We start from the raw sequence: 70,606 nt of genomic DNA on the forward strand, positions 1-70,606 counted from the left end.
CCTGCATTGGGAGCTTGAAGTTTTTACTGAGCCACTAAGGACGTCCCCTAGGTCCCACTGTTTGTCCGTCATCTGTGCTGTCCCTCTCTATCCGATCGTTCCCATCAGCACGCAAATATGCTGTGATGCCTCCAATCATTAAAAAAAAACCCAGAACCCTCCTCTTGACCCCATCCTCCTGCCAGAAACTGCCACGTATCTTTGCTGGCCTTTACAGCAAAGCTCCTGGAATAAGTAGCTGGTGTTTGTAATCCTCAGCCCATTCCTGTCAAGTCTGTACCTGCAACAACCCACCGAGTCTGCTCTTCACAGCACGGGAAACAGTGCTTCCCGTGTAATGTAACATATCAAATAAGGTATAAATTAAATACCGTATGGTATCAATTAAATACCATATCTAATTAGTTTAACATCTCCCTTTCTACAAGGAGAGAAAACAAATCTTTGGTACATTTGAGAGACCCTGTGAAATATTTCAAATCTCAGAGTTAGTTCTAAGTCACAAAGACTTTGTTGAGAATTTCATTTTGGAAAGTTTGTCAAAAATATCAAAAGTTTTTCAAAACACTTGGTCAAACAGGATCATAGGTCATTGTGAAAATATACTTAGTTATCCATTTAAATAATAATAACAGTGACTTCACAGGCAAACATAGAAGGTTATATAGTTCTGAGCAAAATTTAGCTTTTTTAATATCTGGAGGACTAAAAACCTGATAAATGTAGAAAATAAGGTGCAATTTTGGCAAAACAGGCTCTACCTTTTACAGCCACTTATTATCAAGAGCAGACCAATAGGAATAAGCCAATAAACAAATTAGCTTTATTTACCGTGGATTAATCCTAGATCATGTGAACCTAAAAAACATTTGGCTTAGTTTCTGTTATATATCAGGGAATATACTCAGTTTATACAGTGCTTTTTTGTTTTAAGCCAATTAAATAGAGCTCTTTTACAAAATTAGTTTTAGCAACACCATCTGAACGTAGAAAAAATACCATATCTATATTTATAATATACATACATAGATATCTACACAAACATACACAAAGATCTCACAGTTTTCATTTTAAAAGTTTAGTCCTTAATCAGGTATAATACAAAACTCACTAGTTTGTAGTTTATTATACCAAGTGAAGTAAGTCAGACAGAGGAAGACAAATATATGATATAACTTATTTGCAGAATCTAAGAAAGGATACAAATGAACTTATTTACAAAACAGAAACAGACTCACAAACAGAGAAAATAATCTTATTGTTATCAAACGGAAGAGGGGGGAGATAAATTAGGAGTTTGGGATTAACATATACACACTGCTGCATACAGAATTGGTAAGTGGGATTTCCCTGGCAATCCAGTGGTTAAGACTTTCGATGCTTGGTTGGGGATCTCAGAGCATTTCCATTTTGGAAAATTTTTCTGAGGCTCCTAAGAGTGCTCTCGCTAGCTCCCTCTGCTCCTTCCTGTTCCTCTGAATGTCCACCACAATGTTCTCCTACCTGCTATCCATCTATCTCTGAACTTCCTTTTTGTAACACTGAGATTTATCCCCTGCAGAAGACTATCCATACTGCCCTTTCTGTTATGACAATCCCCTTTAAAACCAGATATTATGCAGCTGGATGGGTGGATCAACCTACAATGTCTAAATAAACTCTTTCATTATTTGTGGAGAATATCTTTAAGACCTGTATTTGCCCTTGACAAGCAATTTTTAAATTTTCATTTATTTTTTAATTGAAGGATAATTGCTTTACAGAATTTTGTCATTTTCTGTCAAACCTCAACATGAATTAGGCATAGGTATATATGCCTTTGACATATATATATGCCTTTGACATATATATATATGCCTTTGCAATTTTAAGGAGATAATTTGAGCAACCGAGTCCTTTAGGTAATTTGAGTTTAAAAATACCTCTTTTCCTTAAAAAATTTTTTTTTCTCCAGTCTTGGGAATCAGAGATGGTTTAGGTAAGAGTTCTCAGAGAGGTTACAAGCCTTTTGAGATAAATAGGGATGGTTTGGAGATTCATGAAAAGGAATGGGTAGAATTTGAACTGCCTCTAAGAGCTGCATTTACAATTGTGCAAAAATTTGTAAGATGTAACTCAAATGACATTGCATTTCTCCCAGGGAAGCTGTTGTGGGTTCATTGTATTTGGAGGCTCTCAATTCCAATTATAACCTCAGATATGCAGATAACACCACCCTTATGGCAGAAAGTGAAGAGGAACTAAAAAGCTTCTTGATGAAAGTGAAAAAGGAGTGTGAAAAAGTTGGCTTAAAGCTCAACATTATGAAAACTAAGGTCATGGCGTCTGATCCCATCACTTCATGGGAAATAGATTGGGAAACAGTGGAAACAGTGTCAGACTTTATTTTTTGGGGCTCCAAAATCACGGCAGATGGTGATTGCAGCCATGAAATTAAAAGATGCTTACTCCTTGGAAGGAAAGTTATGACCAACCTAGATAGCATATTCAAAAGCAGAGACATTGCTCTGCCAACAAAGGTCCGTCTAGTCAAGGCTATGGTTTTTCCAGTGGTCATGTATGGATGTGAGAGTTGGACTGTGAAGAAGGCTGAGCTCTGAAGAATTGATGCTTTTGAACTGTGGTGTTGGAGAAGACTCTTGAGAGTCCCTTGGACTGCAAGGAGATCCAACCAGTCCATCCTAAAGGAGATCAGTCCTGGGTGTTCTTTGGAAGGAATGGTGCTGAAGCTGAAACTCTAGTACTTTGGCCACCTCATGCGAAGAGTTGACTCACTGGAAAAGACTCTGATGCTGGGAGGGATTGGGGGCAGGAGGAGAAGGGGACAACAGAGGATGAGATGGCTGGATGGCATCACTGACTCAATGGACATGAGTTTGAGTGAACTCCGGGAGTTGGTGATAGACAGGGAGGCCTGGCGTGCTGCAATTCATGGGGTCGCAGAGTCAGACATGACTGAGGGACTGAACTGAACTGAACTGAATACCAATTGAAATAGGTTTCCTGTTATTTGTTGTCTTACATCCTTTTTGTAATTAACTGTGTAGATAAACTAATTTGGGAATTTCCAATAAGCCCCAAGTTGGCCGATTTAATTGTAAATCATCCCAGGTAATTATAGTCCAAACTTTGGTGGTGGTGGTTTAGTTGCTAAGTCGTGTCCAACTCTTGCGACTCCACGGACTGTAGCCCGCCAGGCTCCTCTGTCCATGGGATTCTCTACACAAGTACACTGGAGCCTTACCTTTAGAGAGGAAAAATTTCATTTTTCTAAGAGTGGTTAATCACCACACCAAAACTGGCACAGAGGACACTGAAATAGAACAGAACGTCTTCTAAGGTGGGAGATTCAGGTACAGGGCTTAGCACCACAAGCCAGGACCACCTAAGAAAATGGCAGAGCACAGTGCATTCTGGTAGGTGCTTTATTCCAGTCCGCGGTGATGCTGGAGTGAGGGCAGAGGCAGGTCACTCTGTATTCCATTTGTCTGATCAGGTCAAAGAAAGAAGTGCAGAAGGCTGCAAATAAGAAAAGAGTTTGTTTGGTCTTACGAATTGCGATTTGGGAGTCACAGATTCCAGTAAAACTGAAATAGTGTTCCAAAGAAGAGAAAGAGTCAAGGGCTTATAATTATAGGCAAAAGCCATGAAGCTGGGAATTCCCTGGTAGTCCAACGGTTAGGACTGTGTGTTTTCACAGCCAAGATCAATCCCTGGTTAGGGAACCAAGATCCTCCAAGCTGTGCAGTGTGGCAAAAAAAGAAAAAAAAAATTAAAGAAAAACTGCACTTGTATTAAAAGCCATGAGGCTGGACTCTAATGTAAGAAAGTAAGTGTTTGTCCTTAAGGGATGGCTGTTTTAAGTTCTTTTTAAGGTAAGTGTTTGATGAGTACCTGAGTATTAGCCTCTGGATGAAAATAGATGTTCTGGACAAGAACAAATTCCATCAGATTCCATCTAGGCGAAGACAAGCATAAGTCACACTTCCTCAATGGCATCCAGACTCCATATTTAGAGAGCTCTAACAAATACCAAGTCCATTTGGATTTTCCTTTCACAAGGGGGCTGCCCAGAGAGCTAAGTAAAACATTATTTTGGGGTTAATATTTGATAAGCTAAGAGATAAGTGTTTGATTCAGTAGACTGAGTGCAGAGGCTTGCCCTCACCAATAGGGTAGAAATCCATCGAGGGACCTAATGAAACAAAAGGCAAATGAAGGGCAAATTCACTGTCTCTTCTTGAGCTGGAAAATCTCTCTGTTCCTGCCTTGATAGACGTCAGAAGCTATATCTTCTCTTCTCGCTGCCCATTCCTGTCCCTACCTTCCCGCCCCTCCTTCCTTCTGGCTCACTCCACTCCACTGGCCTCCTGCTGCTCCTTCAACATTCCAGGCTTGCTCCAGCCCTGGAGCATTTGTTCCAGCTGTTTCCTCTGCTGAAAACCCCTATGTAACATTGCAACTTCCCCCACCAGCCTGGGACACTTCATCTGCTTTTTCTTCTTTTTGTCCAAAGCACTTATCACCTTCTAACATACTGTCATGATTACTTATTGTGTATCTATCTACCCTGTGCTGGAATGCAGATTCCATGAGGGCAGAGATCATTGTGTTTGCTGATAAAGTTTAAAATAGTGCCTGCTACAGAGGAGGTGCTGAATAAATATTTACTAATGAATTGTGAGGATTCAATGTGGCATTGCAAGTAAAGCATTTATAATGGTGCCTGGCTCATACAAAATTCTCAATAAATAGCAGATACTGTTATGATGCTTGAGGAGACCTCACCTCCATCCTTGCTTGGGCCAGCCAGCCTCCTCACAGTCTATCTCAGAAGGTGTTGCTTCTGAAGCCAAGCAGGACCCTGTGGGCTTCCACATATAAATCCTTTCTGCATCCCCATTTCTTGTTTGTAGAAAAACAGGCTTTCATCAGCCTCCATGACCTTCCCTGTTCCGTCTAGTCAAGGCTATGGTTTTTCCCGTGGTCATGTATGGATATGAGAGTTAAACTGTGAAGAAGGCTGAGCGCCGAAGAATTGATGCTTTTGAACTGTGGTGTTGGAGAGGACTCTTGAGAGTCCCTTGGACTGCAAGGAGATCCAACCAGTCCATTCTGAAGGAGATCAGCCCTGGGTGATCTTTGGAAGGAATGATGCTAAAGCTGAAACTCCAGTACTTTGGACACCTCATGCGAAGAGTTGACTCATTGGAAAAGACTCTGATGTTGGGAGGGATTGGGGGCAGGAGGAGAAGGGGACGACCGAGGATGAGATGGCTGGATGTCATCACGGACTCGATGGACGTGAGTCTGAGTGAACTCCAGGAGTTGGTGATGGACAGGGAGGCCTGGCGTGCTGTGATTCATGGGGTCGCAAAGAGTCGGACTCGACTGAGCGACTGAACTAACTAACTAAGTTCAGTTCAGTTCAGTCGCTCAGTCAAGCAGTTGCTAATCAGGGAAGGGAGGAGATGTAGAAACAAAGGAGGGGCAGTGAAGAGAAAATAGTGCAGTCTTGAGGCAGGGTCCTGGTCCTCCTGAATGAATATACATAGCAACACCTTTGAGTTATTCTGCAGGAACCCGTGTCCGGTAACACTTCTGCTAACAGCAGATGTCATCTTAAGTTAATCAAGTAATTAATTTACTTATTTAAACCATTAATTACTTTAATTTCTTCTTAGTCTCCTACTAGATTCCATTCATCTTTTGGTTACAATTTAACACGATTCTCATTCAGAGATGTAGGTTAGGCAGGATCCATCTGCCATTAAAGCATCTTTTATTGCTGCCAGATTGTAACTACATAATCTTTATATTAACAAAGACCCAACCATTTGTCTTCCATAAGAGTAGAAGCTCCCTGAGGGCAGGTCTGGGCTTCATTTATTATTTGTTCCCTGGTCTCCCAGCTCAATGCCCAGCATGAAGCAGGTGCTCAGTAAATGTTGGGGGAATCAATAGATGAACATACTCCTTGCTAGAGGTTTAGAGTTCGGAGGAGAAGGGGATGGCCGAGGATGAGATGGCTGGATGGCATCACGGACTCAATGGACGTGAGTCTGAGTGAACTCCAGGAGATGGTGATGGACAGGGAGACCTGGCGTGCTGCGATTCATGGGGTCGCAAAGAGTTGGACACGACTGAGCAACTGAACTGAACTGAACTGAAACTAGTGACAGATTGAAGACAACATTTGGAAGGAGCTTTGATGATCCCTCTTTTGGTTGAGCAAATTGAAAATCAGAGCATCTAAGAGCCTTGCCTATGAAGACTCAGCAGCCCAGGGTTGCCATCTTCCCATCAAAGCAGAATTTCTAAGGGGTGGGTGAGGGTGGGAAGTACTTCTGATTTTACTGCAGCATCACCTCCTCCAGGAAGCCTTTACAAATCCCCTGGGGGACAGTCATTCTCAGTTCCTCTGGATTTCCAAAGTTTATCCCTTTCTAATTATTCTATGGTTTTCCCCCACAGCCCCGAATTATAGCTGATAGTCTGTCTCCCTTTCCTGGGGACTGTGCGCTCCCCAGAGCAAAGCTGGAGCAAGCGCCCCTCCGGAATCACCTGGCCCAGGTTGGAGTCCCCGCTCCACAACTTACTAGCTGTGTGACCCTCGTTTAAAAACTGGGCTTCTCTGGGCTCTCCTCTGGAAAGTGGCTGAGTCATGTCACAGACCTGATGGGGCTGCTGAGGAATAGAATTTGATCAGGCAGATTAAATGCTTGGCTTTAACTTTGTTAAGCTTGAAGGTCCTGTTTCTCAACAAAGCTAGGGCGAGCAGCAGGAATTTGGGGGAAACCGTACAGAACTGGAGTCGGGAGCTCTGATTTTTGGTCCTGAATGGCCGAGTGACCTTTGTCCGCCTTCCCTCTAGGTCGCGCGGGTCCTGGGACTGAGCTTGGACGGCGGTTCTGGAGAGGCCCCTCCCGGCTGGTGACATTCTAAGATTCCAGGAGCGAAAGAGTTTGGGGATGGGAGAAGGGTGGGGGTGGGGGAGGCGAGGCGAGCCCGATTGGCCCCTGCGCGCCACGTGTCGGGCCGGGGAGCCGAAGACTGTCCTGGCCCGCCCTAGCGCTGCGACTGCTACAGCTCTGCTAACGGGCTCTCACCCAGCGAGCTCCGCGTCCGCGTGTCGGTCTGCCCCTCTGTCCGTCCGCTACGGGAGGCTTCCGCCGCGGGGTGAGTAGGTTGAAGCTGGAGACGGGATCGCTCCAGGGGAGCCCCCCACCCCACTCGGGGCGGGGGGCGGTTGTAGGGACCTGAAGGGAGAGCCGTAAACACCCAGTCATCTCTGACCCACGCCTGCCGCCGGCTCCGGGGAGGGGCGCGGGGACCGGGAACCCGAGAGGGTCGCGGGCAGCGCGTGTCTGGGGCAGCTCAGTGGAGCAAATCCACGGCCGCAGGCGGGGAAGCGGAGGCGGAGGGCGCGCGGGCTGCGGCTTGGAAAGGAGAAAAGAAGAAGAGGAGGAGGGAGGGGACAGGGGGTGCTGCTCTGCAGAGTGTGTGGAGGAGGGGCTCCTGCCTTGAGGGGCTTGAGAGACTTAGAAGGCCCCGGGTTGGAGGCACCTGGGTGGGGGTTTAAGGGCCCGCAGGGAAGGGTGTGGCTGGAGCCGAAGACTGGGCAAAAAGAATCAGACCCTGGGGCTACACCTGAAATGGCTTGTGCGTGTTCCCGAGGGAGGGCCCTTTCTATGCTGACCGAGAGGGGCGCAGGGCTGTCCACAACTCCAGGCCCCGTGGACCCTCCCGCCTTCTAGGGACCACTCCTCTCTTCTAAAGGAGACTCCCAGCTGGGCTCCAGGGGCCTTGTGATGGCGTGGAGGCCCCACCCTTCCTCCCGATCCCCTCAGTCCAGGGTTGACCTTTCCAAAGCTTGGGGGCCTCAGATCACACCTCAGATACTAGCATGGGTGTGATTTTCCCTGAATCCAATCCTGGCTCCACCAGCCGCTTGCAGTGTGACCTTGAATCCCTAGCATTCCCTTTCTGAGCCTCTGTTTCTGTCTCCAAGTCCAGAACTGAAAAACCCAGCCCCTCTCAGAGGAAGCAATGGCTGTGAAAATTGATTTGTCAGCTGCAGAGAATGATGACAGATTTGGGAAGTCTTGATTACAGACTTGGGAAGCTTGGCCTACCCAGCTCGGCCTTGCAAGCGGAAGGGGTAGGGTGGTCCTTTGCTTCCTCCCTCCCCTTCCTTTCCTCTCAACCTTGGTGGGTCTTCACCGACAATTCCAAATTTGGACATAGGCCCCGGAGTTTGTAAAAGAGCTCTGGTTTCCCTGGTCCACCGTTTCCTCTCACTTCCCCTTCCTCCCCTACCCAAAGCACACCTTAAATTGCTGGCGCCACTGACCCAACCTGTTATTATGACCTTCTTAGCTCCCACTTTGGAGGTGAATGGCCTCCCAGTTTCAGTTGTCATGGACCCTGCCCTTCTGGCTGGCAAGCTCTGCACCAACGCAGAGGGCACTGGCCTCGGGGTCAGTGAAAAGTTGGGTCACAGTTCCAGGCACTGGGGTCCTTGGGCAAACCCCTTCCTGCTCTGTGCCTTAGTTACCCTTCTATAGGAAAGCCTCTTGCTGCATTGGTGGTCTAGGATTTAACTGTTCTGAGCTTTAGGATTGTGGGGAATAGGGTGGGGCAGAGGCACCCATCCCCCTGGGCAGCTGTGACAGTCACTCATCCATCTTTCTTTGCCTTCCACTCTTTGTTCCTGAGGCCCAGGCTGCTGGGATACAGAAAATATTTGTGGTTTCTGGGTAAGGGCCACAGCTGTTACTGGAGCAGACTCTGTCTTGGAGTGTGCAGAAGAGGGGGCTGCCCCTGGGAAGCCAGGGTCCTGGCCTGTTGGGCTTATTCCTGAGACGGGGACGGGGAGCTCTGCAGTGTTGGGTCCCCGCCAGCATCTGGAGCATCTGCACTGCAGCACCCAGAGGCGCTCCAGCCACACCCAGCCCCAGCCTCTGCCTTGCACCAGCCAGCCGGGGCCCCAGGCACACTACCACCGCCCTGGGCCTTGGTGCCTTCCTCTTTAGAGGGTTAAGAGCTGTGCCCAGGGGACCCAGCTGGTCAAATGGTTTGGGGCTGCTGGCTCTTCATGCGCCATTCTAGAATTTTTCCACAGAGGTCCAGTCATGTCTCTAACCTCACCTCCCCCCACAACCTCTCCAAGATGCTTCCTGGGTGGGGGCAAAGCGTAGGATGTGGTCTCGACCCTGATATTTTCAACTTGCCTCTTCCTCTAGCTCCATCTCAAAAGAGGAGAGGAAGTCTTGGGTCAGGGCGCCTTTATCTATCCTTCAAAACGTGTTGGTTTGGAATCCAGCCACATTCCCTTTCCTTTTGGGGTTGAGAAGCTCTCTCCAGAGACTGGCTAAGGAGGAATGCCTGGCCTTGGGTTCTCCGAGCCTCGGATCCCTGTCTGTAAAATGACGATGAGGTTGATATTCTCCCTCACGAGATTATAAAATGGCTGCTGCTGCTAAGTCGCTTCAATCATGTCCGACTCTGTGTGACCCCATAGATTGCAGCCCACCAGGCTCCCCTGTCCCTGGGATTCTCCAGGCAAGAACACTGGAGTGAGTTGCCATTTCCTTCTCCAATTATAAAATGGCATATGTGAAAAAGTGTTTTGTAAACTGAGAGCGCCCTGCCCAGAGAATCAGATGCTACTGCTGGAATCTCAGAAGGGTGTGGTGCTTGAGGAAGCAGATGACCTGAGCCTCGGGTTCCTCATCTACCAAACGGGTGTCTTTGTAAATAATAATAAAATAGTAACTTCTATTACTTATTGAACCTTGTAACTTACCAGGTCTTGGCTGAACCCTTGATATGTTGGATGCTGTTACCTTGCCCTTTCTGCAAATGTGGAAACTCAGTTATCATATGTTTAGGGTAGAAAGAACACTAACATTTACATAGGGTGTCCTTTGTTCCGGGATGTCTTCTAAGCACTGTTGTTCTTTAGTCACTAAGTTGTGTCCGACTCTTTTGTGACCCCATGGACTGTAGCCCACCAGACTCCTCTGTCCATTGAGTTTCTCAGGCAAGAATACTGCAGTGGGTAGCCATTCCCTTTTCCAGGGGACTTCCCTATCCAGGGGTCAAACCCGTGTCTCCTGCATTGGCAGGTGGATTCTTTACCTCTGAGCCGCCTGGGAAGCCCCCTTCTAAGCACTAGATATGTCTAAACTTTTTTCATGCTCACCACAACTCCTCTAAGGTAGGCACTATTTTATCCTCTATTTTACATTTGAAGCTAAGTATGTGCCCAAGGCCACTCAAGCTCCTGAACAGCAGATCAGGCTCCAGTCTCAGGCAGTCTGGCTCCTGCCTGTGTGCTGGGAGACACTGTGCTTTGTTGTTGCTCACGAAAGTGGCCTGAACTGGGATTCAAACCCAGGCTAGTCCAACTCCAAAGCTGGGCCATCCCAGATTGTCTCCTGGGGCCTTATCCTGCCTGAGGATCAATGGTTCTGGGTCAGGAGAGGGGAAGACACTGCTCTCTAAGAAATCCGAGTGCTGTGAGCTAGGGGGTGTGCCGGGGCACAGGGCCAGGAAAGGCATTTACTCTGGCTTCATTAAGGCAGGTCCTGGCAGGGGGAGGGGCCGGCCCTTGGTGTCTCCTGCAGACTGTGGTGGGGAGGAGCCATCAGAAAAGGAGAAAGGGGAGGATCTAGATTTTGTAGCTCAGGGGCCTCCAAAGAGGGGTGGGCACACCCTGGGAAGCACTAAAGATGATTTACTGGGATGCCAGAAGAAATTGTTAGACTTCTTACTATATATATTTTTAATCTCATGCTCAAAAAGTATGTTTGTTTCTCGTAATGAATGATCTTTATTTTTCTTTTGTTACTGGTGGTATATGGGATCCAAAAAAAAAAAAATGCAGGTCACTGCACAAAAATTTGTCAACTTCATTGAGGTGGGAGATTCATCTGTCCTATTATCTTTTCTACCCCCCAGCTCCTGCCAATGGGCATGCAGGAGGCACTCAATGTATAGGTTTTGAAAAATGAGGTCCTGCTTAATCACTAATGTTTTGTATGAGCGGGGAAAGTTGCTTAGCCCCTCCAGTAATTTCCTCTCCTGGCTGTATAATGAGTTTGAAAACGGTTGGCAAGATGATTTCTTTTTATTCTATGATTTTTTTCAAAGGAGTCACTAAAGAAAGCATGGAAATTACTCAGTATCTTTCACTCAACGATCGTTATAAACACCCTTGGTAGTAGGGGTGAATTAAGGAAACATACACAATGATTTTCAGGAAAAGGTAAAAAGGTAAAGTGATTCTACCTTTATATCACTCACACAGATATAAAAATGATCATGTGCAAAAGATTTTATTCTATTCAATAATCAATGACTGGACCAGGCAGATGTTAGAACCAGCTCAGAAGAGAATAAGTAGTTACTTTTATATCAAAAGGAATGTGCAAATGGAGGCAAACAGGTTTTTCCACCAGAGGTGGGGGAGGGGAAAGGAAGGGAAATCCATCCAACTTTTTATCAGATAGGACAGAATGAGCATGTCTCTAAGAACTGGGTTTTTATAGATTTTTTTTTCCCTTGTAATACCTTGAAGACAAACAGCCTCCAACTAATTGAGGAATGATAAGTCCACAGCTGTTGACCCAAGCCTCTCATGAGTAGATGGTTTCAGAATCACGCTGTGGTTCAAAGGTGGGAAAAGACCCTTCTGGCTTCCTAGAAGAGTTAGAGTCACTTAGGAAAGTTTTCAAAAATTTCAAAAGCCCAGGCTTCATCTGTGGCCTTTTGAGTCTCTGGAGGTGGCCTTATGCTTTGCTAAGTTTGAAAAACTCTGCAGGTGGTTATTAATGAAGTCGGAATTGAAAAAGCACTGATTTTGAGGCTAGAAGACTGGTTAGAAAGTGCTAGTGGAAGAGATTCCTGGTTTAGGGGGAAAGGGGGTGTGGTGGTGGGTGAAGAGGAAGAGGAGGGCAAGCAAATCAGGAAGGATGCCAAGGGCCTTGAATGCCGAGCTCAGAGGGCCTACGTTGAAGGAGGCCCTTGGAGATGAGTGGGCAGTCCCTTGGGCACTCCTGCGGCACAGAGGTTTGGGTGATTTTTTTGCATGATTTTCCAGATTATTTATAAAACTTTCCTCAATTTGCCCTTACCCTCCACACTTGATCTCATACCCTAATACTCAACATCTCTCTCCTCCCAAAAGTGCACTCAATTCCTCCAAAGCTGGCAGGCTGCGTTTTGAAGACAGAAGTGCTTTTTCTTATGCTGGTGCTTCTTCTCCCCTTTCTTCTCCTTCCTCTGCTTCATTCCATTGAGTCCATATTCTTGATTGTGTACTTCTGTCAGCCTGAACCCCTAATATACATCTTTAACTTTATGTATGTATAGCAGACATAAAGTTGGAACATGAAAGGACAAGATCAATGTATTATTTTTATCTGTCTATTTAGTTGTGCCAGGTCTTAGATGAGGCATTCGGGATCTTTAGCTGCGTCTTGTGAACTCTCAGCTGTGGCATGTGTAATCTAGTTCCCTGACCAAGGATTAAACCTGTGCCCCCTGCATTGGGAGCTCAGATTCTTAGCCACTGGACCACCAGGGAAGTCCCAAGATCAATTTAAGAAGTTGTAAGTTGTAGTATTTTCATCCTACACCCCAATGGATCATTGTGTCTGGTACCCCACTTTGGAGACCACTGCCCGAATGACAATGATTGTTTTAACAGAAGCTAAGTGAGCAAGTGAGTGAAGTCGCTCAGTCATGTCCGACTCTTTGCGACCCCATGGACTGTAGCCTACCAGGCTCCTCTGTCCATGGGATTTTCCAGGCAATAGTACTGGAGTGGATTGCCATTTCCTTCTCCAGCGGATCTTCCCGACCTAGGGACTGAACCCGGGTCTCCCGCTTGTAGACAGACGCTTTACCATCTGAGCCACCAGGGAAGTCCGCTTAATAGAAGCTAGCACCACTAATTCAACATTTACTCTGCACTTCACCATGCTAAGTATTTTACTTGCCTTACTGTATTGAATATTCACAAAAACCTTATGAGATTATCATTTTAGAGGTGAAGAAACTGAGTAAGAGAAAAATGATGCAATTCGCCCATGGCCATGAGCAGCAGTTAGCATTTGAATTTAGGCTGTGACTGCAAAGCCTGCAGTCTTAATTACAAAATGCCATGCTGTGTCCTTTGTAAATGTTTGGGACTTTATTTTGTAGATGTGGAAATTGAGATTCATGTTTAGGTAACTTACAAAATTACAAATTGCTAGGGGGTAACAGTGTCAGACTTTATTTTGGGGGGCTCCAAAATCACTGCAGATGGTGACTGCAGCCATGAAATTAAAAGACGCTTACTCCTTGGAAGGAAGGTTATGACCAACCTAGATAGCATATTCAAAAGCAGAGACATTACTTTGCCGACTAAGGTCCGTCTAGTCAAGGCTATGGTTTTTCCTGTGGTCATGTATGGATGTGAGGATTGGACTGTGAAGAAGGCTGAGCGCCGAAGAATTGATGCTTTTGAACTGTGGTGTTGGAGAAGACTCTTGAGAGTCCCTTGGACTGCAAGGAGATCCAACCAGTCCATTCTGAAGATCAACCCTGGGATTTCTTTGGAAGGAATGATGCTAAAGCTGAAACTCCAATACTTTGGCCACCTCATGCGAAGAGTTGACTCATTGGAAAAGACTCTGATGCTGGGAGGGATTGGGGGCAGGAGGGGAAAGGGACGACAGAGGATGAGATGGCTGGATGGCATCACGGACTCGATGGACATGAGTCTGAGCGAACTCTGGGAGATGGTGATGGACAGGGAGGCCTGGCGTGCTGCGATTCATGGGGTTGCAAAGAGTCGGACACGACTGAGCGACTGAACTGAACTGAAAGCTGTGACTGGGTCTGACCTCCAAGCCCATGCCTTTTGCAGGACTTGGACGAGACTTTCTGTCTGGTTCTCTGTTTCCGCAATGCTATAGTTGGGCGTTGGTGGTCGAGCCCGCTCTGGTATTCTGTACCCCAGAGTGTTCCTCCTGGAGTCAGTCCTGTTTGCTGGCAGCCTGAAGTACTAAGGCAGGAGGTAGTCACAGCAGCACAAGGCCAGGAGGCCACTCTGCCTTGAATGTGTTTCTGGAATGATCTGTCCAGATGAACCTTCATGGAAATCCATGTCTGAAGAGATTCAGAGCTTCTGGGAGGAGAGAGGCACCAGTGTAGAGTGGCCATACCTGCCAGTCTTGATAAGCTGTTTCAACCAAGATGATGAAACTTGCATATTGAGGGTGGGATGGGGATAGAGAGGAGTCCTGTGGCCTTGGGGGAGAACTCTCCCATGAGAATCCCTGGTTGGTATCTGCAAAAGTCTCTCACACCCTCTTTCAGTTTTCACAAAGATGGAGTAACGTTGTCCACAGTTTGCTCATGAAGAAACTGAGGTTGAGAGAGGCAATCTAGCTTGTCTGAACAGAGGGGCAGGCTGGGAACCGAACCTGGGTCTTTTCCTTTGGCCTCTTCTTCACTTCGTGTTGCAGTGAGGGCTCATTGCTATGTGGAGGCTTGTGATGACCTGAATGTGGAAGGTGGAGAGGTGGGCCATTGTCTGAGCCTGACATGCCTTTATCTTTGTCTAGAAAGTGAGGGACTTGAAGCAGTGGGTTGTTAGATCTGGGATTCTGAAACACTGGATGTAAAACGTTTATTCAGGCAACTTGAGAAGTGTGGTCTGGGTCACCCTGGAAGGGATCAGAGCCCCTCATAAAGCCTCAATGGCGCCTCTGTGATTAGTTCCAGAGCTTCCCCCAGCGCTCAAAGGAGGGGCTGTCGAAGCTCAGCTCCCTTGAACTGCACTCAGAACATGCAGTTCTGGACGATGTTTGCTTTCTATGTATACACAAGACATGCACTCGCAAGAGGCACATACAGACTGCTCTCAAAACCCAGAGCATTTTCCCAAAGACTTGGCAGCCCCTCCTCTGAGCCATCCAGATGGGCCTGGGCTGCCGCCAGCTGCTGGGGTTTCCAGCAACAAGGCCAAAGAAAAATGCTTTGAAGCAGGAGATGCAGGTGACTTCCTGCTCCTCTTGCGGTCCCTTTCCTCTGCTGACTTTGGTGCTCCCTCACGTTTGCCCACACCGTCCCCCTGGCCTGGGGAAACCCAGAGCTGGCTCCTGGTCGAACCTCGGGGTAGACGTGGGCTCCCTATCCGCTGAGGGAGTTTCCATTTCCTGCTGCTGCTGCTAAGTCGCTTCAGTCTTGTCCAACTCTGGGCAACCCCATAGACGGAAGCCCACCAGGCTCCCCCGTCCCTGGGATTCTCCAGGCAAGAACACTGGAATGGGTGGCGAGCTCAGGTTTGTATCAGAGGGCCCTTGGTTGTCAGGGAAACAAGCAGGGTTTCCTCAAGCTCCGCTCTGAGCTCTCTGCGGTTGCAGGAAAATCGCTGCCCCCTGCTCTTCACTCAAGTCTGTCTGCTAACTGCGGTTTGGGGGACTTGATTTCAGGCAGTAGGGACACATAGATAAACACTACAGAGCCCTGTCCTTAGAATATCACCCAGCACATGAAGGCCACCACTTACTGAGAACACATCTCTGCCTGGCCTTGACATAAGTTGAGTCTCATCCTCCAACTCCCCAAGGCAGGAAGAGGAAGGCCCCAGTTTTGTACTTGAGATAACCTTGAATTCAGAGATGAGCAATGTGCCCAAAGTCACACAGCGAGTAAGTGACAAAACGGACTTGAGTCCGGGTCTGCCTGTCTGACCCCAAACCTGTGTTCCCATTCTCTTGCGGGTCTCCAGTGGCCCAGAGTGAGAGCAGGATTATCCGCTGAGATCAGGAGCTGATTTCCCCTTAGTGTGTGGGGGTGTAGGATGGGGGTGATGGTATGTGAAGACCTGGAAAGCAGGCAGGTTAAGCATCTCCTTCGTTTATACCCTCTGTTCTGGTTCAGCTCCCTGTGGGGTCTTACTGTATTTAAGTCTGATAAGAGTTTGTTACTTTTACTTTTAAAAAGTAATACATAGACCTGATTTTAAAAGATCAAATTGTACATTCCCAATTAAATGGAAAGCACTAGTCCTTCTTTCTTCTCTAATCCCAAGATTGCATCTCTTCCATCTCTGCCCATCTGCCAAGAGGGCTTCATAGCCCAGCCCCTCCACCCTTCTCTTCCCGTTTCCAAAGCAGTTAACATTCCCTTTTGCATTTCTTTTGGGGTAAGATGTTTGTTTCTTATTCCTCCCCTGGAGATTCTGTGTCCGGACACCCCTTTCAATAAGACTGGGTGTCCTGTTTGTTCATTCTCCACCCTCACCCATGATCTGTCCCATCAGAGAAAAACCCAAAGTCTTTACAGTGGCCTCAAGCACTGGTCCCTTGATGCCACATCCTACCAGTGCCCCCACCCCACTCCCTGCCACCATACTAGCCACACTGAGCTCCTTGACCTCACTGCCCTCAGGTAGCAACAAGGCTCATGTTCCCCCAAACGCCCCAGCTGAGATCACACCCCTTGTCACTCTCTCCCGACCAAGTTTCAGCTTCTCTCGTTAGTTTTTATCATATGCATTTATTATTCTTCCCCATTATAGAGGGGGCTCCTGAAAAGCACAGGTTTTAGAAACTCTCTTGTTCCTCTGCTATATACTCAGCATCTACAGCAGTGCCTAATCGGAGTAGATGCTAAAGAAACCAGAGCCCCTCAGATATTCGCAGCAGGTGACCCACTTTCATGAAAATGAAGTCGCTTAGTCGTGTCCAACTATTAGCGAACCCATGGACTGCAGCCCACCAGGCTTCTCCATCCATGGGATTTTCCAGGCAAGAGTACTGGAGTGGGGTGCCATTGCCTTCTCCGACATACGTATATATTCTTTTCCAAATTCTTTTCCATTTATGTGTTATCACAAGATATTAACTATATAGTAGGTCCTTGTTTATCTATTTTGTATGTAGTGATTCAATATTAACCTGTATGATCTTGGACAAATTGTTTAACCTCCCCATCCTCAGTTTCCTCCTCTATGAGAAAAGGGACTTTGGTGCCAGAAAGGATTGCTGGAAGGGTTAGGTGAGACAGCATCTGGGAAAGTGCCCTGCATGGCCTGGAGGAATCATCTGGTCAGTGGGCATGTCCTCTCTTCCTCTTCCAAATCCTCTCAGTTCCACGAGTCTTTCCCATCATGGTGTGAGCCCCTGGACCCTGAAAAGTCCATCTGTCATCCTCCCAAAAATGTGCCTGTCCCTGAGCCGCGTCTTTGGGTGTGATTTAACCTGAAGGGCTGGAAGCAGTTGAGAAAGAGCAGGCAGAGCACATTCTCCCTTGGGAGGAAGGAAAGGTGGGGAAATCTGGGGGAAAGAATAGAGAGAGTCAAAGTGCAGAGGCATCTCATGGCATTTCTTTTTTCTCCACAGTGTTTTCTGCTGCAGAACCTGAGACCATGGCGAAACCAGCACAGGTAAGGAGGTTCTCCCCTTTCTGTAGTACTTCCCCTGGGCCTGGGCTTTTCCTGGAGTCACTGGGCCTTTAGTACAGATCCCTGGTACCATCAGTTTGAAAGGAGCTGAAGAGGGTCTCAGGCTATGCTTGCTCCTATTACAAGTCACAGCTCTTTCAGATGCAAGTGACCAATGAAAACACACAGCATCCTAAACACAAAGTATGTGTATTGGCTCACATGACCGAGAAGCCCAGGGCTTCAAGTCTGGCTGGATCCAGGGGCCCATCTGATATTGTCAGGATTCTGCCTCTATGAACTGGGTGTTATCTGGGTGGCTTCATTCTTGGACAGATTCTTCCTTGATTTCTCATACTAGCTACCAGAAGGTCTAGGCTTCCCTTCTGCTTCCTGGGCAACGTGCAGGAAACAACATAATTTATACCACATGATTCCAGGGGAAGTTCTGGGTTTGGTTTTCATTGGCTGGGCCTGGGTAACTTGGATCTGGGTAGTGGAGTTGCTCCTTCCTGAACTGCATGGCCCAAGAGTGGTTCCCCCTGGCAGGGAGATGGAATACTGGACTGGCAAAAACTTTAGACGATCCTCTCTGCTCTGGAGGTGAAAGTGTTCCCTGTCACTGGCATTTGGGATGAAGTTTCCCTGCCTTGGGCGGCCCCAGTCTTTCATACCATCTGAGCACTTTGCCGGGCTGTAGAATTTGAGGTGTATCAGAGATGTTACTCCTGTGTGTAGCCAAGATTACGTTTCTGCCCTGGTCAGAAGTATTGCTCTGTGCCACGGTTTGCCTGAAAGTGATCCCTGTCAGCTGGCCTTAGAGAAAAAGACATGGTCACTGAAATGATGGGATTGAAAAGGAAGAATAAAACAAAGAGACCCCTGACTTGGCCCCTTTGGTCCTCACGTTGATCATAGAGCTATTGGCCACAGACATAATATAGGAGCTGCACAATCTCGGGTGAGTTCTTTACCTTCTTGGGGGCCCCCGTTTCCATTATGAGGTGACTGAGCTCTGTGATAACTAAACACTGTCCCCATCTTCATGACTTGCCACCCAATGCACGAAGGTCTTAAGGATATTTATTCACAATTCTTGAAGAGCACAGTGTGTTATATGATGTGAGATCAGTGTTCAAGAGTCTTAGCCATGGCCTCCCTGTCAGCCTCTGAGAGCACACTTTGCATAAGTGGCCTCTGTGACCAGAGAGGGTGTTAGTGGTTACAGACCGTGATCCAAGGCATAATTCTTGCTGCTCCCCATTTCCCATGTCATCCTAGAGTTACTTCCAGAGAGATACTTGAATTGCAGGATGCCAGATGACCCTAGTGGACAGATCAGGCCCTGGGAGCCAAGTGGCCAGGACACGCATTTTTGGACTCCTGGTCCAATGCTCCAAGACCCTACTGTCTGCCTGGCTAACCTGTGCTTTCTTGTCACCATGGGCCAGCAGCCACAGACATCCTGCAAGCAAGAATTCCAGGAGGGCTCTTGGAGTCCCTTGTCCTGTGGGATGAGTTGAAGCCCCCCTGTGCTCATGCGTGGTGCTGACGCTCTGATGGGTGCTCTGCGGGCATGCAGGTTGAGGAACTAGGAACTGGAGAGAGCTACTTGGGAAGAGCAAGGGGGCTGAGAATAGAGGGGATCCTGGACCAGAGGGGAGAGAATGTAGTGTGTGCAGGGCAGTAAAAGCAATTTGGATGCTTGGAGTGTGAGGGCTAGGGGAGGGAGGAGGGAGCTGAAGACAGTACAGATCCTCCTTGACTTGCAATGGGGTTACCTCCCAGTAAACCCATGGTGAGTTGAAAATGTCTTAAGTTGAAAATGCATCTAACTCACCTACCCCACTGAACATCAGTGCTTAGCCTCACCCACCTAAACTGTGCTCAGAACACTTATATAAGGCTGCCGTTGGGCTAAATCATCTAACACACAGGCTAGAGAAGAGTGAGAATGATCTTCCCTCCACTGAGTTGCAGTTTGTGTCTAATGCTCCTAATTCTTAGCACCCCAACTCTGCTCCTAGTGTGCCCCTTTCCCAACACACATGCGTGCTCACACATGTACACACACAGGCACAGAACAAGCCACCCCATCTTTTCTCTGGTTCAGGTCACTCCCAGTTACTTCTGCTGTGACCCTTGTGCCATCCCCCCATCTTTCCTTCCAGAAGGGAGGACCTCAGTGGAGGGAAGATCCTGCTTCTGGGACTCTGTGACATCACACATGGTCCTGTGGCCTCTGTTTTGCAGAGGTGTTCTGGTTTGAACATAAAGGTGGCAATAAGAGCAGTCTGAGGACGGGGCAAGGGGGCTGGTGTCTGCAACTTCAGAGCTGCAGAGGGAGGCCTGGGGCCGGCCCAGTCCAGGCGGCTCTCAGCCGGAGTCCCTGCCGCGCAGCCATGTCTCTGAGTCATATCGCTTCAGCTCCCGAGAGGCCTAGGACGCCTGCCCAAGCAGCAGCCTGCATGCAGCCCCGGGTCCCAGCTGCTCATCAGCTGGCCTCAGGGCCTGCTGAATATTTCAGGGTGGAAAGTGCTTTCTCCTCCTCTCTCCCCTCCCTTTGCGGGGTACAGGGCCAGGAAACTGTCTGCTGGGGCAGTGGCAGGCAGTCAGGGTGAGGTGAAGGAGCAGTGTTGGCCACGCAGATGGCACTTGGAAATGGCAAATTCACCAGGTTGGTGTGAGAATGACTGACGGTGGGAAACCTGGGTGATTTGAAGGACTGTTCCTGCGTGTCTAAATGTGACCAGTGCTGGGGTCCCTGGAGCCCCCCTCTCCCAGTGGCTGTGATCCTGCTGGCAGGATATTTATTATCATTGTGTAAAGACCCACAGAGGGAGAAAGACTGCCATTCTGCCGGCCAAGCCCACCGCTAAGGGAGCCTTTTGATCGGGCCTTGTGTCTGAACTTAGACTTCCTCTGCTCCATACAGCCTCGTCCTTCAGCTGCAGCCTCTGTCCCCACCCTGGGGTGAGGAAGGGCAGGGGCCGGAGGGAAGGTGGCAACTTGTTGCCAGGACCTCTGCCCTTCTTCCTGGGGGCTCTGCTGCTGTCTTGCCCTCTTCTCCTTCCTTCCTGGCCACTTAAAATCCCACCATCTTGGCAGCTTTGGACATCCGCATAAGCACTGAAGAATCTGGGCCCGCCTCCCTGAGTGCTCCTGCTTGCTCTTAGCTCAGATCTCTGCCATGCCATCTCTGCTATGCTGCGTCTCTGTGTGAAGCCTTTCCTCCCCTCCCCCATCCCTTGGGCCAGCTGTTGCTCATCCTTTAGCGCTCTGTTCGACTTAGACTTCCCTTCCAGGAAGTCTTTGATCTGCTCTGGGTGTATTCACAGTCACATATCTGCTCTCACACCTGTCTACCTAAGAAGCCAGTAGAGTGCCTAGTTGTGCCAAGCCCTGAGCTAGGTGCTGGGGTGACATAAGTGGGCAAGACAGACTCTCGTGGAGCTTTCTAAAGGGACTGTCTCTTTTCTGGTCCGGGTAGTTGGCCTGTGTTACCCTTTCCTTCTCTGCCCAGCAGTGCGATTAGGTTGCAGGGGATTCACGGGTGGCGGGAAGGGAGCTGTGTCCGTTCTGCCAGAACTTTAAATAGCACTTCTGTGCCCATGCGTGCATACCTCGGAGAAGCCAGCAATGGCAGACATAAACCACAGGGCCCCTGAATGCCTGGCCAGGCCCTGCGGTGTGGGCGCTGGGAGACCCAGGAGATGGTCCGGAGGTTCACGGGCTCCCATGCACTCCTTATTTTTTCAAACAGGATTATGTGAGCCCCCCCCCACAACCCGTCCCGATCCCCTCATCCAGCTTGAATCGCCCTCCACTCTTTTCCTGCATTCCTGGAGTATTTATTACTAGCTCTACGCTAATTTGTAGGCTAGTCTCTCTCCTCCGCTGGGTTGGAAGCTCATGAAAGTGAGGCTTGGGTCTTCTTTCTCCCGTAATCTTCAGCCCTTCGTGTAGTGAAGGCCTGGCACAGGCTAAGTGCCCAGTCGCCACGCAGTGTGCCTAGTGCCCCAGGCTCTGGCATCTCCACTCTCTCAGCTCTTGGTTGCTCTCTGGGCCCCGTGGTTCTCAGAGCTGTGTGTTCGACCCACATCTGACTTCTCTGTGAACGGCCCTTTGTGCATTCAGGTTTGACATCTAAGATTCGCTCCCCACCTTTGCCCCAACGACCCAGCCAGTTTGTCCTCAGATGCCAGCTCACGGCTCAGTTTACTGGGCCCAGAGGAGCGGCACCTCATCAGGGCAGATTCTGAGGGTGACTCTGGGCCTCCCACTCTGGGCCAAGGCACCCCTCTCCCCCTTGGAAGCTGGCAGTTGCAAGGTTTCTGGAGCTGGAGAACAAAGGGTCACTGGACAGAGATGTCAGCTATGTGTGACCCCAGCAAGTGGCTTCCCTTTGTGGGGCTCGGTTTCTTTGTTTCTGTGACAGAGATCATCTTAAGTGCTTCTACAAAATGCCATAATAATCACATTTATAAAGGTGAAAGGGCTTTCTACACCGCAGAGAGACATAAACACATGAGGGGCTCTTGTTTGTTTTGCAGAAACCATTCCCACCCCCTGCACTCAGTCTGGGCTCTTATCTGTCCCAGGTTCTGGGAAGGTGGTGCAGAGCTCGAGGCTTGACTGAGCCTTCCTGCCACGGGGAAAAGGCACTGTCCTTGGGGCAGGTGCTGGCAGGAGGTACGGGGAGAGCCCTCCCTACCCTGGTTGTGGCTTTCTGTAGCCGGCTCTCCGCGTTAGGGGCAGGGAGCTGAGCCACTGTCCAGGTGAGCGGTCGCGGTCTGGGGTGAGGCAGTGCAGGTGAAGATGGAGAGACATGGCAGATTCTGTTGCATTGTCTTTGTTCAGTCCAAAGACTGTGAAAATACACCCCGGCTCTTGCCATGCCATTATGGAGACTGAGTTTGGGGATTTGTAACGAATATCTGAGTATTTTAGGAGCAGCAGGGACTTTTATCCCATGGGCAGGGTTGGGAGGTAAGCTGGGGTTGGGACTGGGAGCCCTGTTCAGGGCCAGGTCAGCAGCTCACCCTCTGCTTGTCTCTCCACAGGGTGCCAAGTACCGGGGCTCCATCTGTGACTTCCCCGACTTCAACCCCAGCCAGGATGCCGAGACTCTGTACAATGCCATGAAGGGCTTTGGTGGGTGCTCAGCCACTGCGGGGAAAGGGGCCCGCAGGAAAGGAAGCAGGACTCACCTAGGCTTGGGGGTGTCCCCCCTTTTGGTTATTCAGTCATTCTTTTGTCTCTCTCTCTTTTTCTTTTGGCCACGATACATGGCATGCGGGATCTAAGTTCCCCAACCAGTGACTGAACCTGGGCCCCTGCAGTGGGAGTGCAGAATCCTAACCAGTGGACTGCCGGGGCATTCCCTTGTCTCTTCTTTTTATAATTTTATAATGGACTCTTCCAATGGCGCTAGTGGTAAAGAACCCGCCTGCCAATGCAGGAGATATAAGAGATGCAGGTTCAGTCCCTGGCCCAGGGAGATCCCCTTGAGAGGGGCATGACAACCCGCTCCAGTACCCTTGCCTGGGGAATCTCGTGGACAGAGGAGCCTGGTGGGCTCTGATCCACAGGGTCGCAGAGTCAGACGTGACTTGAGCGACTAGCACACGTGCCCATTCCAGGCCATGCACATTCCAGGTCTACTTTACCAGTAGACCTGCCACCCAGCTTGAGAGCGGCACTCGCTCACTCACGTAGCTGAAACATCAGGGTAGGTCCCCCTCCGGATAACATCACTTTGCCTTTTGTCTTGCATGTAAACACTCCCCTCAATTTGCAGCTTATTATTTTCTTTTATTTTTCCTGTCAGTGAAAGAACCCATCCTGGACGTTAGGACACCTGGGTTTTTCTAAGCCAAGCTCATTGGGAGACCGCAGGGGACTCCACGCTCCTCTCTGGGCCCCAGTTTCCTGGGGTGTGTGACGAGGAGCTAGATCATGGGCCATCATGTGCTAGCATCTCTCTCGGAGGGGCTCGCCAGGTCCCCACAGAGCCCCCCTCTGATGCCACTGCCTCTCGTGAGCAGAAGGCTGACACCAAGGACTGCAGGGAGCACCCCTGTTGGGCTTCCTGGAGGCAGGGTGGGTAGGGTGACGGGTGCCTCCCCTCTTCCAGGCAGTGACAAGGAGGCCATCCTGGAGTTGATTACTTCCCGGAGCAACAGGCAGAGGCAGGAGATCTGCCAGAATTACAAGTCCCTCTATGGCAAGGTAACCATGACAACCAGAGGGGTGGGGGCAGAGGGGGCATGCTCTGATTCATCCAGGCCCTTTCCTGAGTGTTTTACTCCAGCTCAGCTTCTATGCTGGCACTTCTGCCCTCCTTTTTTCTTCTCTCAGTCAGGCAGGGATCATCCAACCGTAATTGCATCTAGCGCACCTGCTGGGCACTGTGCTAGGGGTTAGGGCTACCCAGATAAATAAGAGCCGGGGGTGTCAACCTGCGGACTCACAGTGGGAGAGACACAGTGAACAAGTGAACAGTTAGCGGCAGGGAGGGGGCACTGTGCTTTGGACTGCAGTCCTGCCGTCTGCTAGCTGCGTGCCTCTGGGCAGGTTACCTGACATCTCTAAGCCCATTTCTGAAGGCCAATGATGGTATGTACCCCCCGAGTGACGATTAAGTTGAATTACTTCGCTCAGTGCCTGTACGGAATAAGTCCTCATTCAGAGTAATTCTTATCATTATAACTGCTCTTCCCCATCTTCTTCCATCTCCTCCTCCCTCCCGCAACCAGGATCTCATTGCAGACTTGAAGTATGAGTTGACGGGGAAGTTTGAACGGCTGATTGTGGGTCTTATGAGGCCACCTGCCTATGCTGATGCCAAAGAAATTAAAGATGCCATCTCGGTAAGAAGTAGGGTCTCTGTGTGTGTGAGGGTTGGGGGTGTGGTTCATGGGAGATTGCAGCTTCTACAGCGGAAATTCAGTGAGCCCTACACCCACCCCACACATAAGCCCTGCTTTGAGGCAGCAGCCCAAGTCCTGTCCCAGAGGGTGCTGTGGTCCCTCCAGATGGATGGAGGTGGCATAGGTGTTGGTGTGAGACCCACCCTGTGAAAGGGGGCCCTGGGCCTACACCCCACCCCAGTCGCTTACAGTCCTGAGGAAGCAGCACAGGGCAATGTGGAAACAGATTGTGTCCAACATCCAAAGGCCGGGGGCGTTGTAAAGGAGATCAGGAGGACAGGCCCTGGGCTTGGGGTGGCTGGAGAGGGCATCACAGAAGATGAGGGGATCGAGTTGGGCCTGAAGCCTGGAGAAGGTTTGGTTGACCAGAATGGGCAGGTCATTCTAGGCTGGAGAGGAAGTGGTTGTGGAAGTGTGTTCAGGATATAAGGGGCCGCCCAGTCTAGTGGAGGTGGAGGGTTTCTCCCTACAAATCAGGGAGAGCTCAAAGGCCTTTGAGTATAACTCGGCACTTTACAGTTATAAAGTGCTATGATCTTTGTCTCAGATGAGCTATATGAACTTGTTTTCATAAGCTAGTAAACTTAGCAGTGTAAGAGATTAGCACATTCTCATTCTTTCTGTGAGTTCGGCAGAGCAACTAGTATTATTTCCATTTTAAGGATAAGAAAAGTAAGGCCCAGGAAGATGAAGTTTTTTAATGAGCCATCACAAAGCGAGTCGCAGGCAGAGGCAGCACTAGAACTCCCGTCTTTAGGTTCTCAGGGCTGCAGCTCTGGATCATTGCCTAAGACCTGTGTTAGGAACACCCTGAGTGCTGGGGGTTTCCCAGCTCTGACCACCCCAGGTTCCCAACTTGGGGCTGGTAGCCTCCCATCTCAGCCCTTGACTCACATGCCCCTTCTTTCCTCCCAGGGCATTGGGACTGATGAGAAGTGCCTCATTGAGATCTTGGCTTCTCGGACCAACGAGCAGATCCACCAGCTGGTGGCAGCGTACAAAGATGGTGAGATGGGCAAGAGGGGCCATTCAAGGTTTTTCAGATGTGTAACGAAGGTGCTCACAAGAGTAGGGACCCTAAGACTCTACCCGTCCACCTTTTTTCCTCCTTCCCTCTGATCTGTCTGTCCATCCATCTATCCGTTTAGTAAGTACCTACTTTCTGCTGGGTTCTCAGCATATGGTGGTGGGCATCCATACCGTTCCTGCCTGAGAGCTTATGTACTAATGAGATGATGAGGGATATAGATAATAAACAGATAAACAAATGGGATGATGACACGTGGTAAAAGAAGGACACAAGACAGAAAACAAGTATCCAACTTGGAGAGGACGTGCTTCAGATAGGTGGTTGGGGAAGCCTGTCTTGGGAGGAGATGAGCAGGAGCCAGTTGTACACAGAGTGGGGAGAAGACCCTGGCAGGAGAGGGAATGACAAGTCCAAAGACCCCCAGGCAGAATAAGCCTGGTGTCCAGTGCAAGGCTAGAACAGCAGAGAGCAGGACAGGATTACACAGGGCCGTGCAGGCCAAGGCAAAGAGACAATGTTTATTCCAAACCTAGTGGGAAGCAGCCCACTCTAGTGTTCTTGCCTGGAGAATCCCAGGGACAGAAGAGCCTGGTAGGAGGCCGTCTATGGGGTCGCACAGTCAGACATGACTGAAGCGACTCAGCAGCCGCAGCAGCAGCGGTGGGAAGCCGAGGAGCCCGTGATGAGTGTGGGCTCTAAGACAGTCGCTCGTGCTGCTCTGGATCGGAGAAGCAGAAAGAACAGTCAGAAGGCTGTAGCCGCTGTCCAGGTGAGCGACAGTGGTGTCTGGAGTAGGACGCCACAGGTGAGGATGGAGATGTGTGCAGATTCCGTCTCACCATGTCATGAGTCAGCACAAAGCATTGTGAAAATACAGCCTGGGTCTTGCACGGCCAGCGTGGAGACTGGATTTGGGGATTTGTAAGAAATATCAGTATTTTAAGGGCAGCGGGGACCTCTATCCTGGTTCCCCGGGATGTCCTGGGGGTGGGACCAGAGCTTGTGTTCCTTCCTGGCAGCCTACGAGCGAGACCTGGAGGCTGACATCACTGGGGACACCTCTGGCCACTTCCGGAAGATGCTTGTGGTCCTGCTGCAGGTTGGTCTATGCTGGGGCCCTCCCCGAGCTCTCCCCCAGGATGCAGAGGGCTTGGAGCACCTTGTCCCTGTTCCCCTAGACAGTGTGGCTCGTGACAGGCTCCTTGGTGGCTCCTCAGGTGTAAAGTCCTCGTGTTTTCTGGCCACCTCTCCCCCTCTCCCCATCTTATCCTCAAACTTGAGATGGTCTCTGGCTTGCCTGAGTTTGGAAGCTGAGCATCCAGGGTCTGTTCTGTCCCCCGTGGTTTGCACAGGCAGGTGACCTGCATTTTTTTCACACACCCTGTCTCTCTTGTGCTTCTCTGTCCTCCTTTTTCTCTCCACAAGTACCCCCTCCTCTATGCTCCGGCCTCTCTCTTGCCATGGCTTTCCCAGCCCTGCTGCTCCCTCCCAACCAAGGACGACGTAACAACATAAAAAAGCATGAAGAGGATGTGCAGTGGTGTCACAGCTGAAGTCTACCTACTCAAGCTGTTTTTTCCTTTGTTCATTTTCCTTTGCCTGCGGTTTTTTTTTTTTTTTACACTTTGAATTAATTGCTAACATTTAAAACTAGAGAGATTTTGCTCCAAAATCAGATCTCTGGATTCTTTTGAATAATTGAAAAGTTCTGGCAACAGCAGGCCTGCTTATTCTCAGGACTGCCCTGTTTGGTCCACACTCCAAGGATAAGGGGAGAATCCAATGGTAGGGACCCTGTGATTCCCTGCAAAATAGATGCTGTGGTCCTCTGTGTGTGTGGCCGCACCCTGCAGCTTGTGGGATTTTTGTTCCCCAACCAAGGATTGAACCCTGGCCTGAAGCAGTGAGAGTACAGAGTCCTAACCACTGAACCACCAGGGAATTCCCAGGTGCTGCGGTCTTGTTCCAGTGGCAGCTGTCAGTCTCTTCCCCTGGACACCCCGGGCCACCATGGTTTTCCTAGTCCTCCCTGTCTCCACCACTGGCATCCAGGCTTTCTCCTAGCTCTGGTATTTGATCCAGTGTCCCTTGTTTTTCTTCCCAGGGTACCAGGGAGGAGGATGACGTAGTGAGCGAGGACTTGGTGCAGCAGGACGTTCAGGTAAATAAGCACCAGTGGACATTGCTGGGCACAGCCAGGCAGCCCAAGAACGGGGAGGGATGGAGGCAAAGTAATTTGCATCAGATACCGGAAATAACTGACTCACCGCCATCAGTATACACTGCTTCGCTGAAGGAAGGGTTGAAGTTACCTTTCAAAGGCACAAAGCGTATGTAAAGCTGGTGAGATGTATTTTGGAGCTTTCATTATTTGTTCACTTTTCATTCAGTTAATTAATATTTACTGAACCCTTACGATATGCCAGTCATCCGGAATGCCAAGCATTGGGGAATCACAAATGAGCAAAGTCAAACAGTACTGGGGAGTCAGACATAAGTTAATCACACAGTCACATTTTCTTTGGATATACCATATATTCCAGGTGTTTTGAGCTCCCACTATATGCCAGTGATACTGTAGGTAGATACAGAGAATGGAGAACATAATTCCTATTCTTGAGGAGTTGACGCTATAGTGGGAAGCCAGGCATATAAATATTATATATTATAATATACAGTGAATCAAAGCTATAAAGACACAAAAGTCTAGAAGAGGGAGTGAGGGAAAGAGAACTCCGCCTGGGGACATCAGGAAGTGCTTTGAAAACAAATGGGATGTTTAATCTGGGCCCTGAAGGTTGAAAAGGAGTTTCCCCAGAAAGAAAGGAGATGCAATTACTAGCATGTTCAAGGATCTGGCAGTGGTTCTGAGTGCTCGGCTGGTAAGTTCTGTTTCCTGAGGTTTCTTCTCTTAATTAAGCCCCACTTCTTCCCCTCCAGGACCTGTACGAGGCAGGGGAACTGAAATGGGGAACAGATGAAGCCCAGTTCATTTACATTTTGGGAAATCGCAGCAAGCAGCATCTCCGGTTGGGTGAGCTCCAGAGAATACCTGCGGCTGTCCCCTAGGGGTTGTGTCAAGATTTCTCTTCTCATTTCCTTTTCTGCTAAGGAGCATGATAATGCTTCACCCAAAACCCAGACACTCGTCCTGATTTTAACACTGTGGCTTCTGTGGCCCCTTATGAGAGGTCTTAACAGGGTGTTCAGCCCCTCCATCTCAGTTCAGTCCCTGTCTTCATGTTGGAGCGAGATGTGTACAGGTCCCTCACAGCAGACACCGTGAGGCTACGTGGTGGCCGGTGACGTGCACGACCTTCCCGCCACCTCCCTAAGTGCCAGCCCTGCCTTTACCGTGGCGATCTGGTCCTGGCCACTGCATCTCCCCTGCCGAAGTCCCTGTTGCTTCCGGTGTTTACGAGGGTGCCTTTGACACCCCGTCTCTCTGTCTGACTCAGTGTTTGATGAGTATCTGAAGACCACGGGGAAGCCGATTGAAGCCAGCATCCGAGGGGAGCTGTCCGGGGACTTTGAGAAGCTGATGCTGGCTGTGGGTATGTCCGAGGTTACATTTCCAGGGCCTTTGAGGGATTCAGGGACTCTGGCCCAGGGACATGGGGATTGTATGGTATGGAGATGGGAAGGAGAAAACCAGATGCCTGGTGAATTCTAAAGGTTTAGCTAAGGCCATGTGGCCGAGGCCTGGGGGCTGGGGGTCAAGCCTTGGACACTGCTGCCTCCCACTCCCTCCTCCCATGTTTGTGATGGGGCCGAAAAGCACATGGGGTCAGGGGTCAGGAAGTCATGATCAGGAGAGCGGGTTTTGTGGAGCATTTGCTGTGTGCCTGGTGCTCCACTGAGTGTTTACTCTTTACACATGACCCAGGAGTGGACACTGTCATCATCTCCATTTCACGGATGAGAAAACTGCAGCTCACAGAGGCTGTATCTCTTGCCAAGGGGTAGTTTTGTAATGAATTGGGGTACTCTGGGCATGGGGGAAGCCAGGAGCCAACTAGTCAATATTCAAAACTCAGGCTTCTTCTCAGTCTGCTGTTGACTTGGAGAAAGTCACTTAATGCTCAGTGGGCCTCAGTTTCCTCATCTGGTAAATGGGGGTGGGGAGTGAGCCGCCTGACCCAGAGGCTGTGGGCACATCCTGACACCACATTCTCAGGGCATTCTGGGACTCTGGCCCAGGAACACGGGGCTAAGAATGGAAAGGAGAGCTCTATGGTATGGAGGTGGGAAGAAGAAGACCAGAATGTCAGTTTGCCAGCCAGACGTTCCAAGAGTCACTGTGTCTGAGCCTGGGACAGGTTGTATGAGTGCGTTTCTTGGGAACAAGCTAAGGCCCAGCACTCATCCTCTTGCCCAGAGCTGTCCCCTGCCAACCCTATCTCAGGTAATCAGGTTGTGGCCCAGCTCTGCCAGCAAGATCCAGAGGTTGGGCCAGTAATGTTCTGTCATTCAGTTCAGTTCAGTCGCTCAGTCGTGTCCAACTCTTTGCGACCCCATGAATTGCAGCACACCAGGCCTCCCTGTCCATCACCAACTCCCGGAGTTCACTCAGCACCGAAATCAGATTGATTATATTCTTTGCAGCCAAAGATGGAGAAGCTCTATACAGTCAACAAAAACAAGACCAGGAGCTGACTGTGGCTCAGATCATGAACTCCTTATTACCAAATTCAGACTGAAATTGAAGAAAGTAGGGAAAACTGCTAGACCATTCAGGTATGACCTAAATCAAATCCCTTATGATTATACAGTGGAAGTGAGAAATAGATTTAAGGGCCTAGATCTGATAGATAGAGTCCCTAATGAACTATGGAATGAGGTTCATGACATTGTACAGGAGACAGGGATCAAGACCATCCCCATGGAAAAGAAAAGCAAAAAAGCAAAATGGCTGCCTGGGGAGGCCTTACAAATAGCTGTGAAAAGAAGAGAGGCGAAAAACAAAGGAGAAAAGGAAAGATATAAGCATCCGAATGCAGAGTTCCAAAGAATAGCAAGAAGAGATAAGAAAGTCTTCTTCAGCGATCAATGCAAAGAAATAGAGGAAAACAACAGAATGGGAAAGACTAGAGATCTCTTCAAGAAAATTAGAGATACCAAGGGAACATTTCATGCAAAGATGGGCCCAATAAAGGACAGAAGTGGTATGGACCTAACAGAAGCAGAAGATATTAAGAAGAGGTGGCAAGAATACACAGAAGAAATGTACAAAAAAGATCTTCACGACCTGGATAATCACGATGGTGTGATCACTCAGCTAGAGTCAGACATCCTGGAATGTGAGGTCAAGTGGGCCTTAGAAAGCATCACTACGAACAAAGCTAGTGGAGGTGATGGAATTCCAGTGGAGCTATTTCAAATCCTGAAAGATGATGCTGTGAAAGTGCTGCACTCAATGTGCCAGCAAATTGGGAAAACTCAGCAGTGGCCACAGGACTGGAAAAGGTCCGTTTTCATTCCAGTCCCAAAGAAAGACAATGCCAAAGAATGCTCAAACTACCACACAATTGCACTCATCTCACATGTTCTATCCAGAGAAGGCAGTGGCACCCCACTCCAGTACTCTTGCCTGGAAAATCCCATGGATGGAGGAGCCTGGTAGGGGCTGCGGTCCATGCTAAGGGTCGGACATGACTGAGCGACTTCCCTTTCACTTTTCACTTTCATGCATTGGAGAAGGAAATGGCAACCCACTCTAGTGTTCTTGCCTGGAGAATCCCAGGGACGGGGGAGCCTGGTGGGCTGCCGTCTACGGGGTCACACAGAGTCGGACACGACTGAAGCGACTTGGCAGCGGCAGCACATGTTCTATCATAGCCGAGTCTAAAGAACCACCTTGCCTAGCCCCACCTCAGGTCCTCCCCGCCTAGCCCCACCTCAGGTCCTCCCCACCCAGCCCAGTTCCTTGAAACACCAAAGGACCAGAAAGATGAAGGGGGTCTTTGCACTCCCAACATTACAACAGGCCCATGTTCTGATTTCTCTCTCCCCTGGGTTTGTGGTAAAAGTGGTGGGCCTGGGGTCCTCAGGGATTTCAGATTATCAGGAATCAGGATTCTTCTCAGGTTTGAACTTGGTGGCTCCAAGGAATAGAAATAAAGAAGGGCTCAGACCGCCCCATCACCCTTCCAAGGCAGCCAGAATAACTACCTCTTCCTTCCTCTTCTCAGTGAAGTGTATCCGGAGCACTGCAGAGTATTTTGCTGAGAGGCTGTTCAAGGCCATGAAGGTGCGTGGTGGGGTTGATGCGCCCGAGGTTGGGGAGAGGGCCTCTGTGCGCCCCCGCAAGATTGTCGGGACTCTGGCAAATCCTTGGCAGTCCACTGGCCAAAGAGAGCATTCAAGGCATTGGCCATAAAGCCAAGTGATGGCACTTGGTCCCAGGTGAGCTCCAGAGCCTGGGGTGCTGCCTGTCACACACCTTCCCACCCAGATACCTACCCTGTTCCCACGATTGTTCAGGGGGTGCAGTGACATCGTACCCCCAATCCAGCCAGCCAGCTGGGTTGGAAGCCCATGCTTTATTTCTAAATGCTAATTAACTAGAATGTTTATATATAATGTACATGGGAAGTGAAAGACATTTTGGCATTGCCTGCCAAGACTTGTGATGTTCATCCCAGGGATTCAGGGATTCTGCTCCTGGCGAGTACTGAGAACAGATTTTCCCGGGACTTTACACACACACCACAGAGGGTGGTGATATCTTCACAGTGGACTAGGGTGAATGAACACAGTCATTTGTTGTCAGAGGCCACAGGCCCAAAGTCCCTGCAAGTGGCCCATTCTCTGTCTTCCAGAGCCAGACTGGACCCAGCTGGGTCCAGCTGTCCAGAGACGTTCGCCTGTATGATGTGTTCATAAAAACATTCATAGCAGTATGGTCCATGTCATGAAAAAACTAGAAGCAACTCAATGCCTGTCAGGAGTAGATGGATAAATAATGCAGAGTGGTGTGTTTACAGAGCTCCAAAATGTGCAAATCTAAACCATACCTTGCTTAGAGTTATGAGGAAATCAAAGACGGAAATGACACGAGGTTGGGGAAGAAGACGACAAAAGCAGGAGGGACATCAGGGAGCTTCAGAGGGAATGGCAATGTTTGGCTTCTTTCCTTCTTAATTTTAACGTTTTATTACAAACCTTGTATTTTCAGCTGAGCAGGGGACTCTTAGCAGTCTAGCCTCCTATCAAGTCCCCATCCCCCAAACCCACTCGTCTTGCAGGGCCTGGGGACTCGGGACAACACCCTGATCCGCATCATGGTCTCCCGCAGTGAGCTGGACATGCTCGACATCCGGGAGATATTCCGGACCAAGTACGAGAAGTCCCTGTACAGTATGATCAAGGTGAGGTGCTCATGGAGCTCCAGAAAGGGCTGGGGTGCTCTCCCAGGAGGAAAGGAGTCATCCTGGAAAGCTGGAGTCTCGTGGGAACTGCAGGACCTGCCTGTGCCACCTTCAGGGAGCTAAGGCAACTGCAGAGAAGCAGGTGCCACCTGCAAGCAAGGCGCTTCTAAGACACGAGGCGCCTCTTTAGAGGAAGGCAGGACTGGGTCGTGACGGGGGCAAAGCTGAATCTGGGGTGAAGGCTCCATCACTAGGGCGGCGAGACGTCAGCCTCCTAGAGGCAGCGCGAGGCGGGAGGTCAGAGGCAGGCGTCCCAGGTGAGCCCAGAGGAGGCTTCACTGGGGACTCGCAGGCCCTGGGCCAGGCGGTGGCTCTGGGCTGTCCAGCCCATGAGACTTGCTTCAGAGACGGATGTAAAGCTGGATGGTTTCTCCTTGTTTTGGGTGAGTGGGATAAAGCTTTCTGAGTTCAAGCTGTGCTCCCTAAAGTGTGTTTCTAAAGAATCATATAGGCATTGTGTGCAAAAATAGCTCATGGGAAACGTCTGGGAAAAACTAGAAGCAAAATAAGTCTGCTTCTTTACCAAAGAACTTCTCACAGCCTTCGCTATAGTTTATTCACTGTGAGGCCCCAAGAGGGATGTAGAATATGCCGTGTCTATCAAACATACATTTGTTTGGTTTTGGCATTTCCCAGAGTTTTTGCTCAGTCCATTTTATGGACTATTTCACATAGGAGGGCTGGGCTAGGGTTATCTGGTGGCAGGGGTGTGCTGGGGCCAGTTCACACTGGCTTGGGAAGCATCTCTTCTTTTACTAATTTTTAAAAATATTTATTTATTTGGCTGCACCAGGTCTTAGCTGCAGCACTCCAGGTCTTTGTTGTGGTGTGTGGGGTCTTTAGTTGAGGTGTGTAGGATCTAGTTCTCTGACCAGGGATAGAACCCAGCCCCCCTGCCTTGGAAGTGCAGAGTCTTATCCACTGGATTACCAATGAAGTCCCCAAAACATCTGTTCTTAATTCCATGTGCAGTGAAGTCATACCTGGTAGCTTGGAATTGTCCATTAGAGGAAATTAGCAAATGCTACAGATCAGGACTTTTTCTCTTTTTCCCAAAGAGCCAGTTGGTAAGTGCTATCACACCACAGTTTGGTCTCAGTCACCTCCGGACAGGCTGAGAGTGAGGGCTGCTGTAAACTCATGGTCAGCCTGCCCCTGTTTGGGGCTATGCAGGACCTCCCCTGCTTGTCTGAGAGGATCCCAGGGCTGGGTGAGACATGACCTTTCCCTCTGTCTTTCTCCCCAGAATGACACCTCTGGCGAATACAAGAAGGCTCTGCTGAAGCTGTGTGGGGGAGATGATGAGTAAGTGGCCTCCTGGCCCCAGGCTGGAGGGCCTGGCCTCAGATGTGGCCGGTCAGGACTCTCTTGACCTCATTCTGATGGATGGATGTATAGATTAGATGGACTTGGGAATTCCTCGAAGGTCAGAACACCGCATGGTGAAAGTCTGAGCGCCCATGTACGCACACATGAGTGTGGTCTCCCATACATGGAGACGTCTGCTCATGTGAACTTGGAAAGCAGTCTAGGGATGTGCATCAGCAATCAGAATATGAGGGTCTAGGCCCTGCTGCTAACTTCTCAGGTGCTTCTCTGGTTCATCATCTGTTAAATGGAAAAAGTACAGATGCCTGCCCTGGCTGCTCGTTTATTCAGCATCTATGCATTAAGCACTCCGCGTGCAGGCCTTGAGGGGAAGCATTGATGAAGCCTCCAGCCTAGAAAAGCACACAGACCTGGGCATGTATCCATGGTGGGGAAGTGTACGTGTCTGTGTGAACTCTCCAGGTGGCGGTGGGGGAGGCTCCTGGAGATAATGAGGCTGAGATCCAGGGAGAAAGGTGATGGGGTGAAGACATGGCCTGGAGGGAGAGTGTTTGGGGTGGAGAGAGAGCCTGGAGATAAGGTGCCACCTGGCTCATTTATGTAGCTGAGGTCACACTTTTGTATTGCTCTGGGAAGATATGAGGCTGAGAGGTGGGTGGGGCCTGGAACTTTTTCCTGGTGCATGAATCTCACCTAAGGAGAGCAGAGAACCAGCTACAGGAGGATTAAATTGGAGCATGACTTGACCAGATTTGGGTTGCTGGAAAGGGAACTACAGGTACTCTGATCTCCCTTCTCCGGAACGTCTAAGGATCCAGTTAAACAGGGAATACGAGAGCCTCCTGTTTACCTTTGGTAGGTGCCTTAGGAGCTGGTTCAGTTCAGCAGATATTTACCTGGCAGCTGGTAAACCAAGGTGCTTGGCAGAAGGAGAGGTAGAGATGACATAGCTCGAAGCTGGTCGTGGACGTGTTTGAGAGGGGAGACTTATATAGGAAAGGGGAGGATGAGGGATTCGAGAAATCTGCCTGGGACTGGGGGCCAGGAAGGCTGCTGGTCAGAGCTAGCATTGTCGGGATTCGAAACAGGGTAGAAGGTTCTCAGAGGTGAAGGGTCGGCTCTGGTGAGTGGGTGAGGCCCAGGCTGGAGAGAGGGTGAAGCCAGATGGGTTTACCTGAAGTGTGTGTGTGTGTGTGTGTGCTGTGTGTGAAGTGTGCCCACGATGACCTTCCCTCCTGTCCTCTCCCTAACGCCCTCCATTCCAGTGCTGCTGGCCAGTTCTTCCCGGAGGCAGCGCAGGTGGCCTATCGGATGTGGGAACTTAGTGCAGTGGCCCGAGTAGAGGTCAGACCCTCCCCGCCTCCTGCTCGACCTCTTGACCACAGCTTCCACTCTTCTGCTGGCACTTTCCTGCTGCTCTGGTCGGCACCCAGCTGCCCCCTGGTGGCCAACCAGAGACACCGAGTCTCACGTCTTGAAGCTTCCTGTTCTCTGCAGTGATGGATTGGTGGGCGGGCACTCTGGTGTTGGCATCTGATTCCTGCATTCACCTCTAACACGCTGGGGAGCCTTCTGGCCCACTAACTACATACAGATCTTGCTGAATGGAGACTTGGTTGGTTCTTTGGAGAGGCCTATCCCATCCTGGGTCCAGTAGTTGGCTTTTGGAGGCATGGAAGCTGAGAACAGATGGGCATCCCTGGGTGTACTAGAGGATTCTTGGTTGTCCTGAGCATCCTCAAACCCAGGGTCTACACAGGGCAAAAATAAAAAGTTTCACAGAAGTCCTCAGGGCAAACCAGCCCCGAGGTAGCACTTGGCCCCTACAAAAATATTTGGAACCTTGGACTCTATTGCTCACTTGCTAGCTACCTTTGGCAGGCCCCCACCTCTCTCTGTCTCTATCTCCAAAAAGAGGCTGTTGGACATGGCGGTCTGGGTGCCCTCCAAGGACTCCTGTGCACGATCCTCTAGGACAGTGTTTCCCAAATTGTAAGGCAAGAGCTGTCACTGAAGATGATCTTAAGTCATATGAGGAATGAATTGTGTTCTTTTTGTTGGGGAGAGACTTGCATGGCAATAAATAACACTGACCCTCATGCAGTGTGAAAGCTACTCCACTTTGGTTTAACCAATATTTAAATCAGTAATCAATTATTGTTAATGTCAAGGAGGAAGTCTCAGTTTGGTGCCACATCCTTGCCACAGTCACTGATGTTCCCTTTTCATGACGAGCTGAGAGAGCTAGCTTCAGGTTCAGAGCTCTTGGCGAGCCATGGTATCTTGTTAAATTTGGTGATATTTGAAAGCATATATTTTTGTTTTTATGGCATTTATTTTTGTGGGTTATCTGATTATGACACATGACACCAACTTTCTATTCATAATAGTGATATAAAATTGTTTTCATTCATTAACTCATTGAGCAGATATTTTTTGAGTGCTTACCCCCGTCAGGTACTTGCGTTATATCAAAAGAATGAAATGGACTGAAACCCTTGCCCTTTAGGAGTATTCAGTGCACTTCAAAATGAATGCATTTAGGTAAAACAGAAAAGTAGCTGAATTAAGTTAAAATGTTAAGAAATAGCATAGGGCATGCGCAGATACAGAAAACACTGGGAAGATCATTCGGGGATAACTGAAATCTGGGCAGCTCTGTTCCAGTATTTCAGAACATTTCGCTTACCTTTTCAGGGAGAGCGTTGCTCTATGAAATGAGAGGACCCTGGGAGCAGGGCTGGGTTGTGAGAGCCTGGTTTCCAGTGGGGCGGGGCCAGAGCTGGCTCTTGGGGCAGGAGCCCGGCCCCTCTGCCCTTGACAGCCCTTGCCCTGCTCCCAAGCCTGGATCTGTCTCCTCCTCCCTCTCTCAGCTCTAGGGCAGGAGTCTGTCTGCTGTGCCTTCACCCCCGCCTTTTCCCCCAAGCTGCTTGGTTTGGGGCTCTTGGGGAAAGCTTCCCCTCCCTCGCATGCTCCTCTCCTGGCCTGGCCCCTGGGGGGCCTCCAGACACCTGCTGACTCACTTTCTGCCTCTTGTAGCTGAAAGGAACTGTGCGCCCAGCTGGTGACTTCAACCCTGATGCAGACGCCAAAGCCTTGCGGAAAGCCATGAAGGGGCTTGGTAAGGGGCACCTGAAAGGGGTCAGGTTAGCCTCTGGGGCATTGGAGGGTAGAGGGTCTGCAATGGGACAGGCAGGGGCAAAAGCTGAGGCTTCAGACTGGAGTCTGCAGGGTGATGAGGACTTTATTTGCCTTGAGTCTCCAGCCCCCTGGAACCTCTAGCTCCCTTAAGTATAGAGAGAAGGGTAGTGAGGGGCTTTCTCAGGAACCTTCCCAGAGACCAATGTGCTCCCAGGTCCTGGTATAGAAGTGCTGAGGTAGGGTTTTTGCTCTGGCTTTATTGCTAACTCACCATGTGGCTTTGAGCAAGCCCATAACCCATCTAGGGTTCTCAGTATCCCAGGACTAGAACTCAGAGGCCCTGACCCTCAACCCAGGGTTCTCTTTTATCTTGACTAGTGACCCAGCAGAAAAGTGCAGAAGGAATCCAGGTTAGTGATGGGGCCAGAAGCAAGGCTCCTGCAGGACTATAAAGCTGGCTAGCCTGGCCTCTCCCCCAACAAAGACGGCTGGGGCCCATTGCTGGGGGAGGTGGGGGCCAAGGCCTTCCTCTGATCTGTGGCTTTGGGGTCTTAGGAACTGACGAGGACACCATCATCGACATCATCGCCCACCGCAGCAACGCCCAGCGGCAGCAGATCCGCCAGACCTTCAAGTCTCACTTTGGCCGGGTTAGGGCCTCAGCCTAGACCCTGGGCCCTGCGTCCACACTTCTCCTCTGACGGAGCTTGGCGTGGACACACGCCTCTCCTTCCCGCTGCACCCCGCGTTCCCTGTGATCAGCAGTATGTTTGTGACTGGCTCCCTTTAGGGCTGCGATCAGGGATTTGAGCTGTGTTAGTGGCATCTAGCTTTGGCTGACTAGTTTCTCCCAGGATGGAAACGGTACCGCCCCCTTTCCTTCCCTGTCTCCTCCCTCCAGGGAGAGTGGGCAGGTCCCCCGCTTGCATGGTGTTTTCTCCACCCTCTTTGTGGTGGTTGTGGTGGTTTTGAACCCAACAGCAGCCAAGGCAGACACAGATGCCCACGATTCCTATACTCCATGGAGCCCCGCCTCCTTCCGTGTCTCCTACCTGTCCCAAGCCACGTGTGGGCCATTGCTGATGTTGACATGACCTTGGCTCTGCCCTCGGCAGGACTTGATGGCTGACCTGAAGTCTGAGCTCTCCGGAGACCTGGCAAGGCTCATTCTGGGGCTCATGATGCCACCGGCCCATTATGATGCCAAGCAGTTGAAGAAAGCCATGGAGGTAAAGTGTGGGCACCAAAGGGACGGGGTCCAGTCTGTATGGGTGCTGGGGGCGCACTGGCGCTCCTCCTGAGCCCAGGTGGGTTGGGTGTAACTCCTTGGTGGAGCCCCTCCCACACCTGTCCTGGGCTCAGTGTCTTAGCTGGTAGTTCCTTGTCTTGTCTCCCCACAAGGTAAGGCTTTGCTTTTGTCCCCATTTTATAGATGAGGACACTAAGGCTCAGAGCTTAAGTTACTTGGTCACAGAGTCAAAGCACTAGAAAGTAGCAGAGCTGGAATTCGGATCAAGTCTGTCTGTCTCAAGAGCCTGATGTGACAACTGCGTGAATCAATCCACTAGAGTTTTAGGCTCCTTAAAGATGAAGAGAAGAACAGACTTTCCCTGGGCAAAGCCAATTAAGATTATTGTCTTGAAAATTCCTGGACAGAAAAGTAGATGACTTAAAATCACACAATGAGAAGGATAGGGCTACACTGTGGATCTTAGGACACTCTGAGGATCAGGCTGTCCTCACCACACATCTGCTTTTATTTTCATTATTTCTTAACTTTTTGGCCACACTGCAAGAGCACGTAGGATCTTAGTTTCCCAACCAGGGATTGAACCCATGCCCTTTGTCTTGGAAGTGTGGAGTCTTAATTCAACAGCCAGGGAAGTCCCCACACCAACTTTTAATAGACTGATGAAGATACCCTTCAGGTCAGAGGACTCAGGGACGCTTGACCCCTGGGCAGTAACCTCCCAAGGCAGAGACTTGTCTTACCTTTTTTATAGTCATTGCCCCAGCAGCTTACACAGTGACTGGCACATAATGGGTGTTTAGCAGATACTTGAGCTCATCAGTCAGTCAACCTGTCTTGTCTGCTTCCTCCTCTCCGCCAAAGTGAGGACCTCAGCATAAGGGGCTCCCCAGCTGCCTCAGTCCATGTATCACCCATCCAATCCAGATGTAAGCAAACATTGCCTGTTGTTTTCCTTGAAGCACAGAACATTTTTTTTTCTTCTGACAAATGTGTGTTTACCATGAAAACTTGAGAAAATAGAGCAGAGCAAAAAAGAATATTGAAATCATCTGTGAGTCCCTCACCCACCCGAGACCGAGGCCACCGTTAAACCGTGGTGCATGTCCTCTATCCTTTTTACGTATTTATATATAAATATTTATATTGAGATATGTGCATATAAGCGTTTTTATACACACACACCTGTATACGCTATATTCTTTGCTTTTTAAAATTTTTGGTCCAAAGCAGTTCTCATGGGAGGTTCTGGAACTCTTTACAAGCTGGTGTAGTCCTTTGATTGCGCCAAGGTCTGGTCAGGGGGTAAAGAGAACACAAGGGAGGCTTGATCTGAGTATTGACCTGCACAGTGTTCTGGACTAGGAGCCTGTTAGACCTGGGCCCCTTGGGCCTCTCCATAGGGGTCAGGGCTGTGCTTTAGATCCTCTTTGCCTTGACCTTCTAGGGAGCTGGCACAGATGAAAAGGCTCTCATCGAGATCCTGGCCACTCGGACCAACGCCGAAATCCAGGCCATCAAAGAGGCCTACAAGGAGGGTAAGTGCGGGAGACCTGTGGCCCAGTGCTGCGGGGAGGCCCTGGGGAAGAGCCAGGCCCCCCAGGCTCCTGACCTCACCCTCTAGCCCTGCCCCGCCTCCCCACCTCAGGCCACAAGGCTGTGCCTGGGGGAAGGTGCCTCAGAGAGAGTGCCAGGAGGACAAAGGCCTGGAGGTAGAGGAGGGTTTTGACTGGGAGTTGGGGAGAGAGCACCCAGGCCCCTGGAGAGGGGAGGGCGGCTTCACAGGTGTGTGGCCTGTGCACTCACACAGGGCCCCGTGTTCAGAAGGCCCTGTGTCTGTTTGCTTGCTTTACTATCACCATCTTGCAGTTCTTCATAACTTTTTAATAAGTGCTTCTGTGTTATTCTGAAGAACCTTGAGCATCAGTCAAAAATGTTTAAGGCTTTTGTCTTCTAAACAGCTTTAAAATGGTAGAACCTTTGAGCAGGGCAGTGGCGTGATCAGAGCTATTCTTTTGTGTTCAGCCACTGCCATGCAGGGGGCAGGTAGGAGAGAGTGAAGACAGGGAGGCTGTTGTCTGGGGGAGGGGAGATGCACTGCGCTCTTAGCAGGGACAGGGGTAGAGTGAGGTGATGGACCCATGGCAAATCAATAGCAGGGTGGCTGGTGGCCCCCAGGAGCCAATGACAAACTCCTTCATCCCCACCACCCTGCCAGCACTGCTCTGGCTTAAATCTGTGCTCCTTGGACCCCTCCCCTACTCTTGGCCAGCAGCCACTCACACCTCCTTTTCCTGTCTCAGACTATCACAAGTCCCTGGAGGATGCTCTGAGCTCAGACACGTCAGGCCACTTCAAGAGGATCCTCATCTCTCTGGCCACGGTGGGTGAATTCACGGCTCCAGACCTGCTTGGCCCTCTGGGGCCCTAGCTGGGGGAAGGGTTGCTACGAGAGTCAGGGGGTTCACTCCTGATGAAAAGAGGATGTCTTCCCCTGCTGCCTCCTAAGATTCTTACCGTTGAGGCAGTTGCTACTTGTGCAACGCCTTCTCCATTGTTCACTTTTCAAAGCTGACTTAGTGCCCCCTTCTCCAAGCAGCCCTCCCTGATTGCTCTTAGCCTGGCTTGTTGGGCCCCCAGCTGACAGTTCAGAGCCATTGTGGGTGACCTTTCCCTGTGTCATCATCCAAGAGCTTCTGTTACCAAGGACCTACTGTATAGCTCAGGGAACTCTACTTGGTGTTGTATGGTGACCTAAATGGGAAGGAAGTCCAAAAAAGAAGGGATACATGTATACGAGGAGCTGATTCACTTTGCTGTACAGTAGAAACTAAGCAACTATACTCCAATAAAAATTAATTTAAAGTAAATAAATACAGGGGGAAAAAAGAACAGCTGTTACCATCTCTTGAACTCTCGCAACCTGGGTACCACACCCTGAGGCACAGTTATGGCAAGCTCACTGTGTGCAAGTCAGGCCTTGGGCTAAGTGCCTTCCCAGTGTTCATGCATGTTCAAGACTGCCACCCTGGGAAGGCAGGATCACTGTCTCCATGTTACAGATGCGGGAGAGCATTCAGAGAGGTGAGTGGCTGAGTACTGCCCTCTGGCTGCTGAGGGATGGAGAGTGTGGATGTTTGGAGTCTGACCTTTTTTTCTGGTCCTGCTGCAGGGGAACCGTGAGGAGGGAGGAGAAGATCGGGAACGAGCTCGGGAAGATGCCCAGGTGAGACACCCCATCCCACCACCCCCTTCCCCCTGCCCCGTGACTCCAGCTGACTTTTGTCCATGCAGCCCTGGTTGTCTGGGAGTGAGGAAGGTGCCTGGCAGGGCAGGGCTGGTGTGACTGGTTGACACTGAGGCTTTCAGCCCCTTGCAACTCTCCACCCTTAGAAGTGAGACTGTGACAGTTTCCAAAACTTTCAGAGAGAGACTTGGGAGGGTGGTGCTAATTCTACTGACATTTCCTGTGTGAAGAACAGGACTCGAGCCCTAGATCCTCAGATCTGGAAGGGACTTAAGAAGTGTCTCAGAGTCAGACTCCTCATAATATAACTGGAAGATGGAGGCCCAAAGACAGTGAATGACCCCTGAAACTCACACAGCAAATCAGTGGCCACTGATAGAGCAGGTCTTGGAGCTTCCTGGCAAGAGGGCCTGAGTGCTAAAGGTCTCGGGTCGTTATTTTTGAAATGGGACCCAGGTCAAGGGGAACGTCCTGGGAGCCCTCGAAAGGGAGTTCCTCGAGGTCAACCCAGGTCTTCTGCATTGCAAGCAAATTCTTTACCACCTCAGCCATCAGGGAAGCCCTTCCCCCTTAAGACTCACCCCAAGTCCATCCTCTATCCCAAAATTCATCCTCCAGGGAATTCCGCTTGGTGTTTGGGTCTCCCTGGGAAGCTGTGCTTCTAGTTGCCGCCAGCAGGGGGCAATAGTGGGCCTTGCTGGCAGCCACTTTTCAGGAGAAAAGCCGGGAGAGAGAACCTGGGTGGAGTCAACTGAGGGAGCCAGAGCCAGGCCCTGTCCAGCTCAGCTGCTTCTCCAGATTCACAGATGCTAGACCCTGATCTTGGTGTGGACTCATTGTCTGACAGCTGGTTTCATATTCTTTTGTAGAAACTTTAGAAAATACCAAAAACAAAACCCCATATAACCTGCTACTAGTAATAACTATTGTTAATGGAGTATATCATTCTAGTTGTCTTTATGTATTTATAGAAATAGATTCCTGGTTTATAACAGTTAAAAATGAATATTTTGTGAATATGGTTACATTTTTTTTTTTAATTTTATTTTTTGGCTGCACCACACGGCACGTGGGATCTTAGTTCCTCAACCAGGGATCAAACCTGTGCCCGGTGCAGTAGAATAGCCACTGGACTGTCAGGGAAATCCCATATATCATTTTTTAAAAATCAACAGCATCATTTAATGGCTAAATACTATTCCATCTAAGAATGTGCCAGACTATTTAACCAGCCCTTTCCCTAGTAACCAACTCTCATCATGTTCGTGATTTTAGAATAGATTTCTAGGGGTGAGTTGGGGATATAGAGGAAAATTATACAAAAATCAAAGGCATTTGATATGCAGAGCCAAGCTTCCCCAGAAAAACAATGACATTAACGCTTGATGGTTTTGTGCCTCTTCCTTCCCATGCTCTCACTCAGGACCCTGAGAGCACCCTAAGCTCTTGGGGTCTGGGTCTGTTATTATCGGGTGACATAGGTCCGGTGTTTACCTGTTGCCCCACGGTATTGCAAACAGCTTCCTCTTTACTCTTAGTGTTCCCATGTGAGCAATAAGTCATGTAAATGATCTCATTATTATAGCCCCAGAGTGAAATAAAGAGTTGTGACCATTTTTAGATAATTCAATCTCTGGATTATTTTTTAATACAACAGCTTTATTGAAATATAATTTGCATACCATACTACTGACCCATTTAAAGTATACAGTTAAGTGGTTGTATCTTCACAGACTTGTGCAGTCATCACTGTGGTAATTTTAGAACATTTCATCACCCTAAAAAGAAACCCTGTACAAATTGCATTCCTTTTCATTTCCTCCCAACCCCCCAGCCCTATGCAACCACTAATTTACTGTCTGTTTATGTAGATTTGCCTCTTCTGGACATTTCATATAAGTGGAATCCTATGATATGTGGCTTTTGTGGCTAGCTTCTTTCACTTTATTATAATATTTTTATATATTTTCATCCATATCATATCATATCATATATCAATACTTCATTCTTTTCCATTGCCAAATAATATTTCATTGTATTTATTTTTTACCTCCATTAGCTAATAGATATTTGGGTTGTTTCTACTTTTTTCACAATTATGTATACTACTATAAACATTTGTGTACAAGTTTTTATGTGCATGAATATTTTCGTTTCCCTTGGTTATATAGAAGTAGCATTGCTGGGTCATGTGATAACTCTCTGTTTACCTTTTGGAGGAATCGCCCAGATTAATTTTGGCATGAAGTAGCTGAGCTAATAAGAAAAAGCTCTTGTGTTGACTATCTGGAAAATTATTAGAGTAGCTCACTGCATTTTTCATATTACAAATATTATGATCTTAAACATGCTTTGAAAAAACAAATACATCTGGAGGTTCTCTGATCTAAAGTGAAGAATCTTTGGTACTTTAGGTTCCTTTTTGTTTATTTTTTTTTAAGCATCTCCCTCTTTTTAAAATAGCAATCCTAGACTTTTTAGCATAATGTTTGAAAAAACTGTTCTAAAATACATTTAACACATCTCACAATTTACCATCTTGACCTTTTCAAAGTGTAGTTCATCAGCGTTAAGTGTATTCACGCTGTTGGGCAGCCATCTCCACCATCCTTCCACTGACCTCTTCATCCTACAAAGCTAAAAGTCTATACTCAATTAAACAGTAACCACCCACCTCTCTTCCCCCAGCCCTCACAGGCTCTGTTCTTTATATCTCCATGAAATTGACTACTGTAGGTACTCACATATTTGAAATCATATAGTATTTGTCCTTTTCTAACTAATTTCACTTAGCATAATGTCTTCAAGTTTCAACCAGGTTTTTTTTTTTTAATAGATCTTTTTCTTTAAGAGCTTTTATTTATGTATTTATTTTGGCTGTACTGCACCACATGTAGGATCTATCTCCCCAACTAGGGATCAAACCCATGCTCCTTCCAGTAGAAGCGAGGGGTCCTAACCACTGGACTGTTCTGGAAGTCCCAGCGAGGTTATTTTTAATATGGGAAAGTGTAAATAAAAACCGGAAGCAGGGACTTCCCTGGTGGTCCAGTGGCTAAGACTCCATGCTCCCAATGCAGGGAGCCAGGGTTCCATCCTGGTCAAGGAACTAGATCCCACATGCCACAACTAAGATATGGTGCAGCTAAATAAATTAAAAAAGCAAACAAAGCAACAACAAAAAGCCCAGAAACATCCCATAATCCTAGTAGCTCTGATAGCTCCTATTTAACTTTTTCTAAAAAGTTAAAATAATGTATTTGCATGTTGATAAAATAAAATTTCAGGAAAAATACAATGCCAAAGTTTTTCCCCCAGTCCTTCTCTTTAAAGGTAATCACTGTCAACAGTATCTTGACTATCCCTCTAGCACAACTTCCCAGTAAATATGTAAGAGTGAGCATACTTTATCTTTTCTTATCGAGGTAAAAGAAACACTTATATGCAACATAATGTACTTTACTTTCTTGCTTAATTTAAATGAAAGCTCTCTCCTTAGCAGTCCTGTAGACCAGTCCCATTCTTTTTACTAGCTGAGTGGATTTCCGTTGCTAAATGAACCATAGCTCGATTAACAAGCAATCTGGTAATGGTTTCCAGTTTTTCTCTATTACCAGTGAGCATCCTTGTAGTATATCTCCAAAGATATAGTTGGCTAGTTTATTTGCAAGAGAAATTCCTAGCAGCATAGTTGCTTGATCAAAGGCATGTGCATTTTGAATTTTGATAGACATTACAAATTTATGTAACAAAAATGGTTTCTAAAGTGTAAGGCTATTGAGAAGTTTATGAAGAGGATGATTTCAGTCTGCCCAACAGAATAAAGCAGTCAGCAGAGTTTTGGGTAAACAGGCAAAAACAAAATTCCATCTGGGGGGTGCACAGAGCTGACTGTATTTCGAACCCAGGCCCTGCGAGTCACAGCCATTTGCCTAACAAAATAGTGTCCTAACCTCAGAACTCTGTGCTCAGCATGATGCAACGATGGAAGTTCATCCTTGTGAGATGACTGGGGCAGCTGGCATTTTCCCACCTGACCGGCTGCATGTCCCGCCCCCCAGGCCTCAGCTTTCCTGTATCCTGTCTGTAACATGAGAGGGTGTGTAACAGGTCTCTGGAGGACCCTTCAACCCTGATGTGGTAAAGGGTGTAGGGATCAGGGCACTTCTCACATTGAACTTCTCAGTGGCAGGTGTGAGGGGCAGGGGGTCCTGTCCTGTACCCTCTGGTTATCCCTCCAGTAAGCACATCCATCGTTAATTCTCAGACCCGTCCTCATTTTGAGTCCCACTCAAAGATCAGGGGAAGGCGTCCCCGCAGCCCCTCCTCCCCCCATGCCGACCCGGGCTACCTCACCTGCACCCAGGGCCCCTCTCTGGGCCTCCTTTGACTCTTGCCTTCCCCTCTCTCCCTCCTCTCTCCTCCCTGCTCTCAGGTGGCTGCTGAGATCTTGGTGAGTGCCCTGTTCTTCACGTGGGTTTTAATGGTCTGAATCTGGGTGGGGCTGAGTGGGCAGAGTCAGGCATGATTTGGGGGCCTGCCCCCCAGGTTCTCTCTCTCCCCGTCAGGACCTCCAAAGAACCCCACTGCATGAAAAATGGGCTGGGCAAGTGTTTCCCAAACTTCACCACTCAACCACTTGCCAGAATGGTGCTATATACCCCCAACTGCGAGTAGTGCTTTAAATGGATGCTCATTTTAACCCCAAATGAGTTGTTTACTTTCTGGATGCACCATGTGGCCTGTGGGATCCTACTTCCCTGGCCAGGGATCAAACCCTCACCCCCTGCAGTGGGAGCAGAGTCTTGATTGCTGAACCACCAGGGAAGTCCCCAAATTGAATTACTTTAAAGGAAATTTCATATTGATGTAAACAGAACTGACCGGAAGATCACTGTGGAAATAAATATGTGGAGTGTAAACACATTTGCCTGTTTACCATGCTTGGGGAAACACTGGCTAGGCCATTTTCCCTTGCACACATGCACAGATACTTCCCCAGAGAGGCTTTCAGAGGGGTTTAAAGATGGAAGAAGAATCTGAGTCTCCATGCCCAGTCCCTGCTGCCCTTGCCCCAGGCCCAGTCCTGTGTCCCCAAGGCTAAGGTGGGAGTCCTTTGTGCTCAGCTCCTCTGGGTGAGTCCACATGGTCCCTGGGAGCTGGACAGGGGATGTGGAGACCGAGGAAGGGCCTCCTTGGGTCACTGGCTTAGCCCAGCTTCTCACCGCCCTCGACCCAGGCAGACATGAAAGTGAAAAACAACCAGGGCTTTCTTGTGTCTCCCCTCCCCATTCCTGCCCCCACCTGGGCTCTGCAGGAAATGGCAGACACATCTAGTGGAGACAAATCTTCCTTGGAGACACGATTCATGATGATCCTCTGCACGCGGAGCTATCCACACCTCCGGAGAGGTGAGACCCAACTCCCTCCCCTCCCAAGGCAGTGGGAAGATCCCCAACCCTTGACAAGAGGAGCCAGCTGCCCACCCACCCGCCCCTTACCCCAGCAAGGGAGTTTGTTGGCTGACGGGGACTCAGGAACCCCAGGGTCTGGTCCTGGCTGTGCTGCTAACAGCATCATTGAGCTTTGGGCCAACTCTCCTCACCTCCTTAGGGAAACACACATGATGCCTGGGATAAAGGATGGCAGGTGGCTTTAGCCTCCAAGGCCAACTCTAGGGGGTTGGTAGTGGCTGCCTAGAATGCTGTGTTGAGAGGGATTTGAAGGTACTGTGTCACAGTTCTTTGGTGACATCTTCCAGGAGCAAGGCAATGAGGGTGGTGATGACACAGAGACCACGTGCATGTCTTAGAGACACACAGGCTGCCACGTCACCACTGTATGCAGCGACCCTCACATTAGGCGGTGGTGAGGGGCCCTTACTACTGAGACAGTGACATTTTAACGTGCACGTGCCTGGTACTTTGCAGTAAAATACTTAAGGGGCTTTAGCACAGTGACTAAAAGAATGGACTTGGGAGCTAGACTGGCTTGATTCAAATCTCCCACTTATCAGTCATGTGACCCTGGGCAAGTTACTGAATATCTGTGCCTTTGTTCCCTTACCTATAAATATGGGATTTTAATTCTACCTCACATGACTGTTGTGAGGATGCAAAAAATAATTATTAATACACCAAACCGCTTGGTACCTGATAACTTCCTTAGTGTTATCATTGTGATTACTTACATTAATCTCTATCCCAACTTGACTTGGGAGGAAAGGGGGGCCCAGAAATGGCGAGGGGTTCACCCAACGTCCTTTGGTGAGCTTGGGGGACAGCTGTGAATAGCATGCCTGCTCCTTCTACTACCCCAGCCTGAGTTCCTGAAACTTGCCTGAAGCTCTGGGGCAGTGTCTGACTTGATACAGGCTTGGCTCAGAGTTCAAGGCAGCCTTGAGGTTAGAATGTTCCGTCCACAACAGCCCTGCCCGGTAGATTTAGGTCTGGGCTGCAGCCATGCCTGCTGCTGCTGGGTGGTGGGGGAAAGGATGATGTCCCCCCAAACCCCGCATCAGAGCTCACCTCCCACCTTGGGGGCTTCTCTTGGGGCCAGTCTTCCAGGAGTTTGTCAAGATGACCAACTATGATGTGGAGCACACTATCAAGAAGGAGATGTCTGGGGATGTCCAAGACGTGTTTGTGGCCATTGGTAAGTGGCGAGGACCAAGGGCAAGGGCTGGGAAGGGACAGGAAGCATGTCCAGAGTCCCTGGATGAGTGTGGCCTTTGCAACTTCTTAAACTACTAGTTCCAGAAAATAAGCACTGCCACTTCTTAGGGTCTGTCAATGCATGATTGGCGGGGTAACATGAGGACTCATTCTAGATGGCTGCTAACTAGCTTCAGTTGTGTTCGACTCTGTGCGACCCCATAGATGACAGACTCCCTCGTCCCTGGAATTCTCTAGGCAAGAACACTGGAGTGGGTTGCCATTTCCTTCTCCAGTACAGAAAAGTGAAAAGTGAAAGTGAAGTCGCTCAGTTGTGTCCAACTCCTAGCGACCCCATGGACTGCAGCCTACCAGGCTCCTCCATGGGATTTGCCAGGCAAAAGTACTGGAGTGAGTTGCCATTGCCTTCTCCGTCTAGGCGGCAGGGTAGGGTAAGGAAAGAGCTCTCTCTGGGGACATGGCTGGGAGGGTGATGGCTGGGCTGGGTAGGGGTGCAGTGTCCTGCAGGTCTAGGGTATGTAGACGTGCACACACCTTTTCCTCCTCCCAGCACCTGGGTCTCTTTGGTTACTCTCTTATTGCATAATATTAGCTCTTGCCTTTGAAAAGTCTTTCTTCTTTTGGATCTCAATTCTCCATGTGTACGAATGACTGAGTAGATATGAGCAAAGGTCAGATTTGTTTTTATTGGCGTTAGTGATTAGCAGTATCTTATTTTATGACTACAATACAATGCATTGTATTGATGCACTTTTTTTTTTTAAATCTTACCTTGAGGTATCAGTGGAAGGTTTTCACATAATTGCCATCAATTACAGGATGCCTATTGATTTTAGGGACTTCAAATGGAAGGAAAAGTTATTGTAGAACATAGGAAGCAGAGGTGTTATTGTCGTGATGTTATTATTTAATTTATAGTGGATCTTTACCAGCTGGGAGCAACACTTAGGAGACAGAATAGCGTAGTAAATCCAGGTGGAGTCCCATCTGTGCCACATTAGCTGTGCAGTTATATCCTTTAGCAGGTCATGAACACCCTGTGCCTCAGTTGTCCTCCTCTGTAAAGCAGGTGTGATAATAGTACCAGATTTAAAGGAGTTAGTTATATGACACTTAAAAAATAGCCTCCTGGCGCATAAAAGGCACTGGATAACTATTAGCTTCTGTTGTTATTTCCTATCAGACCCTATGTGAAGTTAGTTGCACACAGCTTTGTTTGAATCCTCACAAAGTGTTTTTATCTGCTTATTTTACAAAGTGGGCTGCTGGGGTTCAGCAAGGTTACATAGCAGTGGTGGAAGTGGGACTGGAACCAGAGGCGTCTGAGCCCAAAGCCCAGACTTGCATTAATCCCGGGGTAACCGATCTGCGGAGACTCACCTAGCCTTGCTCTCCTCGTGCTGCTTCCGCTTTCCTCTTTGCCCACCTAGAACACGTGCACGCGCATGTGTGTGCTTAGGTGTTCCGCTCCACTTCCCTCCATCCCACGGCAGACCCCGGGGTCCTCTGAGGCAGGTGGGCAGGCTTCAGGTTCCGGGAAAGGCTTTCTGGGTTGGTTATAGAGGATGGAAGTTTCTGCCCAGTCTCCTCCTTAACCACACTGAGCCCCAAGCTTGCAGTCAGGGCAGTCTCCTTGGAGGGGGTGACAGGACTGGGGATGTGGATTTGGGGAGGTAAAGTAGTGGAGGACAGACAGGAAACTTCCCCTTACCTTGGGGAAACAGGAGATGAGAGAGCGAAGGGAGACAGGAGCTTTGATTTTCAGGTCGAGGAGCTTGGGTTTTGTTTAGGAGGTGGTAGGGAACTACATAAGGACCCATGAAGGTCAGTATATAATGTGGTCTTTCCCACAGGGTCCCGAACCTGCTGCAGGGGCCTGTCTCCTGCATGTACACGTATATGCCTGTATACACGTATATGCCTGTATACACGTATATGCCTGTCTCCTGCATGAGTATGCCCTTGGGATGCACGGCTCCAGCCTCTCGGCCCCTACCCTCCTCATAGAGATGCTTTTACATCCAGAATCATTCTAGCGTTTTGGCTCTGGCTTCTGAATCCTCCTCAAGCTACCTGAGACACCCTTTCTGATCCCTGTGAGCTCTGGGGCCTTGGAATCCAGCAGCTGCTGAGGGCTAGAGACCCACCCCCCATCCCCGACCTTGGAGGGTGGGAGGTTGTTACATCAGGCAAGCAGTATTTGGGGTGGTGCTAGGTAGGTTGATGCAAACATGTGGAGAGTCTGGGGCAACACTCAGCTCCAGGGATTGGCAGTGCCCTAAATTACACTGACAGTCTTTCTTTGGTGTAGTGTTTCTCTCAATCAGGAGTTCTCAAACATTAGGCTGTACCACAGTGAGGTATGCAACCAACCAGGTTTGTGCTAACACCAGGAATGCCCCAGGTAAAGTGGGGTGAGCTGGTCACCCACCTTCCAAGGTACAGATTCAGCACATCCTGAGGGTGGGACACGAGAAAGTACATTTCTACCAGGTTCCCAGATGATGCAGACAACTTCTAGGAACTAAACTTTGAGAACCTCTGCTTAAAATATTTCTTGAATCTGAATCTTTAGGGTGGAGCCTAAAACCTGAGTTTTACTCAAGTTCGTCTTTGATTCTGTTGCACTTAGAAGTCTGAGGCCCTGTACCGTGGCTTCGCGAGTGGTTTCTTCCCTTTGAGTCCTTTGCTAGCCTTGGTTAGCTACAAGCGCCTCAGCAGGAAACGAGATACAACTGAGTTAGAGCCAGGTCCATGGATGAGACAGAGGAGGAGGTGTCAGGAAGGGGGAGTGAAGGTGTCAGGCCTGGGGGTGACCCTGGTTTGGCCACAACCTTGGGCACAGGTTGCAGGGAGAGGATATGCTACTTCAGTAGCATCAGCAGCAGCCCATGGTCTGGCCACACCTCCTCTGACCAAGTACCCTGCATCTCTTTCCTCTTCCTACCAGTTCAAAGTGTCAAGAACAAGCCTCTCTTCTTTGCTGACAAACTTTACAAATCCATGAAGGTAAGAAAACTTACTTGTGTGTTCGTTTCCCTTTGCGCACTTCCACTTTGGCGCACAGGTGGGCACCACCGGCCGGGTCAGGAATTGGGGTTGCTTCCACCTGGTTGATGTTTCTCAGCCTTTGTCCCAGGCCTGGTTCTAGGAGAGTAGTTCTCAACCAGGGGGTTACGTTGCCCCCTGGGGAACACTGGTCAGTGTTCAGATGCATTTGGTGGTCACAACGTGGGGAGTGTTGCTTTTTGCATCTGGTGGGTAGAGAGCAGGAATGCTGCCGAACACCCTCCGATGCACACACAGCCCCCACAGCAGAGAATGGTCTGGTCCCAGACGCCAAGGTTGACAAGCTTATTCTGGGAACTTGAAAAGGACAGTCTCTGTCCCCTTGGCACTCCCATTCTAGCAAGTGAAACAGTGTCTCCTGTGACAAATGATCACAAAAAGAAGCGAGTGCTCAACTCTGGGACTAGCTCTGGCTTCCTGAAAACCCAGGCCACTCTAGCCAGCCTCCCAACCCAACAGTGGAGTCCCAGCTGCTGACAGAGCCTGGACATTCTGTTTAGTGGGAGTGAGCCTGAGACCCCTCTTAGCCTGCTGTCCCCAAACATGACAACCATCTCTTGAGCCCTGGCCATATGCAGCCCTGACTCCTCAGCTGGTGTTCTGAGCTCCTGGGGGGCAGAGGTGGGCCTTGGCTGCCCATACATTCCATGTTCTGTGTCTGCTCCTTGGATCCTGTATTAATTTCCCAGGGCTGCTGTCACAAATTGAGTGACAATAGTGTATTCTTTCACGATTCTGGAGGCCAGGAGCCCAAAATGAAGGTGTTGGCAGGAGGGGTTCCTCCTGGAGGCCCTAAAGGAGAAGCTCTCCCATGCCTCTCCCCCAGCTTCTGATGGTTGCCTGGAACCCTTGTGTTTCCCGGCTTGTGGCTGAGTCCCTCCAGTCTCTGCCTTTATCTGTGTGTATGTCCACGTGTCCTTCATGTAAGAACAACAGTCACTGGATCTTGGGCTCACCCCAGTGCAGTATGTCCTCTACTAATTTCATGTGCAAAGACCCTATTTCCAAAGTAGGTCACCTTGTAAAGCTCTAGGTGGACATGAATTTGGGGAGCATGCTATTCAGCTTATATAGGCAATTGTTGCCTCTGTCTGGCCAGTCCTAGGCACAGGGGAGTTGGAGTCAGGACTGTTTATGGAAGACAGAGGCAGGATGTCCCACCCCAGGTTGCAGGGGAAAGGGAGTGGAGCAGATGGACACCCAAGAGCTCCTACCTGACCTAGCCCCTTCCTCCTCCTGCCCTGTGTCTCCCTGTCACCTGACTCCACCAGGGTGCTGGCACGGATGAGAAGACCCTCACCAGGATCATGGTCTCCCGGAGTGAGATCGACCTGCTCAACATCCGGCGGGAGTTCATCGAGAAATACGACAAGTCTCTCCACCAAGCCATTGAGGTGAGGGGCAGGCAGGATGAGAGGTCAGGGGGTAGGGGGGAGTGTCAGATGCTCCAACATAGACGTTCTTTTTATTCCCAGAGTGTCACCTCTTAGAACAACCAAGACGTTGCTAAATGAGAGGAGATCTGCCTTACTTACTGTTCATACCAAAATAAACTCCAGGTGGATCACAGGCTTATAATTTAGGATTTCCAAATAAAACAAGAGCCCCTTTTCTTGCTTTTTAAAAGCAATTTTATTGAACCATAATTTACAGACCATAAAATTCACCTGTTTTAAGGGCATAAGTCAGTAATTTATAGTAAATGGGACAAATTGTACAGTCTCCTCCACAGCTCAGTGTTTTCATCACCCCAGTGGCGTCCCTTGTACCTGTCTCCACTGCCGGCTCTAAGACAACTTTCAAGGGACTTTCTGTCTCTAAAAATTTGCCTTTTCTGATTATCTCATGTAAATGGAATCAGGTATAATATGTCTACTTTTTTTTTTTATGAAGCCCATTTCTTTGATGTTGAGATTGACCAAGATCTTAAAGCTTGATGCTGGACTTGGTTGACAAGACCATGGGGAAGCTCACAGGCAGTCTCTTACAGACTTGGTGGAGATGTGAATTGGTAGAACATCTTTATTATTTTTTCTTCCAGTTTTATTGAGATATAATTGACATATAACACTATACCAGTTTAAGGGTACAGCATAATGATTTGACTTATAAAAATCATGAAATGCTTATCCCAGTAACTTTAGTGAACATCCATCGTGTTATATAGAAACAAAATTAAAGAAGTAGAAAAATGTTTTGTGTGTGTAATGAGAACTTTTAGGATTTACTCTCAACTTTTGTATATCATTATATAATTTTTATATATTATATATTACAGCAGTGTTAATTGTATGTTTCACGTTGTACATTGCATCCCTAGTACTTACAACTGGAAGTTTGTACTTCTTGACTACATCATCCAGTTCTTCCTCCCACCACCCACAAATCTGAACTGTTTCTATGAGTTGATTTGTTTTTGAGTTATAATTGATCTGCGACAGTGAAGTTGCTCAGTTGTGTCCGACTCTTTGAGACCCCATGGACTATAACCTATCAGGTTCCTCCGTCCATGGGATTTTCCAGGCAAGAGTGCTGGAGTGGATTGCCATTTCCTTCTTCAGGGGATCTTCCCGACCCAGGAATCGAACCTGGGTCTCTCACATTGCATGCAGACACTTTACTATCTGAGCCACCAGGAAGATCTATAATTGATCTATAACACTGGGCTATTTCCTATTATACAATGTAGTGATTTTTTTCTATACATTTCAAAACGATCACCACAGTAAGTCTACTTACAACGTGTCACTGTACAAAAGTATTAGTTATTGACTGTATTTACCACACTGTACATTTCATACCCATGACTCATTTTTATTTGGCAACTGGAAGTTTGTCCCTCCAATCTCCCTCCCCTTTTTCTTTCCTCCTTCTGTCCCCGTTCCTCTGGGAATTGGTATTTGCTCTCTGTATCTATAGCTCTTTGTTTTTTGTTACAATTGTTCATTTGTTTGGTTAGATTCTGAGTATATATGAAACTATACAGTATTTTTCTGACTTATTTCACTTAGCACAGTAATCTCTAGGGCCACCTGTGTTCTTACAAACGGCGAGATTTCACCTTTACAGCTGAGTAACATTCCATTGCACGTGTGTGCCACGTCTTCATCTCTTCATCAGTTGATGGGCACTTGGGCTGCTTCCGCATCTTAGCTGTTGTGTATAATGCTGCTATGAACATAGGGGTGCATATATCTTTTCTAAGTAATGTTTGTTTTCTTTGGATAAACACCCAGGAGTGAAATTGCTGAAACGTGGTAGTTCTATTTTTTATTTTTTGAGGAATCTCCATACTTTTTCCATAATGGCCTGTTTGGCTGAAACTTTTACTTTCATTTTAGGTTTGAAGGATTCATTAACAAAAGAGACCACTCATTACATACACAATAAACAATTTTAATCTTAAATAGAGGATTGTTTTACTTAATTTCATGTACAGTCATTAAAAGAAAAGAAATAGAAACAATAGAGAAAGGTAACAGCATATACATCACCAAACTGAGCCGAAACCCACATTCAGGCTTGAATAGCGCTGGGAAGTTGCAAGTAAAAGCTATCTGGAGTCTCAATGGGAAAAAGGTCTCTGGCGGTGCATCCACCCCACAGGTGAGCTCTGGGCGCTCCCAATACCAGGCTACAGACTGGTATCATCATCAGTTTGTACACAAACTAGCAGCTCTGGTTTTCCTCTAACTTTTACAGTGCTTTGTGTTTGACCTTGTGAATCATGAGACTTTTTCGATACTAGGGGGCTGGCCAGGCCTCCAGGGGCTCAAGAACCTCCAAAACCCACCCCCTTTCTTACCCAAAGTGCTGCTTGTGTGGTTGCAGGCAGACACGTAGTCTAGGCAAGGTCAGAGTCAGTCAGAGGCCTGCTTCTGAAGCCTAAATAAGGTGCCTCCATTTCCATTTCCATTTCCCTAACATGCCAGACATACAACATAACCCTAATGCTGTTCACATAAACTTCTGCAAGGGCTGGTGCCCAGCAAGTGCTCAGTAATGTTTGTTCAAATAAGGAATCCCATAACACATGTGTTAATGAGCTTGGGGGGAAAGTGTTAGCAGAGTACAAGGGAAGAGGCCAGAATAGAGGGCTGTGATCACAGCAGAGGGGGCACCTGATGGCAGACAGGATTTGGGGGCAGTGCAGAGGGCATGCTGGATGGAGGAATGGTAGGCGATTAGGTAGCAAGATGCTGAAGATGCTTCCAGAAGGAAAGGAGGGTCAGACCACATGAGGCCTTGAGGCCAGGCTGAGAGCTCGGGCATCTTCCCTGAGGACAGTGGGGAGCCACAGAAGGGACATGGGGGCCTTTATGTGTCGGGGGCGACATCCAGGCTGAGAGCAGCTGGGAGGAGGGGGCCTTGAGATCATCAGTATTGTTCCACTCACTCACTCTGCTCTCCCTCTGACCCTGCCAGGGTGACACCTCCGGACACTTCCTGAAGGCCTTGCTGGCCATCTGTGGAGGCGAGGACTGAGGCCACTGGTGCTCATGGGCACCTCTGCTGAGCGATGGTCAGCAGCACCCCCTGCCATGACCCAGCCTGATGCTCCAGCTTCAGAGACTAAAGAAGGGACAGGGTGGGGGGAGGGGTCAGGGTGGGCGCTTGTCTTCAGCTGGGGTTTAGGGGAAACTCCCACTCCTGTGAGCCACTGAGGGCCCGGCTCACGTCTGAGCGGCCGAAGAACCGGAGCCATTGATCCCGTCCACCTCCACTCCCCATCCTCCTCCTCCTCACGCCTTCCCAGCTTCCATCTCTTGTCACACCCCCTGCCCTGGTCTGGGCTTTATCGAAGCCAAAAACATTCTGAGCCTCCGTCTGTGAAGTGAGTGATGTGTGTGTGCTTTTATGGGGGGTGTGGTGCCAGTTCTGGGGAGGAGGGGGAGGAAATGCGCCGAGCCAGCTGGCAGTCCTCCCACTGTCTCACTGCCCCCTCATCCCGATCATGGTGCTAGAGCTGAACCAGGAGCACAGAGGCCTGGGTTCAAGCTTGCACCTGCCACACACCTGCTCTGTGACCTTACACCAGTCTCTTTCCGTCCCCGAGTCTCTATTTTCTTATCCACAAAATATGGGCTCGACAAAAAGATCTTGGCTTATTCTTCTAATGTTGACATTCTAGGATGTGCCTCCAAATCGTTCCCTTTCCATTTCTCTCTTTAAATAAACAGAGACATACAGACGCATAAATGCATTTCCCAGGGGGATCTGTGATTTTGATGCAAAACCTGCAGCCTGAGTTGCCACCATCAGAGCCAAGGTGTTAAGCTACCCGGGAGTGGCTTCTGCCTTCCCCCCCGAATGAGGGTCAGAGCTTGGGTCCAGACTGGAAAGGCTGGCCCAGCTGGCTCTAGGTTTCAGGTCCCTTCTCTCCCCTCTGCTGCCTGGATGTTTCTCTGTGAGCTCTTCATCTGTTTAACCTCTGAGCCCAGACTTCCTCTTTTGAACTCTTCAGGGGCACCAGATGTGATCGTGATCTGGGGAGGCCTGTGGAAAGCTTCCACTTTGTGAAGATCAGTGATCAACTGGTCAGCTGCACTTTCTCCATCTCCCTTACCTCAGCTCTGGTTCTGCTCTGGGACTCAGATCTCAAACTGTCCAGTACCGTGGCATGTGGGTGCCTAGGGGGTGGAGGGCTCTGCTCCCTGTCCCAGCTGACCTGCCCTCTCCTGCAGTTCAGTGTGTGTTAATTCACTGATCAGGGAACCGGGTGAGGGGTGTTGGGAAACATGCTGGTCTGGTCTTTTTTTTTTTTTTTTCCTAGCTGCACTGTGTGTGGCATGGGGGAATCTTAGTTCAGTGATCAGGGGTTGAACCTGTGCCCCCAGCAGCAAAAGCTCAGAATCTTAACCCCTGGACCACCAGGGAAGTCCCAAGTCTGGTCGTGTGTGACCTTGGACCAGCCCCTGCCATCTCTGGGTCTCTTCATGTGTGCAGCGAGGGATTGGACCTAACAGTTTTGAAGAGCTGTCTCTCCATCTGAACATAATGAGTCTGAAAGTCAGGCAGTTACCTTGTGTCTTCCCCACTTCTTCCCTCCACCAGGCTGTGAGCCCAAACCTTGTGAGGGTCAGCTGAGACTTGTTTGGGTATTTGCCCAATTGATTGTTACCATAGATAAATTAACACGGTGATTCAGGGCTGTGGAGCCAGACCTTTGCCACTGACTGAGCATGTTATCTCTGTGAGCCTCAGTTTCCTCATCTCTAAGACAGGGCCCAGTCCTACCTCCAGCACAGCCTTTGTGGAGTAAATGAGATAGTTGGTGGAAGTTCAGGGCTGCCTGGACCAGAGTAAGCGGCTGGGATCACCCACCCGGAGCCAGGCACCGCTGTCGGAGCCGAGAGGTGACTCCCAGGATGTTTCCTTGAGCTTCGCTTCCAAGCATTTGTCAGCAGTGGATCACAGAGGCATCCCAAGACAAATACAACAGTGTCCTACAAATACGTACCGAGAGACGAATAGGTTGGGGGTGGAAGGGAAAGAGTGATGGAATCTGAGGGAATAGATGTAGGAAGGCCTCATAGACCCGGGGGAACACAGAAGCGGAGAAACCAGGAATTTCTAGAAGCCCTAGAAACCAGGAAGGAGCGCTCACACGGAGTCCTACCTGTGTACTAACCACTGTAAACCCTCGACAGGCAGTTTTCTCAGTTAAGGGATGTTGCCTTCTGAGACTGGTCGGCAGTAGGAAGGAGACCCTCAGCTGTTTTTGTTTTATTTATTTGGCTGCAAGGGGTCTTAGTTGGCAGCTTGTGAAAGCTAGTTCCCTGACCAGGAATAGAACCCAGGCCCCCTGCATTGGGATTTTGGAGTCTTAGCCACTGGACCATCAGTAAAGTCCCCTCTCAGTGTTTTGAGTTTTGAGGGGAGGTAGACAAGATTAGAAATGGGAATTGGCATCCAATTAGAGAAGCTTGTAAGTCAGGATTATATCATAACCCAGGGGTGGCCTTTGGAGGTTCTTTGGAAAACCTATAGGAGACTTCTCTGGTGGTCCAGTGCTTAAGACTCCGTGCTTCCACTGTTGGGGGCAGGGGTTCGATCCCTGCTCGGGAAATGAAGATCCCCCATGCCATACAGCATGCCAAAAAAAAATATTTTTTTTTAAAGGAGAGGTTATGAAGGAAAAGAGACCAGTTGGAAGGCTATTAAAATAGTCCCACCAAGTCCCAGGTGTCTGCAGAAGAAACCATGCTTTTTCCTTGGAGCTGTGACAGAGAAAGGAGTCACCACTGTTCTGAATCCAAGACACCTCATTCATCCAACCATCCGCTCATGCAGCTTGTGCTTACGAATGCCTCCTATGTGCCCTGCCACTTGCAAGATACTAAAGATACAAAAAAAAGTTAGACCTTTGTGGTCCTCATCCTTAAGAGATTCTGTTCGAGTGTCCCTCCCACCCACCTCTCTCCAAAACATAGTATACGACACTGGAGCTTGTTTCTGTGGCCAAAGTTCAACAGAGAAGTGGTGGGGTCTAAATTAAAAACGAAAGGAAAGAGAAAGCAGAACCCAGACCGCTGCTGTCTCAAAGTGGGAGCACGGGAGGATGGTCGTGACATCCTACGTGTGGGAGGGGCCCTCAGAAATTCTCACCTCCCTCTCAGCCAGACAGACAACTGACACTTCACAGGCCCAGGGTCACAGAGCCTTTCAGTGGCAGACAACCGGAACTACGCGGTCCTGACCTCAGTGCAGCACTTATCACCCCCGCCCAGGTCCTTCCACTTCCTCAGTCTTCCCAGAGGGCTTCAGTCCAAAGTCAGCCTTCCTCCAGCTCCGAACTGGTCCCCTCCAGCCCTGAGCCCTGCCTTTTCCCTCAAGGAAAACACTTCCCAGCAGCTCTGGTCTGGGGTGCGCTCGGGTCTTTACGGCCACGGGGAAGCGTGTGAAGGAAGTGGCTGGTTGGCAGGAGATTGCCCTTTCGACCTGAGCCGAGAGTGACGACTTGGGGATTGCCACTGTCCTATTTCCTGCTGTTGGAGAGCTCCGTGGGAAGTGTGGGCTATTTACAAGACCCCGACATTTGCTGTGGCTGGCTTTGCTGAGAGGCAAGTCACCGCCAGAGTGATCCCACTGGAGAAGCCCCTCCTCAGTCGTCCTCTGCTGTTAGGCAAAGGAGATGGCTAACTAGGCTACTAACCAGAGTCCAAGTGCTGATGGAAATTACCTGAAGACAGAGGCAACACGTCATGAATGGACTGAACTGGAAATGGTCTGCAAGATCATCTGAACCAGCCCTCCTACTTCCCAAGTTGGGAAATGGAGGCCCCAGAGTTGAACTGCGGCCCTGGGGTGACCCCTGTGACCAGCGCCCAGTTGTCCTGATTCCAGCTCTTCTCTCTGCTGACACACTCGCCTTCCTGCTGACAGCAGAGCTGAGAACAAGATGGGGAAGTGTTGAGTTGACTGGCCCACAGTTCAGAACCCAGAGCAGTAAATCACCACTCCAACGGGCCTCTCCGCACCCTTCAGACCTCAGGTTTCCCAGGTCAGACTTCCCCCACTTCACAGCAGCACGTAGACGAGTGGGAAATGCTGGTTCTGCACCGAGTCGACCACTCAGTAGTCAGTTCTATAGAGGGAGGCGGGCAGTTCAGCCTGGATTCGAATGCCAGCCAACCACTGGGAAGTAGATAGGTCACTTGGCCTCTGTGCCTTGACATCCTCATCTGTAAAATGGGAACAACCAAGATTTCTGTCTCACAGGGTTGTTGTGAAGATGAAATAAGGCAATGCATGTCTGAGCACACTATCTGGGATACAGCAAGGGCTCAATAAATATCAGCCCTTTGTTATTAATCAATAGGCTGGATTCCATTTCAGAGCAGAGAAAGAGAAGGAGTCTCTTTCAAGAGCTTCTGATGATTTACTGAGTCCCTGCAACTGTGCTCCTTACTCTCAGAGAAAGCTAAGTGGGAAAATGTTATAAGAAGAATTCAACGAGGCACACAGCAGCAAGGGATACCAAGAGGCCACAGATGAACCACAGACAGGCCAGAAAAAGACTCTCTGGAAGGTGGATATGTGAGAACCACCTCAAAAGATGAGTAGAGAGGGAACTCCCTGGCCATTCAGTGATTCAGATGCTGAGCTTTCACTGCAAGGGGTGAAGCTTTGATCCCTGGTCGGGGAACTAACATCTGGAAAGCCAAGTAGCATGGCTTGGGGTAGATGGGGAGGGGGAGAGATGGGTAGAAAAGATATTGAAGGAGGGAGAGAGTCCTTTGAGGTAAGATACAGAAGTGGGGAGTGGAGGCAGTGGGGTGTGCTCCTGAGGGCCCTGCCCCACACCCAGCATGAGGACACCACTCAGGACAGTCATGGAGATTCCAGGTTGGAGTCTGGCCTTTACCCTCTGGGCCCTGGCCAGCCCGTGAAGGCACTGGGGATGGGAGTAGTAAGATCAGAGACATCCTTAGAAAACTGTTTCTGGGGATCAGCGTGGAGGAGGAGACCAGCCCGGCAGCTGGGAGACCATTGAACAGGCTTGCAGTTATTCCCCAGATGTGGAGGGATGAGGATGCGAGCCAGGGCTGGGGAAGCAGAGATGGAGAAAAGTGAAGAAGGATGAATGGGGGAGCAAGAAACCAAGGAAACTGCCCTAACTGCTTTGGGGAGCAAGAGAGGGAGGCCAAGGTGAAGCCAGGCATCATCACCTGGGAGTCAGAGGCAGCAGAAGTGTTTTAAAGCCAAGGACCCTGACGTAGCTGTCCCTTCACCCTCTGCTCAGCGAGGTGAGGCCCAAGGAGGCCCTCGACCAGAGCCTTCTGGGAACGGGCCCTTCCTTCCATCTGTGGGACAGCCCTACTCCTTCCTCCAGCTACCACCTGCCCTCAAGGCTGCCAGCTGTAAGCAGAACCCCTGAGGGGCTACTCCACTGAGATCGCCATGGACCTTGACCTGGAGACAGCCATGGGCGGGGAGGGGAGGGCCTGATAGGAGAGCAAGGAGGGTGGGGACTGACACAGAAATCTCAAGCCTGTGCTGGCCAGCCATCTCCACTTCCACTTGCCCTTACATCTGGCATCTACTCAAAGCTCATAAGTACTACTATCCACCCACACACAATTCCAAACCACAGCCACGCATAGCCACATGATGTACACACTCTGTATACCCAGACCCACCTTTCCCACCAGGGCTGCCAAAACTGGCCTGCTTTCCCCACCAGAATGATCTTGTTATTGCGAACCAGAGAAACAGGAAGAAAGGTACAGTCTCTATCCTCACGGAGAAGGCGATGGCACCCCACTCCAATACTCTTGCCTGGAAAATCCCATGGACGGAGGAGCCTGGTATGCTGCAGTCCATGAGGTCGCAAAGAGTCGGACACGACTGAGCGACTTCACTTTCATTTTTCACTTTCATGCATTGGAGAAGGAAATGGTAACCCACTCCAGTGTTCTTGCCTGGAGAATCCCAGGGACGGGGGAGCCTGGTGGGCTGCCGTCTATGGGGTCGCACAGAGTCAGACACGACTGAAGCAACTTAGCAGCAGCATACCCAGACTCAGAAATGCATATTCTTGACCACACAGAGAAAAATGATTAGGTCTCAAATACACAGAGGGTCACAAACAGAAAGACAGATGTCGCTGCCCATAGATGCACTGGTGGCCACACGGGAAGGGCCTCACACACATAGGCACACTTGCTTTTCACACACACTTGCTAGGGCACAGGTGAGTTCACACTTTTCTTGGCACCCAGCCTGTGTGTAGAGCACACAACTCCAGGAACCTGTGACCTGCTTGTTCCTGTGTATGTTCTTTGTTCTGTTCCTCCATAGGAGGAGAAACAGCCAGGCTGTCTGGGGGACAGACTTTGGGCCTAATCGCGCCCTGCCTTGAGCTCTGGGGAGCCCAGATGAGCTCCCTGGAGGAAGGGGATCAGCCTTGCAATGGAGGAGAATCCCCAGGGAGGGTTTCCTGGAGGAAGTGAGGCTCAAGGTGAGTGAAATAAAAAGCTGCAGGTGGAAGAGAGGAGATTTTCCTTTAAAAGTCTCCATCTTGTTCTTCACTTTTCTTAGCCTGCTCTAGAAGAAGCTGGTGGGGAAAGGTTAACAGCACCACACGCCCCTCGCCCCTTTCTCCAACCTTCTTCTCTTGGGCCTGGGAAAACCTGAGCACTGGGATTTGCCCTGATGCCTTTTCGCTGTTCCCAGGATAAAATTCCCCAGGTGAGTGAGATGGAAACCTAAAATGAAACTTTGCCAGACTTCCCGGCCTGGGGCCCCATTACCGTCACCCTTGTCAGCAGCTGCAGTACCAGATCCACTATGATCATGCCCTCTGCCTGAAGCCTGCTCTCCTGGGGTTGGAAAGTGCGCTTGTGACTTCCCCTACTGGGTCTCAGGCTCCTGACCTCAGGAGGATGTTTCAGGAACTAAATGAGATTAAGCATGCGCAGATCCTAGCACAATGCCTAGGTACCCAGGATGGTCAGGCCCTATTACCTGCCTTCCCAATTCCCTGCCTCTCCCAGGGTCCCTTCTCTCCCCCTGGCCTTCTCCCATCCTGGGGTCCAGGTTAATGGGAGTACAATATTTGCATAGACATGAGACCTCACATCAGGGAAATTCCCCGGTGACCAGGCTTCCTTTCTGAGGTCAGGCCACATCATCAGACCCCGCTCCTTCCTCTCCAGCTCCCCCCAGCCTCCTGCTGGCTTTGGTCCCTTCTAAATGGCTGCTGTAGATCCAGGCTCACAGATTTAGTCCTATCCTTTCATCCTGGGTGGTGTCCAAGAGGGTGTGAAGGCACAGGGTGGGCTGGAAATCTGGAATGAAAACAAGTTACAAAGGATACAGGAAAAGGCAAAAGGCAGGAGGTGTTCTGGAAACCTGGACTGTAATGCTAACGTGACTTTGGGCATAAGCCTTTCCCTACCTGGGCCTTAGTTTCTCCTTCTCTCCGGCCAGGGGGGTGGTCTGAATAATCTCAAAGCTTCCTTCCAGAGCTGATAGGCTAAGAAGCCACTTCCTTTAGCAGCACAGTCTTGCAACATTTGTCCGTGGATCTTCCTCCTTTGACTTGAATCTTGCAACATTCTGCCCTGTATCTGTTTCCTTGGGAAACACAATTTTGCAAAACACACCCCTAAATTCCATTTTTCAGATGTTTACAGAGTTTTATGCACCTCCTTCCCCCGACTTGGCTTGAGTTTTAATGTTCCCTTTCACATTCACCATGTATGATGTCCTGTGACCCACAAAAGTGGAATAGAGCTTCCAGATCCGTCCTCCTTGTGGTCTCTGCCCCTGGCACTGAAAAGACACCTTCCCTGATAAATGAAAGGGGAACAGTGAGGTCCTGCAACCACCTGCAGCAGAACCAACCTTTAGAAAAGAACTTTGAGGGACTTCCCTGGGGGTCCAGTGGCTAAGACTCCATGCTCTCAATGCAGGGGGCCTGGGTTTGATTCCTGGTCAAGGGAACTAGATCTCACATGCTGCAACAAAGATGGAAGATCCTGCCTGCTGCAACTAAGACCTGGTACAGCCAAATAAATGAATGTTTAAAAAAAACATAGGCACAGCCAAATAAATGAATATTTTTTAAAAAAAGACCCTTGAAAGCAGTGGGCAAACTTGTGACTTTGATTAACCTGGGGAGCTATTAAAATATCAATCCCAGGCCATACTCCGCCCCTTGAGATTCTATTATTATTACTATAAAGTGGGCCCTGGACATCTATATTTCCACAAAGCTCCTAAGGTGATTCTGATGTACTGCCTGGATTGAGAGTCACTGATCTAAGGCACCCATCCAAGACCAAATGGGTCAAATAATTCCGACGGACACTCAAGTTGACGAACGCTTGACCTATGATATTCTTTATGAAATCCTCCTAATGGACACCCCTTCTATACACACAGCTCTTCCCAGGGTTACAGGTGGACAAGGATAATTGATTCCTTTTCACAAATGAGGAAGGTGAGAGACAGAGAGGAAATGTCTACTGAGGTCACACAGTGAGTCAGCAACAGCAATGGGCCTGGCACCTAGTGGATGCCTCAAACCCCTGGCGTCCTAGGCCCATGCCAGCACCCCTGGACTCAAAGCATTCTTGCAGAAGTCATGGATTTGACATCTGGGTGACCCAGAGAAGTGCTTGCACACTTGGTACCTCCCACTAGTTTGTGGCAGTGAGTTCTCCTTGGCTGCCTGTGTTTCAGCAGGCAATTCTCATTTCAGAGCTGGAAGATCCAGTTTAGGGAACTTGGGCTTTTCAAACTAAGTTCCAAGATCAACCCTGAAAGTTTATTTAAAGTGCCATCTCTAGGGCCCTAGCCCCCAGAGAGGCTGATATCTTAGGTCCATGGTGGGATCCAGAAATCTGCCCCAAGTCCTGGGCTAGGTTCCAATGGCATTGGGGTAACTTTCAACAGAATTGGTGAATCAGGAAACCCACAGAGTCAAATCCATTCATTCGCTAAATAAATACTGATTGATGAGTATGAGGCTGACTCAATGCTGTTCCCACAACATTAGCAAGACCAGAGATGTCAGGGTGGGAGAGGAAATTAAGGAGGGAGGCATAGGATAATTAAGTAGCAAAGTCATTCGTCCTATTCTGTGAGAGCTTCCCCCTGTATATCCACATTTCACTCATCTTTTGAAGTTCAGCAAAGGTCTCATTTCCCTCAGGTGAACTCTGGAGACGTTCATTACCTGGGTTTGAACTCCAGCTATGCCAAGTAGTAGCTGTTGGCTTAGACCACTGTAAGCCTCGGTTTCCTCATTTGTGAAACAGCAGTACCAGTCTCACAGGGTTCTGATGAGGAATGCATTTAAGAACACTTAGTACCATGCCTCAGAGAAGGCAATGGCAACCCACTCCAGTACTCTTGCCTGGAAAATCCCATGGACGGAGGAGCCTGGTGAGCTGCAGTTCATGGGGTCGCTAGGAGTCGGACATGATTGAGCAACTTCACTTTCACTTTTCACTTTCATGCATTGGAGAAGGAAATGGCAACCCACTCCAGTGTTCTTGCCTGGAGAATCCCAGGGACGGGGGAGCCTGGTGGGCTGCCGTCTATGGGGTCGCACAGAGTCAGACACGACTGAAGCGACGCAGCAGCAGCAGCAGCAGCAGTACCATGCCTGTACACATTAATCTGAAGTATTAGCAATTAGTGTTGTTATTTCCTGACCATCTTGGCCTGCTCTGATTTCTTCTTCCTCTGAACTTTTAGCTTTCCTTACATTATCAGAATGGAAGATCCCTTAGTGATCATTTATCTGATTCCTTCCTGTTTTGAAAGGGGAAGCTGAGGACCAGAGAGGTGATGGAATTTGCCCAAGGCCACACAGCAGAGCCAAGACTCAAACTCAAGTCTTCTGATGCCCAGTCCCAGGGCCTCTTATTTCTTAATGTCTATCCCTTGACCCAAACAGAGAAGGCGATTTCAGGATATCTATGGCTGGAAGAAGGAAGATGGGGAGAGTTGATTGCTTTTAGCATTTCGGCAGGGAAAGCCAAGAGCTAATCTTCCCTCAGGGTGTGCGAACCAAGTGTTCAAATTGGAGATTCCAGCTCAGGTGGGTCTAGGTCCTTGAGCCTTGTTAGCTCTTTAAGTTCCTTCCAACCAGTCCTGGGTGGGCGAATTCATAGAGGATCTATGATTTTTGTGGCCTCGGGAGAGGACATCCCATGTAGCAGGGAAGTATCAGAATCCAGGAATCAGGGCTGGATTACACAATCTCCTGATGAGGAATCTGAAACTCTGTTTCTTTGATGAAGGGACATTCTTTAAGTTCCCAGAAGGCTCTGGATGACTCAGGGGGCTTATGCAGGGCCGCTAGCAGGCTTCATAAAGGGCCAGGAGGGAGATTTCTCTCCCTGATGCTGAGTCCTGCCACCATCCCAAACGCCTGTTTCCTGAGCTGTTGGGGCTGTAAAGGAGGCCTTGCCATCTGGTATCAGAGGGAAAAGATGGAGCATCTGACAGCGAGGGCGTGAGAAGGTATATTTTTATTCCCCAAAGAGAAAAGAGTTCACGTTCAAAGAAGCGTATTGTCCTTTGTGCCTGGCCTAGCTCAAGGACGGATGTCATTCATTCTGTAGAACTTTCTGTGAGCTTTGTCAGTGTAGCTGCTTGCCACCTGTGGCTATTGAAATATTTAAAACGTGAACTGTGCAAGCGGGAGCCTGAGTGTGGTGTGGGAAAGAGCCCTGGACTAGGAGTCAGGAAGTCCCTCGATTTACTCACATGGAAAATCACTTCCCTCTGTCTGTTCTTTACTTCCACATCTGTAAAGTGAGGCTGTTGGGCCAAGAGTTCTCTCTGGCATTCCCTGGGCAGTCCCAATCTGAAGGGCACAGCAGCAGTAGAGGATCAGAGTCCATCACACCCTGTCCCCCCATCTCCCAGTGCCCTGCCCAGGGCTGACATAGCCCCCTGATATCCAGCCCTGTGTGTTCCTCCAGACCCACCTTTGTGACATCCCCCTTGCATGCTTCAGACTCCATGGTTTCAACAATGGTTCACTCCACTGAGAGTGAACAATTTTCAGCTCCCTGAATGTACTCTCTTTCTTCTCTTTGCATATTCTGTTCCCTTTGCTGAGAACACCCTTCCTTATACTCTTGCTTGGCTACTTCTAGGTCTCAGCCAAGGTGTCCCTTCCTTTGAGAAGACCTCCCAGATGCCAAATCCTGACCAGATGCTCCCTTGTCCAGGCTCCTATAGCTCCCTGTATTTCTCCTGTCAACATACATCTCTAGCACACTTGACTGTAATTACCTATTAATTTGCCTACAGCCCCCAGAGCAATGCTATCCAGTAGACATTTGTATGATGATGGAAATGTTCTGTACGTGTGCAGTCTAAGGTGGGAGCCACATATGGCTACTGAACACCTGCCATGCGGCTGGTGCTACATTATAGGAACTGAATTATTAATTTTATCAATTTCAACTCATTTATATTTAAACAGCCATGCATGGTTAATGGCAATTGTACTGGACAGGGCAGCCAGCCTAGTCTGTGAGCTCTGAGTGGGCAGGAAGTGGGTCTGACTTGTCCATTCCTATGTCTTCAGTGGTCTAGAATGTTGTGTAAGAATGAAGAAACTCCAGAACTGGGAGAAAGGTCAGTTCATCTAGACAGTCCCCAAATATCCCCCCACTCAGGCGTCTTTTCAGTAGATAATGAGCTGAGACGTTCTGTTTGTAAAGTTCAGTTCAGTTCAGTCACTCAGTCATGTCCAGTTCTTTGAGACCCCATGGACTGCAGCACACCAGGCCTCCCTGTCCATCACCAACTCCTGGAGCTTACTCAGAATCATGTCCATCGAGTCAGTGATGCCATCCAGCCATCTCATCCTCTGTCATCCCCTTCTCCTCCCGCCTTCAATCTTTCCCAGCATCAGGGTCTTTTCCAATGAGTCAGTTTTTCACATCAGGTGGCCAAAGTATTGGAGTTTCAGCTTCAGCATCAGTCCTTTCAATGAATATTCAGGACTGATTTCCTTTAGGATGGATTGGTTGGATCTCCTTGCAGTCCAAGGGACTCTCAAGAGTCTTCTCCAAAACCACAGTTCAAAAGCATCAGTTCTTTGGTGCTCAGCTTTCTTTATAGTCCAACTCTCATATCCATACATGACTACTGGAAAAACCAGAGCTTTGACTAGACAGACCTTTGTTGGCAAAGTAATGTCTCTGCTTTTTAATATGCTGTCTAGGTTGGTCATAGCTTTTCTTTCAAGGAGCAAGCATCTTTTAATTTCATGGCTGCAATCACCATCTGCAGTGATTTTGGAGCCCCCCCAAAATAAAGTCTGTCACTGTTTCCGTTGTTTCCCCGTCTATTTGCCATGAAGTGATGGGACCGGATGCCATGATCTTAGTTTTCTGCATGTTGAGTTTTAAGCCAACTTTTTCGCCCTTCTCTTTCACTTTCATCAAGAGACTCTTTAGTTCTTCTTCACTTTCTGCCATAAGGGTGGTGTTTGTAAAGTAGTCAACGGTTTACAAAGAATGTCTGTAAACTCTCATTTTAATTACCATTTCAGGAGGCTGGCAAAGCGGGACTCATTATCCTATTTTATAGCAGAGGACCACTGAAGCTCAGGATGGGGAAGCCACTGAGTGCAGAGCTGGGCTGCTCATTGGTGGGTAGATCTCTAAGGCCCCACTTAGCATCCTGGTGAGATCCAGCTGAGAGGGAAGGAGGGGGCTTTTTCCCTTCCCGTGGAGAAGCCGCAGAAACTAAATGGAAATAAATGGAAACAGATGGGATGATGGGAGGTGGGCGGTGGGTAGGAAGATGTGGGCCGGGTGTCTGGTGATTTCCTCAGGACCCTGGGCACTGGAATCCCCCATTTTAGGCAAAGGAAGAGACTGAGATCCTTGGGAGAACCCAGAGGTCGGGGGGGGGGGTGGCCAGCCCGGTGGCCTCTGCCCCTGTGCCTGTTCCTGGCCCAGCCACAGAATCATCAGGCTTCCTGCGCTCCCCCGGAGCCCCCTCCCCGCCCTGGAATTCACAGCAAGTGACAGCCAGTCTGGGAAGTGACAGGTGGGGAACTGACAAAGGAGGGCCCTGTGCTCTGCCAGGGGGCGGGATGGGGCCTCAGCTGAGTGTGGGGCTGCCTGCGCCTCCATCTCGGGGAATTCCCCTCCTGCCTAAAAGTCAGCCCGGCCCAGCTCTCCTTCCTGCAGAAGCACAGTGAGCCGAGGCGCCTTCTCAGGCGGCAGCCCCTGCTGCATAGACCCCATCATCTTCTCCTGCCCTTCCCCAGGTGAGTGACCTGCCCAGGGTGGTAAGCCAGGACGGGCCGAGGTTCACTGCACAAGACTGTGGGGCCACCAGACCCTCTGGCTCTGGGCCACAAGCCACCTGGTGCCCCGTTTTTCTGCCGGCTAGTGTCTGTGGCTGCCCTGACCCAGCTCCCTCGCTCACTCCCTGGGGCCTGGGCTCTGCACCTCTACCTCCTGGCCTGCCCTCATTCTCTTCTTGCCTCTCTCCCTCCATTTCTTATTTCCTCTTCCTGCCCTCCTCTCCTTGCCTTCTCAGCCAGTCATTTTCTGTCTCGTCACCAGCAGTTTTTCCAAAGGGAAGGAAAAGAAAGATCTACTTTTGTCTTATCCTTTTCCCAAGAGAAGGGAGCAGGTTCATAAGTATGAAGGCAGGTGTCTGTGTGTGTGTGTGTGTGTGCGTGTGCATGAGCAGGGGTGAGATATGTGTCTATGTTCATGAGCTTGTGTCAGATCTCCCAAGATGCTTATGTGGAAGACCGTGTGAGGCAGCGCGTGTGAGCATGTTTATATATTTGTGTGAGTGTGTCTCTGAGTGTCTGGGTCATTATATGATTGTGTGTCGGTAAGTTTTTGAGGGTATGTGGGCGTGTGTGAGGCACTTCAGTGACCTAAAGCTAGACAGGAAGAGACCAGGTGGGAGTCTGCCCTGCCTCCCTTGGGAACACGGTGGAAGGCTGGTGCCCTCCTTAACAGGGGGCAAAAGGGCCTCCTGCTGTCCTCCAGGGCCAGCTGGCCCTTTCTATGGTTGAGCTCGTAACAGAGAGAATCCAAGGCACTAGGAGTGGGTGACGGCTGGCAGACAGCGGTGATGCGGCCTCCTCTTTGATCACAAACAGTCCAGATTTTCCAGAGCGGGTCAGAGGCCCAGCCCAGGGAAGTCCCTGGCTAGGAGGGGCAAGGAGTGGAGGCCAAGTCACTGTCACAGTGGCTTCTGGGCTGGAGAAGAATGAAGGGAGAAGTAGGAGTGGCCCAGAAGAGGCTGCATAGCAGAGGCCTTGGGGTGAGGCTGAAGGAGGATTGTTCTCAGGGCCCTGTCAGGGCTTCCCAGGATTAGGAAATGCTCTGGTTCCCTCGGGTCTGCTTCCTTCAGGGGCTGGGAGGAGCCTGGCTGACCTTTGCCAACTTCCAGGAGGATGACAAGGGGCAAGCTTGGCTCCAAACCCAGATCCACTTGACATTCTGAGTTGCAGATACGGGAGGCCAGAGGGAGAGGGCCTGGAGGAAGGGAGGCCTGGGGCTCCTAGGAACCGTGGGAGGGGCCTGGCTTGGCCACGTCTGCTAC

The 70,606-nt window shown here is 49.4% G+C and overlaps 1 protein-coding gene across 2 annotated transcripts; it reads left to right on the forward strand.

The window, feature by feature from the left end:
• The first annotated feature begins 7,036 nt into the window (after positions 1-7,036).
• On the forward strand, positions 7,037-56,385 carry ANXA6 (annexin A6). Of its 2 annotated transcripts, XM_040239561.1 has the most exons (26): positions 7,037-7,179; positions 17,406-17,449; positions 22,510-22,600; positions 23,583-23,677; positions 24,205-24,318; positions 25,294-25,384; positions 26,428-26,507; positions 27,513-27,569; positions 28,349-28,442; positions 28,867-28,962; positions 31,600-31,658; positions 32,656-32,778; positions 34,085-34,143; positions 35,433-35,511; positions 37,207-37,288; positions 37,864-37,958; positions 38,424-38,537; positions 40,005-40,095; positions 40,861-40,940; positions 41,730-41,783; positions 46,240-46,257; positions 47,122-47,215; positions 48,363-48,458; positions 51,429-51,487; positions 52,819-52,941; positions 55,973-56,385. In XM_040239561.1, exons 2-26 carry the CDS (start codon positions 17,432-17,434, stop codon positions 56,030-56,032), a joined length of 2,022 nt encoding a protein of 673 aa, XP_040095495.1. In that variant the 5' UTR covers positions 7,037-7,179; positions 17,406-17,431; the 3' UTR covers positions 56,033-56,385. The 2 variants fall into 2 exon arrangements, with proteins under 2 accessions (XP_040095495.1, XP_040095496.1); XM_040239562.1 differs by lacking the exon at positions 46,240-46,257 and having other exon boundaries at positions 55,973-56,378.
• Positions 56,386-70,606: the final 14,221 nt, after the last annotated feature.

The sequence above is a fragment of the Oryx dammah genome, unplaced genomic scaffold (assembly GCF_014754425.2).
Source record: "Oryx dammah isolate SB20612 unplaced genomic scaffold, SCBI_Odam_1.1 HiC_scaffold_5, whole genome shotgun sequence".
In the NCBI taxonomy this organism is placed as follows: domain Eukaryota; kingdom Metazoa; phylum Chordata; class Mammalia; order Artiodactyla; family Bovidae; genus Oryx; species Oryx dammah.

What these genes read in the sequence shown, in the direction of transcription:
- ANXA6 (XM_040239561.1), top strand. An exon ending in TGCTTGTGGTCCTGCTGCAG is followed by an intron (nt 26,508 to 27,512) that starts GTTGGTCTATGC and finishes TTTTCTTCCCAG; the next exon opens with GGTACCAGGGAGGAGGATGA. An exon ending in GGCTGTTCAAGGCCATGAAG is followed by an intron (nt 31,659 to 32,655) that starts GTGCGTGGTGGG and finishes CTCGTCTTGCAG; the next exon opens with GGCCTGGGGACTCGGGACAA.